The sequence below is a fragment of the Talpa occidentalis genome, unplaced genomic scaffold, assembly GCF_014898055.3.
Source record: "Talpa occidentalis isolate TD23 unplaced genomic scaffold, MPIMG_talOcc4v2.1 talOcc4.13, whole genome shotgun sequence".
Classification (NCBI taxonomy): Eukaryota; Metazoa; Chordata; class Mammalia; order Eulipotyphla; family Talpidae; genus Talpa; species Talpa occidentalis.
The window spans coordinates 11231019-11301566 of NW_023601322.1; the positions used below are offsets into that span (position 1 = coordinate 11231019).

The window sequence follows — 70548 nt, forward strand, 5'->3', positions numbered from 1 at the left end:
GCCACATCCAGCTGGCTTTAGCCCGTCAGTCAGAGAAATACAAAATTGAAATGACACGGGTTGATGTGTAAGTGTGAGCACAGGATGTGTGCAAAAACCTAGAGGTACTGCATTTTATCCTTGTTGAGAAATCGCTGACACATGCCAAGTGCTTGGAACAGTGCCTGGCACACAGTTACAGGACCAGTCATTTAAAGCAGACCCCAGGAGACTGAGAGTAAGAGGCAAATCAGGGAGAGCAGAGACCTAAAAGGCAAAAATTGAGTGTGCAAGCACAGAGATGCAGTGTTTGGTTTTGAAAACTATGAATCCCAGGAAGAGGTGGGGGGGCATATTTAGAATTTATGACTTTTGTGCCTGAGAAGGTAGCCTGCCAGTATCTTGGCCCAAAGTGGGTTAGATGGTACTCCCCACATGGACAACCTTAGCATCATCGTGCTAGAAAGACTCCTATAGGTGCCACTGAAACAGGGGCAATGAACACAGTCACCCAGGTCCCCAGGAGTGACCGACTAGACCTCTAGATCTCACCTTCCTGGTCTCTCTCTCCACAAATAACATGCAGTCTCACAGGATCAGGAACTGGTCCTCCTCCTCTGAAGGTCCCGATCTATGAGATGAGAGCAGGAGACCTGTGCTGTACACACACATACCATTTACTCACATGCACAGACACCTAACCTGCATGTCGGCCCCAACTGGGGGAACTTTCTTTAATCTCCCTGTAGGATCAGGAATGACCACTGAGCAGGTTTTCTGATCCCATGCAGACCGGCTAAAGGAGGAATCGGAGTCCTCAGTGGTTTTGCAGGTTTTCATTGGGATTACCAGGTATATGGCAGGCAAGGGTGCTGGGGGGCCGGTTGGCTAGCAGGCCTCCCAGCCCCCAGCAGGTCTTCACTCTGGGCTCTCCGGCCTTCTCTCAGCTTCTGCTGTTCTTGCTTCTCTCTTGGCTTCTGCTACTTCTTTCTCAGCTTCTCTTTCGGCTTCTGCTGGCATCCCCGTGACACTGCCCTTAAAAGCCCAGTCTCAGCCCAGGTGAATCCCATCTACCTATGCCCACACCCTACTCCAGGTGCCCGCCATCAGGCATGCATTCAGGACCTCAAGGATCCATCATCTATCCTGATGGCGGGAGGGCAGAAAAGCCTGACATTTTCCCTTACCCTACACTCCCTCAGACAATTTGTGTCTCTAAACTAAAATCACCAATTAAAGGAGAACCCCTCTCCCTGGGGGCTAACTAGGGGGTGCAAGCCAAACACCCAAAGCCTTGCAAAGAAGTTGCATCAACAAGAAAATAGCTGTCTCCATGCAAATCAGTAACTACAAAGAAAACCCAGACTTTAAGGTTGAGGGCAGTTCCCAGGAGATAAGGCTCTCCATAGGGTCGATTTCAACAAGCCTCCTTGTTTTCCTCAATGCACACGTAACATCATATAAATACATTAACTGGACACCTGCCCAGACTTTCTCTGTGAAAATCCTTGAAAATGTAAACTGTTTTCTTTGCAGACTGTATAAAATTCTCTTAGTGAGACAGAATTCGAACAGCTTTCCTGAGCACCTGGAAGCTCTTCCCAGGCTCAAGCCCTCACTCTTGATTGTTTCATAAACTTGCATGTTTTTGTTTGCCACAGTCTATTTAAGCCACATACCTCATGGGGGCATCTCCATGGGTTCAGGTGGCTCTCCACCAAATGGATTTGTTTGCTCACTCCTGCTCTCATGCATTTAGCATCCAGCAAATACTGGGGTGGCTGCACAGCGCCCTACCCAGTGCTGCCAGGGCTGGGGGGCAAGTAAACCCCAACAGCCTGCCCCACTGGAGTTTACATGCAGTGCGGAGGCATTACATGGTCACAGAATGCGCTGAGCCTGGTGCTGTGAGGAATGTTCTAGAGGAAAACAGTTTGTGAAACCAGTGGACACGAAAGGACACAGTCATTTGCCAATGTCCAGGTGATACTGAGGCAGGTGCTTAGCAACCCTGAGTGCAGTCTGCAGCCAGTGGAATCTCCAGCTGCTACTGAGTCACCCTCTAATAAATTAATGAGCAGCCTGAAGATGGAAGGGGCCTGGGTTGGGCAGCGGGGAAAGCAGTAATCTGCAGAGGCTTAGCAGATGCTTGGGTGGTGGGGAGGCTATTTGCTAGTTGGCTGCAGCTTCTGAAAGCAAGCAGGAGGGTCCGTTGGTGCAGCCTCTATCATCAGTTCAGTGAGCATATTTTTAATACAATTTGAAAACACAGAACGTATAATCTAACACATTTTTTGTTTTACAAATTAATTTGATAAAGTAATTTGCACAGACACAAATTAAATTGAAATTAGTTATGTAATTATTCAATTGACAGCATTAAAAAAATACCTTTATGTGAGGTCTAGGGCATATAGGAGCCAGAAATTAAGATCCCAGCATTATTAGCTGGAGAGGAGAATTTGAAGATTGTCAAGAATTTGAAGATTTATTTATACTTAATAAAGTATAAATAAAGATCCAGAAAGATCAGTGGCTTCTTTATAGGTCATGACAATGGCAAGATTAGAGAACAGGGTCTTGGTTTACAATTGAATGTGCTCTTGAATATTCCCTGCCACATGCAAGTATGCATTGATCTGCTGCAAATTTAAAAGATATCTAGTGAAATATGTGAAAAATGTTTGCACATTATTACTAGTAAAAGAAATGCAGATTAAGACTCCATGACATACCACTCTCACCTATCTGATTGGAAAATTCAAAAATTTCATCTGAAAGCAAGAAAACAAAGATTACTGGGATGGCTTCAATAGGACTCAGAAGTTCCCAGTGGAAAATAATTAAAATGGATTAAAATCCATCAAATATGTCAAAAGTGGGTCATCCCTGGTGGCGCAGCAGTTGAGCGCTGGGCTGCAAAGCTACCAGCAGCCTCTGCAGCACCAGTTCGATCCCCTGCCGCTGGCGAGGGTCCCACATGGCGCACAGACCTCTCCTGCCACGCCTGCTGCTCCCCTCAGCAGTGTATTTCGTCAGTCTGCCTGTTCCGTTCTCCACTCTGGCTCTGGTGAATTCTCTCACCCTCCCGCGCTTCTGACTGTGCCCAGTGCTTGTATAAATAGATAAATAAATAAATAAATAAATAAATCTTTAAAAAAAAATGTCAAAAGTCATGACTTCACAATATTACCAAACCAATAACATAGCTCTAGATAACAATAACAAAAATGCAAAGGTCATTTTTGAAGGATGCCTGGGAAATGACTCTTTAATTTGAAAGTGGTTTAAAAAGAACCAAGCATTCTTTTCTTGCCCTGTAAGAACAGTTGATCAAAGTAAACAAGTAGTTGATTGGAGCAAGTTTCTTTTTATAGAAAAGAATCCATTTATATGGATTTGAATACCATATTTTATTGAACATAATGAGATAATGAATCTAGGAAATGATCATCAGTGCCTGCTAACAGCCAGATTCTACATGTCTTCTAATGGAGTTACACACTCCACATCCTGCCAAAAATTCCAACTGGGTTGACCAGTGCTTGTGATTGCTCAGCATTCTCAGACACGGCCTCCGTCCAGGCCTGAGCAGTTCTCACTGTTTTGCAATGAACTCCAAACAGAACCCTCCAGTGCCTCATGGTTCTCCAGTGTCCCCACCTCAAACCTCCAGTGATCCAAGTAAAATCTTTCGTGCCTGTCCAGTTCTCTTGTGTGACCTTTCTTTTTTCCTTTCTTTTTAAAGATTTATTTTTATTTATTTATGCATACAAGATGAGGGGTGTAGGCCAGAGGTGGGAGAGGGTGAGAGGGTTCACAGAGACAGAGTGAGGAGTAGAACAGGCAGATCTACTGAAATACACAGCCGAAGGGAGCAGCGGGTGAGACAGGAGAGGTCTGCTGCACCATGTGGGTCACCTCCCTGCCCAGGGATCGAACTCAAGCCATAGTGGTGATAGCACTGAGCTTAACCCCTAGGCCACCAGGGAGGTCCTCTTGTATGACCTTTCTAGACTGCATTCCATTTGATTCTGACCTAATTTAGACAAGCCCGTTTTAGTTTTAGACATGGTAAGCCAATGCATGGTTTTATGAAATGTTACCAATAGCAACTACCCACTAAGCCCACAAAAAACCCTTGGAGAAATACTATTGGATATGTTTTCCACTCCGGTTATTTAGAGTGTTTATCAAAAACAATCATGGTACAATACACGAGGCAGACAATTGATTGATGGTGACACGCAGCATATTCACAGTGTTCAACCACCACCGGTGCCGTCCCTGGCCGTTCTCATCACCCCTAAAGGAAACCTTGCATCCACTGAAAGAGCCTCTCTCCATTCTCCCTGAGCCCTCTCCCCAAAACACCAACCTGCTCTGTGTTTCTATGGATTTCCTACTGGGGGTACTTCTCTGAATGGAATCATACATTATTGGTATTTTGTGCCTGACTTCCTTCACTTAGCACGATGTGCTCGGAGTTCTCTGTTGGGGAGCACATCGGTACTTCATCCCTTTGATGGCCGAATAAAATCCCTTTATATGGCTGGACCACGCTTTGTGGTGGGGAGAAAAGAGAAGGGAAGACAGTGTAGGGTAAGGTAAAGGTATCAGGCTTTTCTGCCCTCCCGCCATCAGGATAGATGAGGAACCCTGTGGTCCTGAATGCATGCCTGATGGCGGCACCTGCAGTGGGTCACCTGGGCTGAGAGACTTGAGTTCTTAAGGGCGGCGTCACGGGGATGCCAGCAGAAGCCAAGAACAAACAGAAGCCGAGAGAAGAAGAAGAGAAGCAGAGAGAACACCAGAGAGCCCAAACAGAGTGAGGATTTGCTGGGGGCTGGGAGGCCTGCCAGCCTGTTGGCCCCCCAGCACCCCTGCCTGCCCTATGCCTGGTAAATCTAAATAAAAGACCTGCACAAGCCACCGAGGGCTCCAGGACTCTCTCCTCCTTGACCCCGGTCTGCATGGGATCATAGAAAACTTGCACTGAGCCCATTCCTGCCCCTACAGACGGGAAGGGGAGGGGAGGGAAGAAGAGAGGAGGGAAGCATGAGAGAGAAGAGAGAGACCGGGAAGAGAGCAGAAGTTGAGGAACCAGCAGGAACACTGGACTCTCCTCGCCCAGCCCGCCCTCCCGGGTTTCCCTAGGGGCTGCCTTTGTTTCCCTGCTCATCTTTTGCAACCCCCCCTTCTTTTTTTTTTTTTTTAAGATTTATTTCTTTATTTACACAAGCACTGGGTACAGTCAGAAGCACGGGAGGGTGAGAGAATCCACCAGAGCCAGAGCGGGGAGCAGAGCAGGCAGAAGGACCGAAGGACACTGCTGAGGGGAGCAGCGGGCGGCAGGAGAGGTCTGCGCGCCATGTGGGACCCTCTCCCAGTGGCCGGGGAGCAGCCGGGGATCGAACCGGCGCTGCAGAGGCTGTGGGCAGCTTCGCAGCCCAGCGCTCAACCGCTGCGCCACCAGGGAGGCACCGCTGCGCCACCAGGGAGGCCCCCCCCCCCTTCTTTGGTTGTCCTTCTTCCCTTCACCTTTACTCACCTGGCCTACAATCCGCTCACAGTGCTGAGCTCTGCAAGCTCATCTTACTTTTCTTAGCCCAGTGTGAGATAGCAACGGCCCTGAATGGACAATCCCACTTTTGTCTGCTTCTCCAGAGGTCCCCTGGGCCACTCTCCCAGCCTGATGTGGCCACTCTGGCGGCCCCTCTGGAGAAGCTGCGGGGTAATTAGGTCATAGGAAGCACTGAGACCAGGATTCAGCTGGAGACAAGAGTAAAATTCATCGATAAAGAGGGGCATGGCTTGAATTCAAGATAAGCTAATTTTAGACCTGCAGGCCTCATCTAGCAGAGCAGAGACAATTATATCCTGTTCTAAATGCTTTACCTCTGCTGGCTTTGGAAGTATTTTCTATCATCAAATCATTCAATAGTAATATAATTGTTATTTCCATTTCCCTGGCTTGATGGGTCTGGGAGCCAGTTACCACTCCCAGTTCATTAGCCGACTGGCCACCGTATTAACAGCCCCTCCATTGGGGGTTGCCTTGGAGACAAAGCTTCCTGTGGGTAATCCAAGATTATCTAGCTCTTTATCCTGCATGTGACCCTTAATTACTTGCTAAATTAGAATGGTTTTCTGAAAATCACAAGCAGAGGTTAATATGTTCTTCCAGAGCTGGTCGAGCTAAGATGACACTGAATTCATGGGGAATTCAAGTTACATGATCCCTGAAGGCGTCTCTTTGAGTAAGAAGATGAACTCTCCCCCGGGAGGCATTGCCCCCCCATAGAGCCCCTGTCACTCACTGTTCCTCCGATTGCTTTTCCAGTTGTGGTTTAATCTTCTCAGGACAACTCACTCTGTCAATATTGAGCAGATTCATTCTAGTGCAAGACCTATATCCTTTTGTCTGATGACTGTTTTAAATTTAAGGACATATTTTTACCATAATTGCAGGGTTTTTACTCTATGAATTTACACAATTACAGGGGCGTGTGTGCCAATTTGGGACTCACCGAGCCACTGAATAAAGTATTTAAAAAAACAGAAAGTAACCACTTTGGGGGGGGGGAAATGTTGGAACACTGGAGTGTCCCCTCTAACACAGGCCTCAAAGGGAGATTAGTGGAATGGAGGGACTTTTAGAATGCATTTAATGAGATGCCTCTTCAAATGGTTCTTTAAAGTACATAAAATATGAATAAATGCTCAAATGAGCATTGCTACTAGAGCTTACATTTAGCATTATTAGGTGATCATTCATCTAGACTATAATGAAACTATGTTATAGAATTTCAAAAGTGAAAAATAAAGCCTGTCTTAAAATGTAAAATATGAATACTTCTCAACATCAAGGTATCTGATGAAAAATAGTAAAGAGCCTGCCATCTCACAGGGATCTACCCGAGTGTTTAGGAAACTCAGCTGAATTGAATCATCTTAGAAATAAGCATCACTGGTGGTTTGACACTGCAAATCATTCATTCTGATTTCTGAAAGTTGTTAGTGGATTGCTAAAATCCTACTCAATCAGAATGCTTGACTGATGGCATGTGAAGCTGTGCATGTTTGCGATTGTATTCCTCAGCTGTGCGCCTCCTTTAAATATATTTAAGCATCTGTTCTGTGTAAGGCATCCTGCAGCCTTCCCTTTGTTCCACTGTATCATCAAAGTGGGAATTAGCAGATAAGCCATATGAAAACAGATGGATTACATTTGTTCAGAGCTCAACTATGGTATGGTTTAAACACAGGAAACTGACCATACTTGGATGCACTCAGATGCTCCACCAGAGTAAATTGCTTTCAGAGAGAAGTTTGGTACATCTTGGAGAGGTCACCAAAGGAAACTGAGATTTCTTTGACATGTTTTAAAGTAATTTTGTTCAACATTTCCTGAAGTGTGCCCCACAAGATGGAAATCCTGATGAGTATAAATAAGGATTGTGCAAAAAGGATCAAATCACCTTGGGATATGTCACGTTAAAACAAAATTAATTGGGCTTCACCACTATAGAACTTCTACGAGCTCTGGAAATTTCAATGTTCATGTGAAAATTCATCTCCCAAACTTATTTGCTTACAGAATTCTTGTTTTCATACAACCTTGCAGCATCTCTTGGAACCAGTATCTTAAAGACCATCTTTGGGAAACACCTTTTTATTTTTCTTACCCTGTTTTGGCTGATAGGTACAGATACTGATTAAACAATGAATGGACCAAACATTTCATCATCACACCCTGTTATAAAAGGCACTCTAGTTAAAAACATATCGAGAACAACCACTGTTGTTAACCAAACCTGGAAATTCTGTTTCTTTTTACCAGTAATTAAAAGCAATCCTACCATCATCCATGAGACCCTCTGCACCCTTGCTTTCACCCCCTACCCATTCTGTTGTCAAAGTCCACTGGCATATTTTCATTTTGTTTATTCATCTGCTCTGTTTCCTTATATTATACATATAGGTAAAATCATCCAATATACATCTGTCCTTGAATTCTGGGATAATATGCATGACTTAAAAAACGATTCCCCTGACTTAATTCACTTCCTCTAATCCCCACTGAGTTCATTGCATTTTATTGCAAATGGCAAAATCTCATTTTTTAAATAGCTGAATATTATTCTATTGTCTCTCTATAGTGCATCTTCTTTATTCAATCATCTACCAATGGGCACTTGAGGTATGGTTGTTCCACCAATGCGCACGCGGCCTGCCTTTAGCTCCAGCTTTCATTCCCAGTTGAAATGTTTTGCTTAACCTCCCTTGGTCTGTCCTTTGGCATTTGGCATTGGGAAATCAATAGCTACAAATATTTATTCTGCGGTCAAAATGCTGCAGGATATCATAGTTCAGATGGTCTTCCCTTCTCCAAACATTTCTTTCTCTCTCTTGCTTTCTGTTCTCCTGTCTATTTTTTTCTGTTCACTCCACTACACTTTCAATGTGTGAAAGGAACAAAAGACAATGCTTATCCCAAAGGAGGTAGAAAGGATAATATCATTGCTGAGTTTTTCATGTATATGAAAAAAAGAGTTTTTTAAAGTATCATACCTAACACAAACATTTTGGTAAAATTCCAAATTAAAAAAAAAAAAGTAAAGGTTGAAATGGACTCATTCTATCTAAACATAACAGGACCCAGAAAAGCATCTTCACGTACACTGTATAAATACACAAATACTATTCAAAAGCTAATGGATCCCTAACCCCTATGTGACATGTTACTACATAGATAACTGATCTCAATGCATATTGTATCAATTATGACACCTTTTCCTTTTCTTTCCTAACCTAAACTGCATCCAAAGCAAGTCTTTTTTTTTTTTTTTAAGACTTATTTATTTAAGCATACAAGTACTGGGGTGTAGGCCAGAGGTGTGTGTGGGGGCTGGGGAGGGGTGAGATGATTCACCAGAGACAGAGTGGCAGCAGAACAAGCAGACTGACTGAAACACATTGCTGAGTGGAGCAGCGGGTGAGACAGGAGAGGTCTGCTGTGCCATGTGGGTCAGTTCCTTGGCTAGGGATCGAACTCATGCTGCAATGGCTGCCAATAGCTTCATAGTGCAGAGACTTAACCCCTTGTGCCACCGGAGAGGTCCCAAAGCAATTCTTATATTTTATTCATTGGCCAAAAGGTAAATGGGAAGAAATCAAACTGCAAATTTTATTATAATTAGCAATTTGTTTTGCATTATCATTACATATCACACAATAAAACAGAGCAAATTAATCATATTAGCTCTGTTCTTTCCAAATCTGTGGAAAGAGTGAAAGGTCTGCCACTCACCTAAAATGTCTGCTATTACCTAAAAGAAGTTAGGTAACTTACGTTAATGTAAACCCCACAAATACTTCAGTGTTCACTGTCCAAATCTGACTGTACTGGGTATGTTTTCTTAAGGAGAAAATAAGAGCTGGGGAGAACAAATGGAGCGTGTGTTCTGATGAAGGCAAGCGTGATGAGATTGATTTAATGGGTCTGAGTTAGACTTCATGGCTGGCAGTGGAAAAGGGGAGAATTGTCATTAGCATAATTAACGTTTACTGGGAACTTATTAGGTAGTAGGCACTGAGTGCTTTCTGAAGTGGAATGATGTAGGTACAGTCATTAATGTCCCTTTCCTAGGTGAGGAAACCAATCTTTAACAGAGTTCTTACCCAAAACTACACATTGGTAAATCTAGGATTAACTTCTACTAACTGCAATTGACTCCAAAAATCATACTTATTTACTGATTTATAATTGGCAAAAACTTGGAGAAAAGCTTTAAAGATGGAGAGGTTATTTTAAGAAAGGTGGACATGTGGTTTGAGAAAGAGGCTTTTTTAAAAAAAAGATTTATTTATTTATGCATACAAGAACTGGGGTACAGGCCAGAGGTGTGGGGGGTGAGAAGATTCAACAGAGACAGAGTGGGGAACAGAACAGGCAGAATGACTGAAAAGCACTGCTGAGGGGAGCAGCGGGCGAGTCAGGAGAGGTCTGCTGCCCCATGTGGGTAGCTCCCTGGCCAGGAATCGATCTCGTGCTGCAGTGGCTGCAGATAGTTTCATAGGTTGCCTCTTAACCCCTTGCACCACCAGGGAGGGCCGAGAAGAGGACTTTTTAAAAATGAATGAAATAGCTAGAGCAGGGCCTTGATGCTACATGGAAACACTGAGTAAATTTCCTCTTCAATGGGTGAATGTAGGTTTATCACCCAGAATAGTCCCAGATACACTCAACACACGTGCACTTTGGTATCAGAATGCTGGTAGCAAAACCTGAAAACAATGAAGCGGAATCTCACCTCAGAAAATAAAGGTCTGGAGATAGGAAGACCTGACCCGTCAGAGGGGCTCAAGGAACTCCTGAAAGACGGGGCTCCTCTGTCTTCCTTTGACATCATTGTGGCCACAAGGTGGCTGCTGCTCTCTAGGCACTGCGTGCACATTTCAGACAATAAGAAGGACAAACAGGGAGAAGCAGAGCCTTCATTGAATGAGATTTTCGTTTTGATTTGGTAAAAGACTCCCTGATGAGATATTTCACTTACCTCTCATTAGATACCCAGTAAGCCAGAGAAACATATTTCAGTAGAACACATTGCCACCCTGAACAAAATGGGGTTCTGTTCATCAGGACAGAAGGAGGAATGGATATTGGAGATGGGAAGGTGGAAAGTCCATGAAAAAATAAGTTTAAAATAATAAGAGTAGGGCCTCCCTGGTTGCGCAGGGGTTTAAGACATAGCACTATCGAGCTGTCATCAGCCACCATAGCACGAGTTCGATCCCTGGCTGGCCAGGGAGCAACCCACATGGGGCAGCAGACCCCTCCTGTCTCGCCTGCTGCTCCCCTCAGCAGTGTATTTCAGTCAGTCTGCCTGTTCTGCTCCCCGCTCTGTCTCTGGTGATTTCTCTCACCCCCTGCATCTCTGGCCTGCACCCAGCTCTTACATGCATAAATACATAAATCTTTGAAAAAAAAATAATGAGTATGAACAGGGCTAATGAAATAAGCAATTTAAATCATACTGATTGTTCTCAGATTTTACAAAAAAATCATCAAGACATCTATGAAAGACAAAACTCAGGCTGATCATTAATATTTTAACAATGTATTTTCTAAGTAAGGGAAATAAGATTCCTCCTTAAACTACAGCGCTTTCATGTGGAGTCAAAACCAACACTATTTCAAATGGCCAGGTACTTTGACGCTCCCTCCAGGGCGCATAGCCCTCCCACCAAAAGTAAACGCAGATTCCTTTGAATGCACAATTGCTATGATTTCAAAAAGTGGAAAACTCTTGGGATTAAATTTTGGAGGTAAAATCTGAGTGACAAAGTCATAGTAATTCCTGATTCAACACCAAGAAATACATCCCAGTGCTCTGCAGTCTTGTAGACTGGTTCCCAGTTTCAAATGCCTTAACACAGGTCAGGTGGGTGGAGCCCAGCAGGTTTGAGACTGTTAGTATTGTACTTTGTTTCAGGAAAGACTTGTTCCCGCAAAGCACACCTAATGAAAACCCGATACTGGCTTCAGGACACGTCCAAGAGCACCTTTCTTCCAACAAACAGGTGTAGAGTAAGGTAAAAGTATCAGGCTTTTCTGCCCTCCCGCCATTAGCATAGATGACTGAACCCTGCGGTCCTGAATGCATGCCTGGTGGCAGGCACCTGGAGTGGGGTGTGGGCATAGGTAGATGGGATTCACCTGGGCTGAGACTGGGCTTTTCAGGGCGGCGTCACGGGGACGCCAGCAGAAGCTGAGAGAGAAGCAGAGAGAAAGCCGGAGAGCCCAGATAGAGTGAAGACTTGCTCGGGGCTGGGAGGCCTGCCAGCCTCCCAACAGCCCCCTCCCAGCACCTCTGCCTGCCGTGTGCCTGGTAAATCCCAACAAAAGCCTGCAAAAAGCCACAGAGGGCTCCAGGACTCTCTTCTCCTTTACCAGGTCTGCTGGATCAGAAAACCTGCACTGCGTCCTTGCTGCAGCTACACAGTGTGAAAATTCCTGCTAGCCAGGAAAGACTGATGTGCCGGGGGTCACCAACTCCACCTTGAAGGTAGTTAAAATGCAGGAGAAAAAGTGTCCTGCAGCAGGTATGGATGGGGTCAACGGCGTCAATACACCCCGTCACGTGGGAAGAGAAAACCGGAGTCTCTTTCCCGCGCTGGTAGAAGATGGGCGGGGCGTACAGGCCACACCCCCTCGCCCCGCCCCTCGCGAGTGGCCCCGCCCACAGAGGCTCCGGAGAACGCGGCCTCCCGGGGAGCGCGGGCCGGGGGCGGGGCTCAACCTTGCCCCGGGTCCCGCGGGCTCCGCCAATCAGCGAGCGCCCTGTTGGCTGTCCGCGGCTCCGCGCCCCTCCCCCTCCCGCCGGCCTCCGCGTCCCAGAATCCAAGATGGCGGGGTCCAGGCGGTGGGGTTCCCGGGCCGGAGCGCGGCCTCTCCTCTGCGCCCTGCTGCTGTCGCTCAGTCGGTTCGTCGGCGGCGACGGCACGGGAGGCGACCCCGCGGCCGCCGGCGGCGCCAGCACCCCGGCCGCGGCGCCCCATCGCCGCTTCGAGTATAAATACAGCTTCAAGGGGCCGCACCTGGTGCAGAGCGACGGGACCGTGCCCTTCTGGGCCCACGCCGGGAGTGAGCGGGGCCGGGGGCGGGGGGCCGGGGTCCCCTCCCGCCGTGCGCCCACCCCTCTCCACGCCCCCCCCCCCGCACACCCCTGCGCTGTGGAGGGGACCCTGCTCAGCAGCCCTTCTGCAGGCCGGCTCTGGTCCTCCAATCCCCACCGCTTGCCAGCCCCTCTGAGCCCCCTATCCTGGCCGCCCCCCTTCCTCGTGCCCCCCGTTCTTTGATCTCTTGGGTTCTTTCCGTATGATCTAGAGGTGTTTTGTTACTTGCTGCACTTGCCTTAAACCCGCTTGTAGGCATCGTGTTTCACCCTAACTCCACGTCTCCAGGGGAGACATCCCACACCCCCTTCCGTCCCAGCCTCATACCTGCTCCAGCAGCCCCCCGACTCCTTGTCCGCTTTCTCGGGGCCCTCCCCCGCTTTCTTTTCTCGGATATTAGCAGTGGGTAATGCTCAGGTTGTTGTGCATGCTCCCTGAAGACCCCAGAGATGGCATATGGTGCTTACATAGTAATTTAAGTCTTCATGTCAGAGGACATTCTTGTCCTGTTTGAACTGCACCTTACATTTGCCTCTCTTGGTGACTTGGTGTAGGTCTTTGAGCTTTTCTCCTGTGTTAACACGTTATGTAACTTATAGTCACATTCCCTTGAGTTAATAGAAGGAAAATATTTGCTGGTAGTGGTTTCTGAATCTTGAGAGGAAGGATAGCATATCTACAACCTTTGGGGGGGATTAAGGGGTTGAAATAACCTATGCCCCATATTTTTATTCATTCTGTGTGTTTATCACGGTTAGTAAGTAATAGAGCCTTGCTAGACATTTACATATGTGAAACTAAACACATCTACTTTTTAGTGCTGATGTGTCACTGCTGACTAAGGAATCAGCCTTATACTTGGCATGCTATAAGTTCTGCTCAGTGACCATCGGGTACACTCTTAGAAACAAGCATAGAATGCCTTTCTGTAGGGTGGCAATTGGAACTCCATTTTTATGTGTAATTAAGCAATCATTTATTTAAGATTTGTATACAAAAGATTCCATGTCTGGAAAGTAATTACTGAATAGGAGGCACATTTTTAGGAAGGACCATTTCACTGAAATTAATGTGTAATTAAAAGGTGCAAATTGCAATTTGACTTAATGACCAAGTCATTAAGTATTTGAAGTACAGTGCAATTATTTTGTTACTCAGCAGACATGCATTATATGCCCTCTGAGAAGGGAATATTATTGGGCTTTTTTTTTTTTTTTTATAATCAAGGCAACATTGTTTTTACAAAGATGATGTGGGTGTACCAGACACAAGTTTGGGGACTTTCTGTTTTTCTTTTAGTAGCGATGATGCATTTTTCAGCAGTGGTGATGAATTATTTCACTTCTGCACCTCCTTGCCTGCTTGCTCTTCTCTTTCTCTCTCTCACTTATATGAGCCAATTAGGAATGTTATTCAGTTACTCAAATTAGTTACCATAAATTTCTTTACAGAGCTTGCTACCAGTTAAGCCATCTCCTGGGGGAAATGCCAGATAATATACCTGATGATTTAAAGTTGTATGGCTAGACTGGGTTTAAAATAAGGAAATTAGTATTCTAGCTACTACCTACTGGCTCTGGGAATCGCTGCTGTGGCTCTCTTCCTTCCCTTTGATGGGACTGGGATTTTTACAGTCTCACTCTTCTTAATTGATCATTTTTTTCCCTTTTCATTTTTTCCTGAACTCCATTACTTAAAACAATTCTTAAAGTAGAGAGATTTAAAATTACAAATAGTACTTTATATTCATCCCCAAATGAAGAAATATGGTGTTTCTCTTTCTTAACTCTAATGACCTTTTAGTACTGTCAGTACACATCCTTGGGTCCATAAGGGCAAAAATGATAACAGCCATTAGTAATCCTTTATAGGCCTCAGAGTTCTTTCACCTTCCTTCTCTGATTTGAGCCTTACTAGTAAGGCAGGTATCACCTGTCTTTAGATGACAATGTTCAGAAAGATGACATAGCTAGTGTAGAACAGAACTCAAATCCAGGTATTCTGGGTCTGTGTCCCGCACTCTTTCCAGATGTCTGCCTCCCAGCCTTTATGCGTTGAAAGTGATGGTGACAAATAGTGATCTTACCAAAGTATCTCAGAGTGTCTTTTCATCCATTTTTTTTTTCCTACCTGTGAAAAGAAAATTCAGTCATATCCCAGCATGAATGTTAGAACGGGTTAATATCTGAGAGGGCATGCCAGAACGGTTCAAATTTAGGCCTGATAAGTACCTTAGTAATTATCTAGTTCAATATTAGGAATGCTAACATTTATTCAGGTATTTATATGCACTTATGTAAGAACTTGTATGCTTATGAGGTTATTAGAACTAGAGTAACTTGTCTATGATCAAAGAGTCAGTAAATGGTATATTTGGGACTTGAACCTATCTTGGAGGAGGTGATGTGAACCATTTGGAGGATCATTATTTTCTGAGAACCTGCTCACACTGAAATTGACTTGAAATTCAGTTGACCCTGGAAGAATATATATACACAAGGCTCTGCATATAACTTTTAGCATGTATGTGGAAGTGATTGAGCCTAGCTCCTTTGTTTTACGGTGAACATATGGTGAACCCCCATAAGAGAATTATTTGCTCAAAACCACACAACTGAACTGAAACTAGAAATAAATCTTTTGATTTTTTTTTATGGTATGTTCTTTTCACAATCTGAACTTTCCTAACATTTGTAAACAGAAAAAACATTGCAGTTTTTAAAAAATAATATGCAACTCTTTTATGTCTTTGAAAGAGAATATTTTGACAATCAAATGGTTGGTTTGCTCTTTAAGCTATAATTTCCTTCCTTCTGTCCCTTGAATTTTTAGTGTATGGTTGTAGCTTTATTTATTTATTTTTTACAGAGATGTTTTACTTTTCAGAAGATAAGGAGGTGATCAAAAGCCCTAAAATTTTCAGTGATGAAACTGTAACTGTAATATTTTTTCATAACACAATTATTTTACAGATTACTAAGTTAAAATTAGGTATCTATAGGTATGTGTAACAGTTTGGCAATGGTTCATTGAATTTTACCTAATTATAACTTAAAGCTTTTCTTCCCTGATTTGTGTTATAGATGCTATTCCAAGTTCAGATCAAATTCGAATAGCACCATCTTTAAAAAGCCAAAGAGGATCAGTGTGGACAAAGACAAAAGCAGCCTTCGAGAACTGGGAAATCGAGGTCACTTTTCGAGTGACAGGAAGAGGTCGAATTGGAGCAGATGGCCTGGTATGATCATTTCTTTAACTTGAAAGAATGTACATAAGTGCACAAAAGCCTCTAAATGTTTCCTTTTATATATTTACAGGCAGTTTGGTATACAGAAAATCAAGGCTTGGATGGTCCTGTGTTTGGATCAGCTGATATGTGGAATGGTGTTGGAATATTTTTTGATTCTTTTGACAATGATGGAAAGGTATATTTGTTGTTACCTACTTTAATGTATCTGCTAACAAAGTTAATTTGTAAAAAATTTAGCTGACTTAACACTTCTGTCAGTTTAATTGTAGAGTACCTCTCAGGCTGTAGTTTCATTTAGAAGGTTAGTCTTTATATAGTTGGGATTTTTATAGATTTAAAGGTTGACAGCATGATTTGTCATGCACCAACTTGAGGTGATAATGAAACTGTAACTCAGAACTTTGCACCACCTTGTGTGTGCTTAGGAATTTGACAGATAAACATGATTCTTTTTTTTTTTTATTTTTTAAAGATTTATTTATTGATTTATACAAGCACTGAGTACAGTCAGAAGTATGGGAGGGTGAGAGAATTCACCAGAGCCAGAGGGGAGAGCAGAGCAGGCAGATCGATGAAGTACACTGTTGAGGGGAGCAGCGGGTGGCAGGAGAGGTCTGCATGCCATGTGGGACCCTTGCCCTGGCGGCTGGGTATTGAACTGGCGCTGCAGAGGCTGTGGGCAGCTTCGCAACCCAGCACTCAACTGCTGCACCACCGGGGAGGCCCCAAACATGATTCTTTTAGGTTTAGGCAATGAAACTAGTAGTGTTTAGAAGACTCTTACAGTTTGTTTTCAAGAAAATAACCATGTGCATTACTACTGTTAGCTGGCATATTAATATCTTTTTATATGTTAATAATTTGTTTTGATCAGTCATTTTCTCTGATGGTCCCTCCTAAATGAGTTAAGAACAAAATACACTTTTTATTGGGAACATTACCTGTGCTTTGGCAGCTGTATGATTAATGATCTTTGTTGCAGCTCAGTGTTTAGATAATGATTTTTCAGAGGTCATTATTAGCAATTTAAAGGAGAACTTTAATGATCCTGGATGCTGAGGCCATGTTAGTCCTCCTGTAACTAAGCTGCTATTAAGTCCACTCTTGTGCATGCTCACTGTGTTCTCAAATATATGTTCAGTTTGATTATTCAAGGATAGAGCACAACATCAGACTTTATTGAGATATTAAGTGACTATTTTTGAATGATTCTAATTTACTAAATTTCTTCTAAATAAGTAGAAATCTCTTGTAAATAAGTAGAAATCTCTTGTATTGTTTTAAAATTTTGAGTCCTGGAAACTTAGAGATGTAAGCGACCTGACAGCACATCTAAAATGATTAAATTTTTTTTTTTGATTTAAGGACTTTAAAACATTTAAATACATTTTATTTTTTAGAAAAATAATCCTGCTATAGTAATTATAGGCAACAATGGACAAATCCATTACGACCATCAAAAGTAAGTGTGTGTTTCTTAAATTATTACTGATGTCAGCTTCTCTTTGAAAGCTTTAGAAAATGTTTCAAGTCTGAATCTCTTCCTAATGAAATAAGATTTTTTTATTTAAAGATGTATTTTGTAACTTAGTAGAAATGTATTTTAATTTGGGTCTGCTTTAATGTTCTTTCTGTGGGCCATCTGAAAGTTCAGGCATGAAAATGTTATTTAGCTTAAAATGACTTAATTCTTTTAAAGGTTTATAAAATGTTCCTGGCTCTCAATGATGCCATTAGCCATGTTTTTTCATCTTTATTAAAAAAAAATCTTTAAAAATAAGTTTCAGAGCCTTCACCAAACTAATGACTAAGCAGTTGATACTACCTCATCTTTCCTTAAAGATTCTCAAAGCCCCAAGTATTCAGTATAATGTTTATAAATTAGATGTGTATATTTTTTATTTTTACATGTTTGTTATGAAAGGAGTTACTTTTTTAGCCAGTGAGTGAGCTAAGGAAATTTACCTATCTGTGCTGCTGTTCGCTGTTTCTGAGCTCTGTCACTTTCAGCCCCGGTGGTGATAGTTCACCACAGCTACTTGTTGTGGAGCTATTTAAAATAGAGATGTCTAGGCCTCCTCCTTGAGATTTTGCTTTAGTTGATTTAGGGCAGATCTAGGAATCTACAAGTTTTAAAAGCTCCCTGTGGAGTTCTGATTCTGCCCTGGGTCGAGAGCTACTGCCCTAGTCTCATGGAGGACAGAACTTTCCCGGTGCCACCAGCACTCAGTGATGTCAGGCTCCATGCATCCAGAGTCCTGACAGGAGTCAGAGGAAAAACTTGTGCATCAGTGTTTTGTCCTCTGAATAAATGGCTTCAAATATCCCTTCAAACAATAAGTTCATAGTATTTTCATCTTCTTAGACATTAATCATTTTAAATAGTGAGGCTCTTAAGTTTCCTGTTTGTTTTCCTTTCCCTTGGGCTATAGTGATGGTGCTAATCAAGCCTTAGCAAGCTGCCAGAGGGACTTTCGAAATAAACCTTATCCTGTCCGGGCAAAGATTACATATTACCAGAAAACACTGACAGTAAGTAACATGCTTTAGAGATAATTACATGAACAGTCATCTGGTGTGACTTTTCATTTTAAATCTTTGATGAAAATTACATGCATTAAATTTGTATATTGTTCATCATTGGTACTGTAAGTGAACAGAATTAGCTTTAGAGCTTAGTCTAAGTGGCCTCATGTTGTAAAACCTTGCCAGTAGGTCATTTAGTCAGTAAAGGTTTAGGCTCTACATGATGTAAATATCCAAGTTTTCAAGATAGAAGTATGAGTAAGACAGGTCGTATTTTCCAGAGAGCTTATAGTCAGTAGTGGAGACACTATGTAGCATTACTATGCTACATGATAAATGTTTCAGCACAGACACTACTAAGGGATTAGGGGTTAAAATTCTATGACACTGGCAAGTGAGAGAGGGAAAAAGTTTCTTAGAGTTGAGCTGCACCTTGAGGGGGAAGAAGGAATTTCCTAGATGGGGGTGCCTATTCTGAGCAGAGAAAACAGGCATCGGGACTTGAGAGAAGGTGAAAAATTGGGGAAAGGCAAGTGGCTTGGTATGACTGAAGGATAGAGGAGATCCATGGGAAGTGAGCGTGAAAGGAGGCAGTGATATCTTGTATACCTCATGAAGTTTATCCATTAAGGAACTGTTTAAAGAGTTTAAAGCAGAAAAGTGAAATGATAATATTTGCAGTGAGGAAGATGACTTAGGCATCAGGGTTCTCACAATGGTATTTATGAAAGGAACAAAGGATGCAGTGATTTAGACTCCTTGATTCTCAGTGGCTCATACTTTACATGCAGTTTCACATTTATTCTTTCCACCAACCCTGTAGGGTAGGCATCTTCATTCTCTACACCATAGAGAAATTCAGTGTGGGAGATTTTGTAACTTGGGCAGTGTCAGACCCAGTGAGTAAAAGAACTATGATATAAGCCCAACAGTTTCTTAATTTCAAGACCCTGCGTGTGGTCTGAATTCAGGGAAAGGAAAGATGGTGCAATGTTGATTAGGAGATAGAGACTTTAGTGCGGCAGGCTGCACCTCCCATGCTGTCTCTTGACATGGTCCGGGCATTGGGGAGACTCCCTAGAAGCGGGGAGTTTCTGTGCTCCCCGGAAGAGGGAAAGTTGTACTTCCCAGAAGAGGGGAGTTCTTGCACTTCTCAAAGAAGATCTGAACTAGGGAGTCTCCATGGCAACGCCTGCTAAAGCTCTCCTCTTTGTTCTTGGTTAATGCAGAAGTTAGTCATTAATTGGCATATGAAAACCCAATTGGGACCTAGACCTAGACGTTAATTGATTTGTTATTCTTACACCTGAATTAGTATCAAAGAAAGTAAATAATGCAAAAGGTATAGCTAGGAAAGAAATGTTCCCGCCCTGAGAACTATGGAGAACAAGCTGCCCTGAACCAACTGTGCTTGGAAGCCATAACCTGACACCTGGGGAGGGGGGGTGGGGGTGCATGTTTGCACCAGCAGTACATTTCCTGGTGTTTGCAAGAGGTCAATAGTTCGCAGGCCCTGTGGAGGTTAGGAATTTCTAGTTAGGAGTTAGACTTCAGTAGAACTTACTTAGATATGATGAGTTATTTCAGACCACTTTGAAGTAATCAATTTATTAACCAAGTTAATTGAGCGCTAGGAGAGAGAATGATTTTAGTAATTGAATATAGAATAGGAATTTTACACCCACTTTATAACTGAGAAAGTTTAATTGATGCCAAATGTTGTGCTGTCATGTATGATTGATCATGTTAGTAAATGAGCTGTACCTAGGAAACTAATTGTTCTTAAGGTTACCAGAGAATTGCCCTTTAGGTGTGAGACCTAGGGAGTCTTTGCATGTTCATGAGAAAATATGTATTGATTGTTTCTGTTCTGCCTCAATGCTTACACTGCTGTAATCCCACCGCTCGCCTTAAGGTATAAATAAAGACCCGCTGAGACCCTCAGCAGGAGATACTTGCACCAAATAAGGTGTCTGTGTCTTCCTCACTCCTACCTTGCTCCACTTCCCCTCAGCCCTCCGAGAGAAAGGGAAAAAGATTTTTCACCGACTCCGTCCTCTCCTTTCTGAGATCCCTGACACGACTTCTAGCTGGAGCTGGTCTCCAGCACTATAGGACTTAGCACTAGTTTGCTTGGGCCTGGGGGTGAATACAGTTGTGGAGTGAGAGATCCTGAATTTCAGGACAAGTGTAGCAACTAAGTGATTCAGCTAATTAGCCAAGAAGCACGTATTTGTGTTCGTTTGAGGGAGGGATGGGAAGACAGAGGGCTTGTAATGAGTTTAGTTGTAAACAATTTGAGCTTAAGGTAATATTTAGGTGGATCTATTCAGCTGTCAATTACAGTAACTAAGATCACAGTGCAGTGCCAACTTTGCTTTTTTTTTTTTTTTTTTGTGGGACCCTCGCCGGCGGCCAGGGAACGAACCGGCGCTGCAGAGGCTGCGGGCAGCCTTGCAGCCCAGCGCTCAACCACTGTGCCACCAGAGGAGGCCCGCCAACTTTGCTTTTTAAAGATTACACAATACTTAGACTTGATTACATAATACTTAGAAGTAAAGAATATCTTGTTTGATTTTTATCTTTTCCCTAAATTACAAGCTAACCTCATACTCCTCCATATAACACTCTGAAAAAGGAAATTCTTTGAAAAACCTTATATTAGCTCAGTCTTAAATTCCAAATTTATACATTTCAAAATAGAGGAAGAGTCCAGCCTATTATGATTGACTTGGCTTTGAGTTCCTCTGTACTTGTTGCACATCTGTACATTTTCATTAGGATCATCATTGAGTCACACTTCATAGGACAGAGCGCAGACACTGGTGTGGCAGATGCAGGCGCACGGTGCTCATGGTTGCAGACTGTGAGCCCTATCCCAGTTTCCAGAAATAGTTGGATGATTGTATCCTTCCAGTGCAGACCTTATTATACCTGTGTTCCTCATAGTCTCCAATCTTGTACTCAAGAACTGTTTATGAAGATAGTACTTAAAAATATATATAATATTTAGCTTGTCCCAGTTGTTTCACCATTGGAAGTATCTTGTTCCTGCCAGTTACTGTGTATGACCAGGAAGACATGCTGGCAAAAAGGTAGTCAAAACAAGAGACTTTGTATCTTGCAAGTGCAATGTTTAACAATAAGTTGAAACTAGAGGATGAATAAGAATGTCACTGATGGTCTCAAACGAATGTTACTGGCATTAATCAGTGGCTGTTTTGTACCTGTGTAGTCACAGTCCTGATGTTCCTCCACACTTAAAGTACGATGACTACACTGTGTCCCTTCTTTAATTTAGAGTTAGAACTTGACAATAAGAAAATTTAAGGAAAAAACACTGAACAGTCGAAAGTGTTTAATTTTGTAATTCGCTTGTGATTAACTTGTTTGTTTTTTAGCTCAGAGACAGATGTCTTACTGGTTGTTGATTTTGATTCGAAAGACTTCAGAGGTGTGCCAGTGGTGAATGATAAAACTGAAATAGGAACATCACTGATCAGAGGAAACAGTTGATGAATATTAGTCAACTGAACGGCAGGTGATTTTAGAAAATTGGTAGCACTTCACATGTTTTCATTATGGAGAGATTAACGCTTCATAATGAAAAGTGTTTTATTATCTTACTATCTTGCTAAAAAATGTTACAGTAGGGCATTTCCCCTGTGTGACTCCAGTATCACACTCAAAACTTTACGTCTGGAAGTAATGATGGAATTGCTCTTACCCTGGTGCAGAGTAGAAACTCACATGTTAGTTTTTTCACTTTCTGCCTTTTTATCAGTACGACTTCTGTCACTTTTGCTATCTCTGCTAATTTATGGCAGTTCAGTGAGCTTACTAGTTAAAGGAAGAGAAGCGAATGACCTGTAAGGCACTCCATTATCAGTTTGAAAAAGGTCACTGTTTATTGACTGAGCAGACAGGAATGATCATGGTAGATATCCTGGTTCATTCTTCTAATTAGGGACTCTAATTCTCAACCAATGAAAATTGTAAATTCAGCCTATTTTAATTCTGTCACTGGGTCTCAGAAAAAGGCTTCTTCCTCTTATGGATGAACCATTAGCGAAGGCAATCGTGTCTCCCTAAAGTGAACCATATTCTGTTTTCATACAGATTTTCATGTAACACGATCAGCGCTTTCTCTGTAAGCCTTTGCTGCGTAGTAGGACAAAAACCATCTTCTTAACTGACGGTTCTTGTTTTAATGATACTAAGTGAGGAACAAGGGATTACCTTTATGATATTCAGAGAAAGCGGCTACCTTTTTGATAGTTGGTTATTATATCCAATGTAAAGATTAGATAGTTTTAGTCCTAAACTGGGTACTTGAATTTCATCTTACTGTGTCTATTGTGAAAGCTGTAACTTCAGTCTGTCTTTCTAGGTAATGATCAACAATGGCTTCACACCAGATAAAAATGATTATGAATTTTGTGCCAAAGTGGAAAATATGGTTGTCCCAGCCCAAGGGCATTTTGCAGTATCTGCTGCAACAGGAGGGCTTGCAGGTAAATCTTGATCTCTTTTAATATTAAAAGGTTGTGATTGAGTTTTATGGGGAATGTTGTATTTTGGAGATGTGCAGACTTTTTTACTTAAACCTTTTAAGTCTAATTGTAAGCTCCCTGTAATCTGTAGTGCCAGTCTTTTGCTCTTAGGACTGCTGATTCTCTACTGACATTCTGTAGGTACACAGCCCTGGTCGTCTAGGGCTCCCTATAATCATGTCTGTTAGCGCTTCAGTTTGGCTGCTGTTTTATAGTGAAGGAGTCATATTTAAAGTTGAAGCTCTAAATGGTTAATTGCCAAAAGTTATGGGCACCTCAGAATTGTCATATTATATTTAAATGAGTTTGGTAGCCTGAGAAAATATTACTGGGACTAAACCTTAAGCTATATTTACCATTTTTTTCCTGCATGTGGTGATACATAAGCTTATCATTTGATATTCATGCCACCTTATGTTTATCTGGTGCTGTCTATGATATTATTTCCAGATACATGAATTGTTCTTTACAATAACACAGGGAGGGAGAGAGTATACATTGTGCTTACAATTTTCTCTAATCTGGCTACATTTGTAGACCTGCAAAATATGACAGCTAGCATAGAGATTGCCACACAGCTTGAATTAAGTTCTCTGGCTTTATGGATGTGACTAGGCAGGATTGGCATTTTAATTCAGTGTTAAGTAGTTTGCTTTGTGATGCCCTGTTTTCAGTTTAAACAGTTTGAAATTAATTTGCTTTTTTAATACTATTTTAGATAAAATGAAACTGTTAATATAAGGAAATCAAATTGGGATGATGTACAGCTAGAGCAATCATTATCCAACTGAGGATGCTATGAGAAGAAAAGGGATGCTTTTAGTGCGAGGACAACATGGATAAATCAGGACTGTCCCAGTAAGTCAGGACAGGATAGTATCAACTTTGTAGAAAGAAAGTGAGGCCAAAAATAGCAGGTGCTATAAGAAACCCTCAGAGACAGATAAGTTCAGGAAATACACGAAAGACAGAATTTCATGTTATCCAGCTAGGACATGAACGAGATTTGTGGGGAAATATGGTAGGATCTTGGTGCCACAATTAGGAGTTTGGACTTGTTTGACCATTGATTTATGTGTTCGTTGCCTTGTCAGACATTTAGTAAGCACCTGTCATATGTGAAGCCCTGCTAATTGTTCTAGTTTAGTATTTAAGAAAATGAATTTTAGCTTTTTTTAATGTAAATCTTTCAGATGAATGTCTGTCTCCAAGCTCACGAAGCACTATTGTCTCCACCAAATTAGCTACTTTTTTGCTATTTTCCTTATGTTTATTATATTTTTATTTTTTTAATTTGTAGATGATCATGATGTCCTTTCTTTTCTGACTTTCCAATTGACTGAGCCTGGAAAAGAACCAGTAAGTATAAACATTTTTTTCAAAAAATGTATTTGCAGTTTGGTGATACTGCATTGGAGCTGAAAATTTGGGAAGACTGAAGTTCACATCTTGAAGTTCGCATCTTGTTTCTGCCGGTTGCGTGTTTCTGCCAGTTGTGTGTGGCCTGGCGCAGGCTGCTCTACCTGAGACACACTGTGCCGCAGATGCTTGTGCTGCCTGCCTCATGGCGTCCTAAGCATTAGATAACAATGCACTTGTAGCAAACAGTAAGTGGCCTGACTGTGATTTTGTGGTATTGTAATTATTCATAACAAGGCTAAATTTAAATAAGAGATAACATTTTAAAATTAACTTTTCAACTAGTGGTGATGTTAAGAAAAAAAAGAACATATGTTAAGATTTATCTTTTTTTCTTTTTTTTAAGCCTACAGCAGACAAAGACATTTCAGAAAAAGAAAAGGAAAAGTATCAGGAGGAATTTGAGCACTTTCAACAAGAACTGGATAAAAAAAAAGAAGAATTCCAGAAGGACCACCCCGACCTGCAGGGACATCCAGGTGTGGCATAGTGAGGCTTTCTCAACTGCAGCAGGAGCCGTGGCACCTGCATCCCACTCTGCCCCTGCACACTTTATGTTATTGCTGGGAACAACTTATGAGCAAAGCTTCCATCTTTAAAGGACCTGGAGATAGAGGTTTTTACCAGTGAGCATGTGCTTTAGTGGGTTGTGCAGTGTGGAGTACCATGGTCCAGTGGAGCAGCTTTGAACTACGGGGTGTAAGCTCCAAGGACAGGGGCTGTATTTACTTCTGTGACCCTTAAACCTAGAAACAACATTGCTGATCTAATAGTTAAGACTTAGTGAAATCATCCAAGGTTTATTTCTTCCCTTCTGGTGGCACACAATTACCTTATTAAGGTAGAAATAACACTTGAAAACTACCAAAACTATTACAAGTAATGTTAGTGATTATCTGGCTCCCCTTACCGTTCAGCAGAATTCTGAACTTTAAATATTTACTTTAGATATTTTAAAATATTGGTTTAAGCCAGTGTAATTAAGAACTTAAGTGTGCTTAAGTAGCACATCAAAAATGAAATATTTATTAAGACCAAATAGAGTGACTTCATTTTATTTGCTAGCTTTTCTTACTGGATTATTCTCCAGCAGTTCAGATGATCAAGGCTTATTAAATAAAGCCTGGGGCTAACTTTTGAACTCTCTGTAGTATATAATTCTTTTAATGATCAGCAAGTATGATTCAGACTTAATGAAGAAAAAAATGAAAGATATATTTCTTTTCTTGGATTTGTTGAAGCATTACATATGGGTATATCCTGAAGCATTGTAGTAAGCAAATGAAATTATCTGTTTTCCGTGTGTTCAGGTATAAAAGGAAAATCACTTGTTCTTGACTCCTTTATCCTTTACATGCGTAAAATGTACCAATTTTAAGTGGATAGTATGAAGAATTTTGACATGTGTATACGTGTTTAACTGTCACCCAGATCAGTGTACAGAATATTATCATTCCAGAAAGTTTCCTCAAGCTCTAATGTCAAACCTCACCCTTCTTGTCTCTCCCCAGAAGCAACTGCTGTCCTGGTTCTATTGGCATAAATTAGTTCTGCCTGTTCACATAAATAGAATTTGGAAGAGAAAATGACTTTTAGGTTTTATTTATTTTTTAAAGATTTATTTATTTATGCATACAAGAACTGGGGTACAGGCCAGGGATTTGGGAGGTGAGAGGATTTACCAGAGAAAGTGGGGAACAGAACAGGCAGATTGACTGAAATATACTGCTGAGGGGAGCAGCGGGCGAGTCGGGAGAGGTCTGCTGCGCCATGTGGGTCACCTCCCTGCCCGGGGATCGAACTTGTGCTGCAGTGGCTGTGGGTAGCTTCATAGTGCTGCATCTTAACCCCTTGTGCAACAAGGGAGGCCCAACTTTTAGGTTTTTTTTTTTTTTTTTTAAGATTTATTTATTTATACAAGCACTGGGTACAGTCAGAAGCGTGGGAGGGTGAGAGAATTCACCAGAGCCAGAGCAGAGAGCAGAACAGGCAGACAGACAAAGTACACTGCTGAGGGGAGCAGCAGGTGGCAGGAGAGGTCTACGCACCACGTGGGACCCTCACTCGGTGGCCGGAGATCGAACCGGCGCTACAGAGGCTGAGGGCAGCTTCGCAACCCAGCGCTCAACCACTGTGCCACTGGGGAGGCCCACCAACTTTTAGGTTTAAAAAAAAAATCAGACCTCTTAAAATAAATGTTCAGCCCCCAGAGATTGGGGGGAGGGGAGGGGAGGAGATCCAGTAATTTAATATGGTTGTGTTAATTATCTGCATATATATTGTTTGGGTGATCTAATTTTAGTATATGTTGGCACTTAAAATTAGGTGGTGTTCTAATTTTAGTATATGTTGGCACTTCAGTCACTTCATGTATTTTGAAAATTCCATATGTGTAGGTGATTCTAATTTTAATTTGCAATTTCTATTTAGCGGATGAAATATTTGAGACTGTAGGAGATCGTGAGCTGAGACAAATCTTTGAAGGACAGAATCGTATTCATCTGGAAATCAAGCAGCTGAACCGACAGTTAGATATGATTCTTGACGAACAGAGAAGATATGTCACCTCTTTGTCAGAGGAGCTCTCTAAAAGAGGAGCAGGAGTCACAGGGCAGCAGGGACAGGTGAGCTTTCCAAGTGTGTGAATGGGCCTTGGTCAGCCTCTGATGGAGAAGTAGGAAGGACTTACTACTATGTCCCTGTAGGGTGTCGATTGTTGAGCTGACTAATCACCTTTTTTTTCCCTGCAGATCTCACAACAAGAACTGAATACTGTTGTGAATACTCAGCATGAAATTCTGAGACAAGTAAATGAAATGAAGTAAGTTTATAAAAAAAAATCTGAGTGACATGTGATGTCATTATCCTAACTTCATGGCTTCCCTATGTATGTAAGATTCCTCCATGAGGGTAGGAATCACAGTCTAGGCTCATTTTGTAAGGAGGGGAATGTGAAGTATAAGAACTTTGGGTATTTTGAAACTACAAATGTGAAAATTTTTAAATTGTTCTAAGCTAGAAAAGATGTCCTTTAGCACCTTTAAAAAAAAAAGAGATTTGTAGCAATTGCTTAACCATCAGATGTATTTGTGGAGTTCTAAAACATAAAAAGAATATGAAGTAATATGTAACAATCCTATGAAAAATTTTGTAAGGGAATAAGCTTACATGGAATTCAGGACTATAGTACAAGCATACCTAATGCAGGGAGAGCTTGGTGAGTGAAACCATTTCAAAGACTGTACCCTATGCGACCTCCACTCGGCCCATCCCCACAGGACCCTCCATGTCCTTGGACACTCAGCTCCGGGTGCCAGCTATGTCAGAGGTGTCTAGATGTGCCCCACCACGTTGCTCCCCTGCTAAGTTGGCTATCTCCGAAGGGCAGAAATTTGATTTTTATCAACATGCAAATGAATAAATGATTGAATAGCCACACATTAAGTGACAAATCCTTGTATATCAAAAATACACTTATACATAAGCAAATTCCTGCTTCTAGGAAGCAATATTCCTAAATGCTAATATGTGAGAAAATTATGTTCTGAGATGTCTATGGTCTTGGTAAGTATTTTAGGAGTATTAAAATGTAATCCTTAATTTGGGTTTTAGTGGAAAAGGTCAGACTCACATGAATTTTCTTCAGTATGAATGCCATTAGAAGAAATTGTAATCAACACATGCTTTTTTTAATTTTCCAGAAAGCATTTGAGATATTTTGTAGCAGATTTTAAAGTCTTCATTGCTCATATGTTGCAAATACAATTTTAAAAAACTTTTGTTATACTTCTTCACCCTGATGTACTATGTTATTTCTTTCTAAGTAATTCTGAAATTTAAGTTACTCTTTTTGTTTTCTTCTGGTAAACCTTTTACCTTTTTAAACTAAATTTTACTCCAGGGAAATGTTAGATAACTTACTCATCCATCCAAATTGAACTGTCAAAGGCACTTCAGGAAATCAAGAGATAGGATTAGGAGTCTGTGCTATGTGAGGGAGAACTTCCACATACACAGATAGATAGGAGGTAGGAGAGAGTGTGTGTGCGTGTTTTAATTCAAGGAGTAGTCGTTGCATTTGTCAGGGAAGACTCAGGGGAAGGAAAATGTAGAAGAAATGGAGATACTTGAACGAGGCTTTCCATTTTAGACTTCACTCTTGAAGGAAAGGGGTCAGAACTAGAAGGAGCATCACAGACAAAGGCTTAAAGTGAAGTAGGAGACAGAACTGTGAGCTGCGCAGGGCTTACGGAGACCCTTAAGGATTTTTTTTTTTAAGATTTATTTATTTATAAAAGCACTGGGTACAGTCAGAAGCACGGGAGGGTGAGAGAATTCACCAGAGCCAGAGTGGGGATTAGAACAGGCAGACCAACGAAATACACTGCTGAGGGGAGCAGTGGGCGCGGCAGGAGAGGTCTGCGCGCCATATGGGACCCTCGCCCGTGGCCAGGGATTGAACCAGTGCTGCAGAGGCTGCAGGCAGCTTGGGCAGCTTCGCAGCCAGCGCTCAACCACAGCGCCACCAGAGGAGGCCCCCTTAAGGATTTTTAAAGACTTAATGCCGGTCTCACACATACTCAGAGGTATATGGGCTAATAGTACAGTGAACCTCTGTAGCCATCAATGAGCTTCAGTAGTTGTAAGCATTTTTCCAGTCCAGTCTTATCTACAAATCCAGAAAGTTCCCAGACTTGAAGATACTTCATAATATAAATATTAATGGCATAAATTACTTGCCATTTATAGAGCTTTATGAGAACACCCAGGTAAAGCAATGATAGTTTTGAGAAGTAGAAATTCACATGTATTTCTTCCTTCTTACTAAATAGCCCAGTTATGTTTCTGTCATTACTTAGAGATCCACAATAGTCTCTACTGTGCTGCTTACAGACTCATATCCCAAGGGCATATGCAGTGGCTGCGCTCTTTATCTTACCTCTGTATATTGTAATACACTGTGCGTGGAGATACATGCTGAAATCAGTGAGTGAGGTAAGATGTTGAGTAAGGTCAAAATTACTCTTCAAGTAATACTGTGTTGGCTGCTACCGCACCATCATTCGGTATCCCCAAAAACCAGTTTTTTCCTTCATATTTCAACAGATAGATACTTCCATCTAGTCGAATAGCTAATTAGGTTTGTAAGTAGGGGCTATCTGAAGGAACTGCAGGGACAAATCACATTTGTCCCCAGGACCCAGCTATAGGGTCTGTGGTTTGCTTCAAGTACTCACAGAACCCAGAAAATCTGCCATATTCACACTTGTGTGTTACAAACACTACATACTCCCAATTACATCTCTTAATTTCGGGAAGTGTCTTTGACAGTTCAATTTGGATGGATGAGTAAGTAAGTTATCTAACATTTCCCTGGAGTAAAATTTAGATTAAAAAAGTAAAAGATTTATCAGAAGAAAACAATTCTCTCCTCCCAGTGGAGTGGCAGACAGTGACGTATGACAACATGGGCACAGAGTTGCCAACCAGGCAGTTTGCCCAGGCCTGGCATTCAGGAGTTTATTAAGTCAGTCACATAGGCATGGAACCCTCCAGTGGCTCACCTGAACTTCAGTCTGTGGCCCCTCTTAAGGTGCCAGGCAAACAGAAAATGCAAATCACACTGTCACAGATTACTTGATGTGACCCAAAACGTTCCCAGATAGACAACAACCCAGCTATTCTCTCATTGACTAGGAAGGTGTCCAGGGGCTGATCAAGGCCCGTCCTGAAGACCTTTGCAGGGTTCAAGAGCTTAAGGCTGGTGTATTCACTTTTCACTGCACACCTAGAGAGACTCAACACTTAGAAAGATTTCAGGTCATTAAGAGTACAGTCCCTTATGTTATTCAGTATCCATTTATAATATTGGTTTTAACATATTATTTAGTGTTAACTCTTATGGGTTTTTTTCCCCAATGACTTTTTTTTTTTAAAGGTTATTTATGCAGGACCTCCCTGGTGTCACAAGAGGTAAGGCAATGCACTGTGAGGCAATCCGCAGCCTCTGCAGCACGAGTTCAGTCCCCGGCTGGCCAGGGAGTGGCCCACGTGGCGAAGCAGACCTCTCCTGCCTTCCCCGCTGCTCCCCTCAGCAGTGTATTTCAGTCAGTCCGTCTGTTCTGTTCCCTGCTCTGTCTCTGGTGAATCCTCTCACCCCCCACATCTCTGGCCTATGCCCCAGCTCTTGTATGCATAAATAAATAAATCTTTAAGAAAAAAAAAGATTATGCATATAAGAACTGGGGTACAGGCCAGAGATGCGGGGGTGAGAGGATTCACCAGAGACAGAGTGGGGTACAGAACAGGCAGACTGACAGAAATACACTGCTGAGGGGAGCAGCAGGCAAGACAGGAGATGTCTGCTGCGCCGTGTAGGTAGCTCCCTAGCTGGCCGGGGATCGAACTCGTGCTACAGAGGCTGCGGATGGTTTCATAGGTTGCATCTTAACGCCTTCGCTACCAGGGAGGCCCTCCAATGACTTATAATAAAAGATAAAACATAATGTTAAGTTGTAGTTTCATAAATTATTTTTCAGTCTTGAAAACAATTCAGTTTTTGAAATACTGATTTTCTTTACTTTTTTTTTTTTAATCAAATATATTGGACTTAGAAATAGATCTCAACCATTGGAAACATTGGCATTTCCTTCATCTAAAGAATTTTTTTCTCTCAGGAACTCCATGAGTGAAACCGTCCGGCTGGTCAGCGGCATCCAGCATCCGGGCTCCGCCGGGGGCGTCTATGAGACCACGCAACACTTCAACGACATCAAAGAGCACCTGCATGTGGTGAAACGGGACATAGACCACTTGGTGCAGCGGAGTGTGGTGAGCCCTGCCCCCAGCCTCCTGCTCTCAGTCTTCTTCAGGAAGGGAAGAACAGACGCCACTGAAAATTCTACCTTTTATTTATTCTACCCTTTTAGTTAGTGCTGATTCTCATTTTTTCTTTTAAGATTTATTTATTTATGCATACAAGAGCTGGGGTACAGACCAGAGGTGTTGGGGGTGAGAGGATTCACCAGAGACAGAGTGGGGAACAGAACAGGCAGATTGACCGAAGAAACACTGCTAAGGGGAGCAGTGGGTGAGTCAGGAGAGGTCTGCTGTGCCATGTGGGTAGCTCCCTGGCCGGGAATCGAACTCGTGCTGTAGTGGCTGCGGATAGCTTCATAGGTTGTGTCTTAACCCCTTGTGCCACCAGGGAGGCCCTGATTCTCATTTTTAATAGCAAGGTAGTATTTATTCCATAGGATCTGTATGTCAGTATGGTCTACCTCATTGCTTCTATAGCCTGTTGAATGGAATGAAAAAAATAAATTGCTCTTCCAATTAATGGAGCTATCACCATCCCAGACTTTTTTTCCTAAATTGTTTCCTAAAAGCAAACACACGTAACTCTTGTTATTGGTAATGCTATTTTTAAACAACTTTGAAAGGGAGTCTCTTGACAAATCCGTTTTTAGATAAACAGGTGCTGAGAACTCTTGTTTCTCTCTGTACTATTAAAGAAATGTATATTTTAAGGGACTTTGTCTTTTGTTTTTTTTTCCATTATTAAAAAGAGGTAACATATTTCCAAAGTTAAACATATGTATGAGACAATACTAGAAGACAGACCTTTGATACGTTCTAAGTTTTTCAAGTTTTAAGTTTTTTGTTATTTATTGGTTTTATGTTTTTTGATCATTCTAAGATTTCCTTCTTTATTTTTTATTTTTTTGGTTTTAAAGACCCTTAAAAAATTCACAAGTGTTGGTAGCATTTACTTCTGCCCTTGGCAATCTAATCTTCTTGAAATAACCAATACTAAGAGTTGCATATGGAATAACCCTATAAAAAATGGCTGGAGAAATTAATAACCTGTACATGGAAAAAGCTCTCACCATAAAATGACTTGCCACATGTGAAAAGATGCCCAGGTTACTCACAGAAAAGAACTGTAAAATAAAACTACTGTGATACCATTTTTTACCTGTCTAACAAAAAGCTGAGGTCTAACGGTATCTAGTCTGTTGCCAAGACTAGAGGAAGCCAACAGCCTGTTCGGTTGCCATAGGATGTGCGTGATGGAATAACTTGGGAAAGGAGATGTTAGCAATAGCTGGTCAAAATACCTACCGTCTGCCTTTTAACCAGCCTTTCCACTGATACATTGACCTAACCGAAAACGGATACCTAGTATGTGGAAGGCTGTTCTTTGCAGGACTGTTTCTGCACAAGACTGGAGATAGAATAGAAGCAGATCATGGATGGCAGTTAGAAACCCAGCCATGCAGGTAATTAATTACACTAGATGTAAATTTCACCAGACTAAAGTTGAGGTAGTTCCTCATATATGCATACGAGATAGAGTCAAAGAAGTCCAGCTTCTAGACTTGTACTTTTATTTCTTGATTGAACATTTTGGCTTCTATGTTAAAAATTGTTGAATTTTGTTGTGTGTCTTTGGATAGTGTCCAACTTTGTTCTGGTCTGCAGTTAAGTCTTTGGGATTAGTTTGACCCTTTCAGGGTACTCATTTTGAGCTTTGTTTGGGTGAGTCTAGTTCAGTGATTCGGGCAGGGATCCTCAGACAGCTCTGCTGCTGTTCTGCACCAGACCCTACCTTCCGTGGAGGCTGTCCTGCGCGAGGAGTGGTGTGCAGCGGCGTGCTCAGCCCCTGCTCTCTAGATGCAGTAGCACTTCCCAGTCAAAAATGCCTTCAGACATTGCCAAATGTTCTGTGGCAAGATAAACTGCCCTGATTGAGAACCACTAGCTTAGAATTCAAGTGTCGCCACTACTAATGCGCACCCACCCGAGGATGCTGGTGGGAGGCAGACCGCTCGCAGCCCTTCATGTGAGCTCTGAGAGTCTGTTTATCTGTTGCCTTCGGGTGGCTTATTGCGCAGCTCGGGGAGCCGCAGCCCCGCACGTGCAGGTCAAGTTCAGCCAAAAATGTGATGGACTTTCTGCACAGCTCCAGAACTTTCTCTGCACAGCTGCCTGATCTTGTAATCTGTCACTCCTGTGCTAGCCACATCAGTGTCCCAAGCTTACACCCCTGTCTTTTCCACCTAGCAAGATCACTTGCTTCTAACTGGGGCTCCTGCCTGTACTGCAGCCCAGAATCTGCCCCCAGGTAGCAGGCTGGAGCTGTCCCTGGTCTCACCTTGTCTGAATCCTCGTGACTATCATGGCAGCAGCCTTTAAAATGGTTTTGTTTATTTTTTCTTGCTTTCTAGTTGTCTAGAGTGGGAGGGCACCTCCCACAGTGGTTAGCCCCTTCCTGGGTGGAAGCAGAAGTTGCTCCTCCCATCCCATGATTGTTTTCTATGGAGTATTTATATTACCATTCAGTGAGCTTTTTCTAATTTCTACTTTAATTTCTTCTCTGATTCAAGGTTGGTTTAAAGTTGTTTGTTTCTCTGACCTATGTGTTTTCCAAAACTGTGTCTAATAATTTCTTGCTATCTTGTTAGCTGACTTTCCCTTCCGTCAGGAAAAGTTCACTTACCAAGTGGTGGTGAGTTTGTCTCCAGTTCTGCTAGTTTTCTTCTCCAGGGCCCTCAGTCCACACTACCAGTCTACCTTACCAGAGCAGAAGTCCCAATCCCTTGTATTTTCTGTGGAATTTTAGCTCTTTCAAACCTTTTTTTTTTTTTTTTTTTTAAAGATTATTTATTTATACAATCACTGGGTACCGTCAGAAGCACGGGAGGGTGAGAGGATTCACCAGAGCCAGAGTGGGGAACATAACAGGCAGACTGACGAAATAAACTGCTGAGGGGAGCAGTGGACGCAGCAGGAGAGGTCTGTCGCGCCATGTGGGACCTTCACTGGTGGCTGGGGATCGAACCGGTGCTGCAGAGGCTGCTGGCAGCTTCGCAGCCCAGTGCTCAACTGCTGTGCCAGCAGGGGAGGCCCTCTTTCAAAACCTTTTTTAAAATCTGTTGTCCTTTAGGGAAAAAAGTTACTTTCCCAAGATCATAAGCTTATGAGTGGTAGAGGGGGAGCATTTAGGTCTTCAACGGCTAATCTTGTCCCCTTGGTGTTTTTGGATAATTCCCTTCTTAACTGTTACAGCCTATGTCTTTTTCAAGTATGGCCTAGTAGTTTTCTTTACTAATCATAAGTTCTTATCCAAAGCATATTGTCTATTCCCTTAGTTGTACTTGAGGTTATTTTACTCCAACTTTAGCTTCCCTTATAATGGCCAAGTTGATGCATTGGGATATATATTTGTACTGAAGAACTTCGCCCCGTGGATGTAGGCATATTGAGAACTACTAATCTTTTAGCCATTCTGTCTCAATATCTTGGTGAAATCTTTATGCCTGGTATTTAATTACCTGCTTAAATTAGGAGAAATAAGAAACTAGGGAGAAAAATAAACTAGGAGGATGAGGGTAAGAGAAGACCATTGTGTTTGCCAGGCTGTTTATTGGGAGGGCAGCTGTGTCATTGTGCAGGAGCACTTCAGAGAGTGAGGGGGGCACTATTAATCATTACTCCAGTAAAGGCAGTGTAACTGGGAGTGTGTGGAGAATTCTGTGACCTAATTTCCATGACCTTCAAGGACGTTAAAATCATCATCACTGATGAAGATGGAGCCAGGTGGCAACGAGTTAGTGGCTGGCCAGTACAGAGGGGAGGCCTTCTGGGGTCAGCTACCCTTTAAACAGCGTGGTAATAAAAGTTAAACATGAGTTGAATGTATGAAAGACTTGCCCTGATGTAGTAAACCATAAATTTTATAAAGATTTTACATTTATTTCTTTTCTATTCTAAGAATGTGACTAAGTGTAATACAAAGTTCTTTGCCTTATAGCCATCAAATGAAAGACCGAAATGCCCAGAACTACCACCATTTCCATCATGTTTATCTACGATGCACTTCATTATCTTTGTAGTGGTACAAACGCTGTTGTTCATTGGCTATATTATGTACAAGTAAGTCTCTTAATGAAATTTAACCCAACATTTGTCTGTTATTTAATTTCAAGTGCTCAGTAGTCTGTGTCCATAGCAGAACTTGCAACACCTGTGAAGTCAGGTTCACACTGAGCAAGTGTTCCATGGAGCTTACACGGTTGCACGTGTTTGGGGTGCATCTTGTCTGAATGTAGTCTATACTGTAGACAACATTGGATTTTGAAATTTAAGACAAGTATTTTTTCCAAAATATATAGAACTATATTCAGCTTTTTTCTTCTTTTTCCTTAGGACTCAGCAAGAAGCAGCTGCCAAAAAATTCTTTTGACCTCCGTTTTCTTAAGTGTGCATCATGTATGTATATACAAAACGTTGTCTTTTTTTTGAGGGAATTTAAGTATTTAAATTGCTTCTGAGTCTAAATTATTAAATTTTGTATAAAATTACTGTTTAAACATTGATTTGCAGTCAGAATAAACCTTAAAACAAAGACAACCACATGTAAATTTGTGCATAGTACGTGAATCTATTTAAATTACAGTGAATTTCTGGCCAGTAGAATACATCCACTGACAAGAATATTGATAGACAAGACCGTAAATAATTCAAAGTGGGGGCTACCTTTCAGATCTGAAAGTTACACCTAAATCTCAGATGTTGGCCGTTTCTTCATCTAATAGAAGCATACTTGGTCTCCTACCCCTCCTCCCCAAATACAAGTCTAGCTACAAGCTCCCATCATGTTTATGTTGCAACCAGTTTTTTTAGAGGTCAGAATTTCCTACTCTAACACCCACTCCTGCAATCCTTTAATGCAATTCCCTTTGAAATCAAAGAGTATTTTGTCTGAGAGCTTTAGGAGCGGGATAAAAAAGCTTCAGAATGTTTATTAAAGTATTTTTTCCTTCTGGTTATCAATGATATATATCACTTTTAAAGGAAATTTGGGGAGGAAAGAAGCGCTTCAAAAAACAATTTAGGTGAAAACATTCCTTTCATAATGGTTTTTATGAGTATTTGCTTGTTAATCTGTTCATTTTTACAGTTGCTTATATTCTCAAATGTTTTTTCATTCCAATGGGGTCAGTTCAACATTATGAAAATAATTTTTGCATTTATATTCATCACTGAAGGAATTTATTTCTCTTATTTGGGACAAGCGTGTCATTTCAGCTCGGAGCGCCGCTCTGACCAAATCTCATGTTCACCAGTCCTGCTGTGCGCTGCAGCCTGGTTCCACTGCCCCACCCTCCCTGGCCCTGTATCTCTGCATACTCTTGTGAATCAAGGAAGCTGTAGAAGCAGTGTTAAGATTTAAGACAAAATTTGAAAAATGGAATGAATACTTCTGATTTCCTTTTTTTAATGCTTTTAAAGATTTTGTGAAGAACTTGCTTGTAAGTTTAACTGGAAATGTCTCGCTGGATGGGGTCTTTGTAGTTCAAAGCATTATAGAGACAGTCTGCAAAAAGACATTTTGAAGGGCCATTTTAATTTTGTATTTGAAGCTGATGTAGACTTATTTTGGCTGGCTTCAAGATACTCTTTTACCTAAAGTGCTTATTTTTTGTCATGGAGTCCAAAATAATACTGTTTTATAAAATAGTTCTATTTCTTTCTTTTAAGCCTTCATAAATTTCTCTCAAATGTCATTTACAGGTTGGGTTTACTGCCTAGAATCTATGCCAAGACTGTGAAGAGTCTAGAGCACCTGACTAGTTCGTGTGTGAGAACAGTTAGCCTCTGTGTCAGCACTTACCCTAGGGCGCTGAGTGAGAAGGTCCCAGGGAGTCCTCACTCTGCTTCATTCACTTCAGCATAGCAAATATTTCTCCAGTGTTTTCCCTTTGTAGTATTAACATTTTGAAATTCATGTTTCAGAGACACCATCATCACAGAATTTACTCTTATCCGTGAAAAAAAATTAATACCTCCTGAAGAATATTTAAGTTGTAGAGTATGAAATTTGGGAAATCCTCTTGAGATAAAAGACTGCAAAATACCCAGTGTTACAAAAATCCCTGGTCACATGTGCCTGAACTTACTAGAGGAATGCCCCATCTATGCAGTGTCTTTTCAGGCTAAATTCAAGAGGAACTGTGGTCATTCCTGTCACAGTGGAGACAGCTGTTAGGAGAGAGCATGAGCAGAGATCTCTTTTCCTTTTTTACTTAGTAATTTAATTTGCTTGAAAATCACTCAGTAAAGCAGTTCACACAGGGCATTTATCATATTATTTGAAATTTTGTTCATTTTCCTCAAAACCATTGACTTTAGTTCATTTCTAAAGAGAAATGTTTCTGTAGAAAAACCAATCACTGCCAGGATTCTTTCATTTCTGTACTATTTTGTATAATTGAATTTGTTAACTTCTCACACCAGCAAGTATTTTACAGGTGCCTTGGATTAATACAAAATTGATTTTAAATTTTAGTGTACGTCATTGTGCTTATGATGCCACTTTTAAAAAGAAATGCAATTACATCATGGATAATGCCCACAGTTAATGTACCAATTTGTGCTCTGTTTGAATGTTTTGCTCATCTTAAACTTTAGGAAGCCACAAACAGTAAATACTGTGTTGTTATGTGGTAAAGGGATGTCACTGTTTCTCACAGTGTGGCCCGTGGATCATCTGGGTCATGGAGTGCTTGTTCAGAATGCAGATTCCAGGGCTCCAATTCAAACTACCTGAATCAAAAGTCAGGGGCGGGGCTTCAGAATAGCCCCTTTTCAACAGGCACCTCAGATGATTCTGAGCACACCACAGTTTGAGAACCACTAAGATGAGGAGTGAAAAACCAAAACAAACTAAGTTTTGTTTTGCTGGTTCAAAGCTGAGCTGAGTGCATAGTAGAACATTTTCATTGTCAATGACGTTAGCAAACGTGCACTGATTCTTTTATACTTACACTACTAAATGTTCTTTTTACTAAAACTCCTGGTTTATTAGTAGTGACAAACTAAATCCAGATTGTGGCCTGTAGCTCTTGGTACTTTGGGCTGATGGTTTTTAAGCTACGAAATCATCTTCACATCATGGTCAAGAAGTGAAAATCCCACCTTCAGGTCGGCCCACAGAAGCCTTTTTGCTTTCCCAATTGTCATTTTTGTGACATTTTTATCTCAGACACTTGTACTTTTTGATAACTTGGGGAAAATAGAAATTACTTGAAAAAGGGATTGCCTGACCTGCTGCATTGCAAAGATACAATCTTTGTAAAGGACAGACATAGCCGTTGTGAATATTAAGATGTGATTATCTTTTCTGTCCATGTGCTTATCACAAGGAGACAGTGAACAAATGATTATATTGGGGATTTTTTTTATTTATAAGATCTAACAAAATCACCATTTGCAACTTTTTAGATCTGTTTGTTGCCTGCTTAATATATTTCTTTTAAAGTCTAAATGGTTTTCTATCTACTGTTAATTTTAATTAGGTAACATTTGTCAAGTGTTTTTTTTCTGATTGTTATTTGATGCTAGCTGGAATTAAATGACATTGACCTTCAAATAAAGAAATATTTTAGTAAATTTACTTTTTCCTTCATTGACCTTGGTAATATGTAGTTATTTATTTCCCAAGTAGGCCCTGCTTTGTGATAGCATCTGTGTATCCTGTGCTGTGCCCGGGCCCTGTGGCATACCACCTGCAGGGCCCACCGGGGAGGCACAAGAAGTCGACTGACGGTGATGAACAGTACAAACAAGTCAGAACAATATATTCAATATTTAAGCCATTACTGATGGCAGTTCAAAAAATCTTTTCATCTTTTGGCAAACACCATTTAACCAAGTCATTCCAATTCAGAGTCCCTGTGGCATGAAAGGGAAAGTAGGGCTTTGGTGTCCGACAAATCTAGGGGTGAGCCTTGACCCTGCTGCTCACCGAAAGGGGTGCTTAGTTTCCCTGTACTGCTCCTCACAGGGTGTAGGGGCAGGAAGGACACAGAGCAGGTTTTCTGATCCAGCATACCGGGTAAAGGAGGAGTCCTGGAGCCCTCAGTGGGTTTTCAGGCTTTTATTGGGGTTTACCAGGTACACGGCAGGCAGGGGTACTGGGGGGCCAGGAGGCTGGCAGGCCTCCCAGCCCCCAGCAAGTCTTTACTATCTGGGTTCTTCGGCCTACTCTCTGCTTCTCTCTCAGTTTCTCTTTCAGCTTCTGCTGCGTCCCCGTGACGCCGCCCCTAAAAGCCCAGTCTCAGCCCAGGTGAATCCCATCTACCTATGCCCACACCCTACTCCAGGTGCCCGCCATCAGGCATGCATTCAGGACCTCCAGGATCCATCATCTATCCTGATGGCGGGAGGGCAGAAAAGCCTGACATTTTTCCTTACCCTACACCTACACAGGGTTAGTAGCCTTGAGAAAGACTCAACAGACATTTTACAAAGTAGTTTCAGGAAATGGTAGACTCAGGGAGGCCCTCGTTTCTTCTCTTGACCTGAGGAAAACCACAACCATTAAGAATCTGCTGCACTGGGGCCTCCCTGGTAGCACAAGGGATTAAGACTCAGCACTATGAGGCTATCCACACCACTGCAGCAGGAGTTCAATCCCAGGCCAGGGAGCTACCCACATGCCACAGCAGACCTCTCTGACTCACCCGCTGCTCGCCTTAGCAGTGTATTCAGTCAATCCGCCTGTTCCCCACTCTGGTGAATCCTCTCACCCCCACACTGCTGTCCTATACCACAGTTCTTGTATGCATAAATAAATAAGTCTTTAAAAAAAAAAAAAAAAGAATCTGCTTCATTAGGCCTCCCTGGTAGCACAGGGGTTGAAGACAGCGCTATCAGGCTATCAGTAGCCACTGCAGCAGGAGTTAGATCCCCTGCAGGCCAGGTTGTTAACCCACATGGCACAGCAGACCTCTCCTGTCTCACCCGCTGCTCCCCTCAGCAGTGTATTTCAGTAGATCTGTCTAGTTCTGCTCCCCAACCTGTCTGGTGAATCCTCTCACCACTACCACCCCCACACCTCTGGCCTGTACACTAGTTCTTGTACGTATAAATTAATCTGCTTTACAAAGTGTCATCGAGTCATCCTCAAGTACACCAGTGAGCTGGAATAGAGCACCTAGGAGTGGTCTGCAGATTAGAGGAAAGGGGACCCATTATGTAGAAAGATGCTGCATGAAAGCATCACGTCATTTCCATGCAGAAGTGTAACATGTCTGAGGAGGTGGCTGAGGAAATCTTCCAGATGTCAGTGAAGGAGCCGCTGGCTTGCCCTGTGGACTTGTCTCAGTTGGGTATAATTTATGTATGAACACAGTAACTACTGAGGCAGGACCGAGACAACCCAGCCAAAAGGCAGCTCCTGGCCTAAAACTTAAGAGTCCAGTGAGATAAAATGATGGATCAAAGGATTATTTTTTGCTTAATGAAGCATTTTGGGTTTGAGCTTCACTGGACTCTGTTTTCAACAGGATGTTTTGCTCAAAGCGTGGAATTTAGAAATTCCATTACAGGCCTGTAATCAGTCAGCTCTGATTAATTTCATTGAAACAGAACTCTAGATGAAGTCTTGCTGTGCTTACAATTTAAATTTTAGAAATGGGTAGGGAGGGGGGTTTGATAATGTGAGGGATTTTTTACCCTCTGAAATGAGCTTAGTGTTTTAATACAGAAGGGGGCAAGCTGCATCTGCTGGGGTGATTTAGTAATCTGAACCATCTGCCTCCATGCTCAGGAGTTCCCCTGTAATCCAGCTCGGCCCCAAACCACTCTTCTCTGTCATCACACCCTTTAGTGGGTGAAGCTGTGCGGGGCCCTTTGCTCAGAAATGTGTGGCTATCGCTGAGGATATTTAGAGATTTTGTATTTGGTTTTTCTTGGGGTTTTGTCTGAGTTTAGGTTTTATTTTTCTGGGGTAGAAACAATGGCTTTCTTTATGAAAAGTGTGATAAGTAACCAGATAAAGAATTTAGGATTTGGTGGCGGGTCTGAAGAAAAAAAAGAAGAAGGAGGTGCTTCTGATCCTGCAGCGGCTCATGGAATGAATAGAGAGGAATACGAGGAGTATCAGAAGCAAGTGATTGAGGAGAAGTGAGTACATCGACTTCATTTCCCTTTCAAAGCAGCAAAGTAATCCTTGCCATACCCTCTTCAGCACCCCAGTCTCTTTTCTTCTTGCCACATGTCTTTCCTTTTTCTATTTACATCTATCCTTAGGAGAGTGTGTTCTGCTGAAAGGAACAATTTCTGAGCATCCGTAGTTATGACATCTTACTGACAGGAATGCTAATGAAAAGTCATAATGAGCCTAGATGCTGTTCATCAGGAGCTTAACATTTTCTGGCCAAGGTATATTTTAACTGCCTTAATTTCATTGTTCAGATGAAAAGTCGTAAGCCTGACTATAATCTTCCTGAAATTCACCCTCCTGACCAGTAGAAAGCTTTCAAATGATAAGAGTCCAGACTTAGCACCTGAAAGAGGGCTTCAAAGAACATTCAGGGCCACCTTCTTGAGCTTACACATGCAGAATAAACTTAGAAAATGAAGCCTGATAATTATGTCATAAGACTTGGCTTCTCAAAGAGTCTAAGTAAATTTTACTGTCTTTCATGAAAATTTTAAAGATAAAAGTAGAACAGTATAATGAATACCCATATATACCTATGTCATAAAGTCAACATGATTGCTATTAAAGTAGATAGATGATAGCTAGGTAGGCAGACAGATAGATCCATTTTTACAGTAAATTATAGACATTATATTACTTCACCCCTAAATATTTCTGCATATAACTCCAAAAGCTAAAGACATTCTCCTGACTATATAAAATATACTGAAGATGAAATAATAGTCACATTTTAGTTGGGTATGATGGAATGTAAATATCAACAATGTTTCCCCACTGAAGAGTGATTCAAATGTTTAAGTGTGACCTATGTAATTTTTTAAGGTAGAGAGTTAATTTAAGAACTTTTTAATAGTGAACTAAGAAGCATCAAGCTTGAGGTTAAATGTTCATATGTTACAAAAGAAAAGTATTTCTTTTTTGTCATGATGGTACTTTGCTAATGATCAATTAGGTAATCGTTGCTTAAGTCCCATAGCTAAGATGATTATAGGTGAAAAGGTTAATGACCTCGAGGAAACCAAGAAAGTTCAAAAGCCTACATTTAATGGAGACCTTGTCTATTGTATTTTTTCTAAAAGAAATTGTGGCTTATCAACTACCTAGAATTTATTATGCTTTGCTCAGCTGTAAATTAAAGTCATTTAAAAAAAAAGAAAATGCAGCTGCAAAAATGATGCTGGTGTTAGGATAACACTGGGCAAAAGAAGCCACTTTTCCTGGTTATTGTCTAGTTTTGCTGATGGCGTGTCAAAGGGACACAAGTATAATGAAGAAACAAAAGTAGAGACATAGAACCAAATGCTTGCAACTCAAGTGGGCCAATGTGAAGAAAATGGTCAGAATTTAGACTATACATCTGATCACACAAAACTGTATTTAATATGTCCAAGCAATAAGTCCTATCACAGAGATAGCATCTGTTTAATTTGCTTAGCTGTGGCTAATGACAAAATTTTCCTTAATTTTATATCTAGACCCGTCAGTGGATTGGGTAATTTGCCAGCTATTGGGTGTGTATGTTTGTGTCTAAATATTATAAATTTATATAAATTTATATTGATGATATGTATGTAGCAGCAAGACGATGGGATCAGCCTGCTTCCTCACACAAGGAGGGACTTGTGGCCTAATGCTTGAGTTTTTAAGAGCTTCATCAACTACAATGCCACATAAAGATATCAAAAATGGTTCATCCCAAGTTACATGTACAGAGTTATAGACATTCTTAAATCTACAACAATTTAAGTGAATGTAGTAAATAAAAGCCTCCTAAATCTGTCCTCATCATTTTGGAAAAGTAGGCTTGATTCTACCAATTGTAAACTAAAACATCTCAACAGTGTACTCTACAGCACATTCGTTTTTATTTCACTTGTTGTTGGTTTTTTTTTTTTTTTTCCCAGTGCCAGTAATAGTACTGAAAGTGGTATGTACCTAAATAGGACACTTGGGAAGGTCTAAGTAAAATAATAGTTTGTTTATCCCTTCATTTCTCTCCATGCTATTAAAACTCCCCTTTACCTTACCCAATTTACTACATGTACTATTTAGTACTAATAGAAAAGTTACTATATTTGCTATGGTGTCATTTGTAACTTGAGCTTTGTTTGACTTGGTCACTTTTTGGAGCTGACTGTAGGCTTGCACTGTGTGGGCTGCACTGAGATAGAGGACTTGGAGTTCCTTCTGCAGGAATTTATGCTCAATTCAGGAGACAAGCTACTGTGACAGTAAACAGAGCAATCTGTTTTTTTTTTTTAATTTTTTTTTATAGATTATTTATTTATTTATTTATTTACACAAGCACTGGGTACAGTCAGAAGCGCGGGAGGGTGAGAGAATTCACCAGAGCGGGAAGCAGAGCAGGCAGAAGGACTGAAGTACACTGCTGAGGGGAGCAGCGGGCGGCAGGAGAGGTCTGCGCGCCATGTGGGACCCTCCTCTGGTGGCTGGGGAGCAGCCGGGGATTGAACTGGCACCACAGAGGCTGCGGGCAGCTTCGCAACCCAGCGCACAACCGCTGCGCCACCGGGGAGGCCCCAGAGCAATCTGGTTTTATGAGCAGTTAGTAAACAGACCCTGGAGGACTGGAATCTGGGTCTGTATGGGGTGAGGGTGGGGGAAATGGAACTTGTACAGTCATTTGATTGTCACCAAATAAACAGAAAAAAGAAGGTCTTTTCAATAAGTGGTACTGAAACAAGTGGGAAAAACTGAACTTGGATCCCTACCTCACACTGCACACACAAAATGAATTTGATAGACATTGCAGACCTACATATAGATGCTAAAATTATAAAGAATTTAGAAAAAGAATAGAATACCTTTGCAACTTTTCTAAGTCCTCTTAAACATGACCCTGAAAGAAATAGCTATAATTTTTTAAATGATCAAAATTTTTATTAAAATTAAAAACTTTTATGCATCAAAGACACATTAATAAGATAAATTAACAAGTCACAAATGGAGAGAAAGTATTTGTAAAACATGTATCTAACAAAGTATGTAACCCCAAAAGCTAAAGACATTCTAAGCTATATGAACAATTCCAGTAAAAAAGTAAGAAAAAAAATGGGTCAATGGAGATAGATTAATAGTCAATTTGAAACGTGAAAATAGATGTCATTACAAAAATGAAAATCACACTGAAGTGCACCACCAAAATGTCTAAATTAACACCATAATTGAATTATATAATGCCTATATAACTCATTAATACCATAATTGAGTTATACAATGTCTAGAACTCTAAAATTGATACCATAATACACAAATAAACACACACACACTAGAATGGTTCAAAGTTAAAAAAAACATAGTACCAGATGTTGACCAGAATGTGGAGCAAGTAGAACTAGTTATTCCAGTTGATGAGCTGAGCGATAGTGTGACCACTTGGAAAAAAGTCTGGCAGTTTCTAATACAAGTAAACTTACTCAACCCGGTCTTCCTTAACTTTAGCAATTCTCTGCCTTGATAGTGACCTAGTAGAAATTAATATACTTGTCCACAAAAAGCCATGTACCAAAATATTCTAGCAGCTTCCCTGGCAGCAAGCCAGCATGGGTAACAGTCCAAGTTTGCATCAGCAGAGAATGGACGAACCCAAGGTGATCTACTCAGATAGTAGATCTACTCTACTATGGATGTCTATGTCTACTCACATAGTGATGTCATAGTGGATGTCTATGTCTACCCACATAGCCGTGGGAAGGAACAGATACTGATAAATAAAACAACCTGGACAGATCTCAGAAGCTTTTATGCTGAGTGAAAGAAACCTTACACTGAAGAATACATAGTGCATGGCTCCATGAGTGTCAAGTTCTGGAACAAGTCAATTCAGTCTGTGCTGGGAAAAAGATAATGATCTGGAAAAAAGATAAGAATCACCAATCAAGCTGGGGAGCAGGTGCTACCTAGGGATGAGAATGAGGGAGTTTTCTCAGGCCACTGTAATGGTTTTTTTTTTATTATTATTTTTAGATTTATTTTATTTATACAAGAACCAGGGTACAGGCCAGATGTGCGGGAGGGTGAGAAGATTCACCAGAGACAGAGTGGGGAACAGAACAGGCAGAATGACCAAAATACACTGCTGAGGGGAGCAGCGGGTGAGACAGGAGAGGTCTGCCGTGCCATGTGGGTTGCTCCGCGGCCCGTGGGGACCGAAACAGCACTGCCGAGGTTGTGGACAGCTTCACAGCGCTGCGCTCAACTGCCTGCGCCACCAGGGAGGCTCCTATTGTAATGTTTTTAGATTCTAATAGGGGTTCAAGTTACACTCAGAAATAGAACTAATTGGAGAAATATGTGTGTATGTACACATGTATGCATTAATATTAGATTTAATATAAAGAATTGATTCACATGATTATGCAAGCTAAGAGGGCACACAATCTGCTATCAGGAAGCTGAAGACTCCAGAAAGCCAGGGTGTAGTGCTGAGAACTGGGGGCTGATTGTTTAAGTTGGTACTTTTATGGGGAATCAAGGGCAGGAGATGGTGGATGTCTAATCTCAGGCAGGTCAACAGAAAGCAGCGAATTCTCCCTTCCTCCACCCGTTTGTTCTGTGTAAGTGCTCAACCTATTGGAATTGCCCTCCCACATACCCCCTCCGGATTGGGGAGGGCAATCGCTTTCCTTGGTCCACCGATTCAAATGCCAATCTCGTCTGGAAACATCCTCATAGATATACCCAGAAATAATGTTTAATCTGGCACCCTGGGTGCCAATGAAGTTAACATATAAAATTAACTATTTAAAGTCTGTACATTTAATTGCATGCAAAATTTTCAAAGGAAAAGAGAAACTATAAACAAATGCAGAGTGGTGTGAGTGGTAGGCATGGTGAAGAGTCTGATGAAAAGTTTACTGAAGTCTGGAACCATGACATGCATCAAAACATAAGTTGGGGCCTCCCTGGTGGCGCAAGGGGTTAAGCATAGCACTATGAAGCTATCTGCAGGCTCTGCAGCACGAGTTCCATCTCCGGCTGGCCAGGGAGCTACCCACATGGCACAGCAGACCTCTCCTGTCTCGCCCGCTGCTCCTCTCAGCAGTGTATTTCAGTAGATCCACCTGTTCTGCTTCCTACTCTGTCTCTGGCAAATTCTCTCACCCCACACCTCTGGCCTGTACCCCAGTTCTTGTATGCATAAATAAATCTTAAAAAAAAAAAAACATAAGATGGATAAATGGATGGAGAGAAAGGGCTAGACAGGTGAGGAAACAAGCAAGGAAGATGCTACTGTACAATGTGATGTTGCGTATTTGGGCTTCACGGTGAAATCCTTCAACTTCCTTTTGTTTAAAACTTCATAGTAAAACACCGGGGAGAATGACGGCCTTCTGCCCAGGTCACTGGCCTCTTGGGAGTGTCACTATTTCCTTTTCCAAAACCATGACACTGCACGCAGGCTGTCTCATGCCTACGCCAGACCTGACCTTCTGTGTGGGGAAATGAGTTCAGAGAGGGCCTCTGGGCCCGGGACCCCTAGTGTAACCCGATGGCTTCACACCAGCCCTCCCTCAGCCTTCTAGGTAATGGTTAAGATGGTTTCAAAGCCCAGAAATAGAAACCAGTTTATCCACCTGAGGAAAAAAAAAAAACAGGAAATGTGTTTTATTGAAAATAATGCTTTATGCAAAGATTCTTCACCAAACCCGTGAGCAGAAATCCCACCAGTCTTCACAGGAGCCTAAACCAGAACCAGAACATTCTGGGGAAACCACAAGCACAGTTCTTCCCTCTCTGGTGGTTGCTTCTGCTTCCTGCATCTGTCCTGTGCTTCTTTCTCAGCAGTCGCTCACTCTTCACTCGGTTACCCAGACCGCATGGCTGGTGGAAAAGGCAGCCACGGCCTCCAAGTTCACTTGGTACTTCCAGCCACACAGGATCGCTGTCCCTCTCAGCCCCAACCCCAAATTCCTAGGAAAGAGATTTCATGAAGTCGGTGTTGTTCTGCCCGGTACAGCCAGAGGGCAAGGCTGAGGGTGTAAGTGGAGCCTCCAGTGACACACTTCTTGGCAGCTGGGAGGGGCTGCGGTTACTGTGAACATTACAGGTGTCCCCAGAGGTGTCTGCTTTTGTCCAGAGCACATGAGCAAGAGAGTCCAATTAGTCACCCCAGGGCATTGGAAAGCTGCCCTCAAGTGTGTGTGGTTGCCACCTCCAGATCCGGGAGGGGAACACTGTCCTGAAACTGGGGTCCAGAGGAGGTGACATTAGATCCCCAAGTACCATGTGCCTCCAAACGACCTGTCCTGAAGACGACAGTCCTGTTCCAGCATAAGAATTGCTCAGGGAGCTTGTTTAAAGCGTAGACCCCTCCTGTCCCCAGGGGTTCTGGGACGGGAGGCCTGGGGTCAGGCCCAATAGCTGCTCCTCACCAAACGCTCCTGTGAGGCTGTTGCTGGGGCTCTCGAGTCACACTTGGAGCAACATGGTGAGCTCAGCTCTGCGTGAAGATCACCACCCTGCCCCTCTCCCCCGTGGCCATCAAGAGATTCCCAGAACCAAGTGACTCCAGGACTTGGGGTCTGTACTCAGTTACCACAGCAGGAGAGACAGGCAGATGTTTGGGGGGAAAGGAACAGCTCCCGCTTTCCCAGGGAACTCACAAGGGTGTTTCGAGTCTGGCTCCTCCGAGAAGGGGCTGGGATGTCCTGAGTCCTCTTTATCCTCTGACCCCTTATTCTGTTCTTTCCTCGAAGGATGGCGCGAGACGCTGCATTTAAACACAGAAAGGCAGAGAGGGCTTGCCTCAGAGTTCACGTCCGGGCAAAGCACAGGCTCCCAAAGGTAAGACGCTAGACACGGTAAGCCTTTATTATAGGCCATAAAAAATGAAGTTATGACCAGCAAAGACTCATGCCCATGAGGGCCTGGGTGTGCGTTCACAGGCATGCAGGCAAACACACGAGTGTATGATCCCTCAGTACAGCTACCTTGTCTCCATCTTCATCTTCATGGAGTGACAAGAGCATTGGACTGAAGGTCACAAAGATTCGATTCCAGGCATGTAGCTCCAGCAGCTTTCCTTTCCTCTCAGCACAACGGAGTCGAGCCCATCGATGCGGTTTCTCACGTAAACATTGTAAAACTGATCGAACTCTCTAAATACACAGAGAACAACAGTTGGGGTTGGCTGAGCTCTTTCTAAGCCAGGCACGGGATCAGCTCCTTGACGCTTCCCGACTGGATTTTCTAACACCACCTCCTCTTCCAGTAGAGGAAATGAGCCGAAGGCTACCCCCGCCCCCAGGAAGGCAGACCCCAGGTCGACCTCCATGACATTCTGCCTCTGTCTCAAAGGAGCCATCGGGTCCCCCTTTTTGGAGATGAGGTTGCAGTGACGGCCATTGCTGGCTCCATCAGATGTGTCTCATGCCTACTGAGGGCGGACGCCCGCAGGCTCTGGTGATGGGAAGAGGAGAGGGGACAGGCCATGCAGGGCTCTTATGCACTGCTCTGGGCTTGTATTGGGGTGACAGTGACCCCAGTGCTGGGCTCGTCTCACTCTTCCACTTCCCCGCCATCTGAGGTTTCCCCAGCCCCACTAAATGACTCCACCTGCACCTTCTGGGTTGAGCGTTCATCTTCACAGGCAGGGGTGCACGCTCCCTTAGAGAGCCTTTTCCACCTGGAGAAGCCAAAGTGGATCCCTCCACAGCACGAGCACCACCTCCAAGTCGGCGGGGTCCCCTGCACATCCCAGGGAAGGCTGACTTCAGGAGCCACCGGCACTCAACAAGGGAAGGCACCCCCTGTCCAGGCAAGGGCACTGTTAAAGTCACCCATGAGTCAAATCGCCCCCTCCTGTGGGAGAGATCCACCCCTTAATGCTCCCTGTCTCATCCAGGGAGCAAAACTCATGCTTGCATTTGGATGAGGGGAACACTTCTAAATACTGTGCCTTCCACTCCGTGTCTGGTGAACTTCCTGAAACTCCCCCAGAGGCCAAGCTCTCTTCTGCAACATGCCCCGGTGGAACCCGCGGGCTCACTGCAGCACTGAAGCCCCTGCCTCCAGCCTTGGGTGCAAGAAAAACAGCCACTTACAAAAGACTTTGCATGCAGTTCTCCTACCCCAAGTCTCCTCTTTCTACTTTTATATTCAAGGTGCCCATCCCTCCACCAAAAAAAATTGGGGGTGCAAGATTGACTCTATGTGACTGAAAACTGCAGTAAGCTTTAGGGGACAATTTGTACAGTGAAGGGCCACAGAATCCCACCACCAACAGCCAGGGACGAGGTTTTCCTTCTCCTGCGTGGCCCAATGGTTTGAAGAGACCGACACCTCTAGGACTAAATTCCAAACACAACCCTAGTATATAAATGCAAATGTCACCTGGAAGCATCTGCCCTTGCGCCTGCATGGAAGAGTTCACCTTCTGAAGGCGTCCCCTTGGGGCGCTAGTATAACATGGCTGCATTTTGTAAAAATGAATTCTGCACACACTGCCCATCTTGTGCATTCTGCACAATTCTGCACATATTCAACAATTTGCCTTCAGTGTGAAAAGTACTAAAAATGCTAATACAACTGCCTGCTTTTTCCCGAGGCACAGGGACATGTGAACACAACCCGCAATCTCCATGAAAGAGTGACTAATAGGAAGTGTCCCGCAGCAAGCCAAGCTAGCACAGCTGTGGCTAGCACCCCAACCTCGAGGCTGCACCTGCCCCAGAAGTTCTGCACCACCGCTGGGCCCCCATGACTAGAAGGGGCGCTGGGGAACAGACACATCTCCCACGCCAAGATCAGCCGGACTTGCTGTCTGTGCAGAAAGGCCCCTCCAGCCCTAGCCAGACGGCCGCTTCCGTGGAGGCGCCGCGGGGAATGCCCGCGCGGGACCAGAGCCGGCTGGCTCGCGCCCCCTGGTGTCCCTGCATGGAGGGTGGGGCAGCAGCTGGGACATGCACCCTCCAGGCCCCGAGAACCATCTGCCCAGCGCGTGTTCTCAGCTCTTCCCGGGCTCTGTGGGCTGCTGATGGAGGGGAACAGAAACTAATATCTGAAGGTGACTTTTATTTTTGTGAAGTCCATTCTTGTGATACTTAGTTCCAGCCGTGGGCCCTCCAGGGAGCAGCTGTCCCAGGAGGCGGCAGTGCAGTGAGGGGCAGGGGTGAGGACAGGCTGGGAGGAGTCAGGTCATTTATGACTATGGAGCCAAGAGTATAATACATGCAAAGGAATGAACTTAGGCCACTATCTCACACCCTACCCAAAAATTAATTCAAGATGGGTTAAAGACCTGCATGTAAGACCTGCAGCCCTGCTGCTTCCATGGTAATGCTGAATCAGGCCAGTGCCCTCCAGGTTTGCTACTGCCGCTGGCCTGGACTGGAGGCAACTCTTAGGTCTGTCTTTGGTTTTGCAGAACTCTTATGCAGACCCTTGAGAATGCCACATGGAAGCCCAATGGGAATTGAAGTGGTAGATGGTCTAATAAGGAGCAAGGCCCAGGAGGGGAGGCAGTGCCCATGGGCATCACTGTGATTGGAAAAGGCCAGGACCATGGCACTGTCTCCACACTGCACTGGCAGAAAAGGGATGAGGGCCAGTCAGTGCTAGACCTTAGAGCAGCGGGTGGGGGGTGGTAGACGGAGGACAGGGCTGGTGAGGAGCTGCCCAGCTGGGGATGGGCCACAGATTCCCGAGTCATTATGTCCCTTCCTGGGGTTGCCATCTTGCTTACTGTGCTTATTGATTACTTCTATGATTACTGCAATTAAAAAGGTCATCTTGATAATTGTCTGTGCAATGAAATATTATTCGGCCAGATAAAAGGTCATCCTGAAGTCGGTGAAAACATGGATGAAACTTGAAGACATTGTGCTGAATAAAATAAACCAGATGGAGAAAGGCAAATACTACACGACTTCAGTTATATGTGGAATCTGAAATAACCAAACTCGTGGATAGAGATCAGATTGGAAAAACGGCAGGAGCAGTGGGTAAGAAGAGTGGATGAAGCTCGTTAAAGGTACAGATTTCCAGTTAAGCCCTGGAGACGTCATATAACATGGTGACTCTTAAAAAAGTTTTCAAAGACATATGGACAAATAGTAATGTTATTAACTCTAGCCAGAACTGCAGGAGAGGCAGGGCCAGCTGGGGACCCCCCCCCCCAGCCCTCTCTCAGCTCTCTCCCGAGAGCAGGTGTGGCTCCCAGCGGCCCCCAGGCATTGGCTCCTTGGCCAGCTGCTGAGTGGTATTTCTTTTCATTGAACGTCTATTTTATACACAGAAAAGCACATGTCTTAAGTCCTAAAACTCACTGTGTGGTCCTAAAACTCTTGTAAATTGAGGAACTTGGCTGAGGTCACAAGTCCTACCGTGACAAACGGGACGGAGCCTCCTCATGGCTCATCCAGTACTTTTTCATGCCTCTTTTCCTCCACCCCCACCCCCAAGATGGTAGCCATGATTACATCGCCTAAGCGTCTAACGAAGCCGGCAGCGCCGCGCAGAAAGCAAGACTCACATCCTCACTGGCTCCAACAACAAACAACCTTCCCTCCCCTCGCTGATGGCCCAGTTCTCAGCCCTGTGCCAGCTCATAACGTCCACCCCAGGCCAGCAGCTGTGGGGACAGTATTAACCGTCTGCAGGGAACTGGACACATTCAACCTGTCCTCTGCTGAGGAGGACTGCCCGGGACCTCGCCACGTTCCCTGCCGCCCCCAGCCAGTGACATAACCAGCAGGAGGCAGTTCTGGGCCCTGTGCTTTCCCCAGGCCTGACGGAGAGCAGATTTGAGGAAAATGTCTTCCCAGGAGCTGTCAGGTGCAATGAAGATAACTGCATCACGTTTGGGTTCAGAACTGTGTTTTCTGAAGAAATGATGTGGCGGGTGTTTCCCGTGACAAAGAGCTTCCCTGGGTCGCTGACTGAGGGAAGGACATTGGGCTCTCAGGAAAGGGTGACGCAGCCCGAGCCCTCAAGCCCAAGAGGCAAAGGCCCCTCCCGTGTGGGAGAAGCCCCACATGTGGGCTTCTCCATGCCTCAGCCCTATTACTAGGACAGCTCTTGCATCGTTTTTCCCTCTGTTCCCCTCAAAAGTGAGATTTCCAAAATGTAAACCTGGTCTTGTTCCTCCCTTGTTTATTTGAAAAAATAAACTTTGGAGATCAGTGTTCTAACCCCCCAGCCAGGACGCCATGATAAGCCTCCTGTCTCTCCAGGCTTTCCTCATTCTACTCGCTGCCTAGACTGAACATTCCTTCTGGTTTGTCCCCTAACCCCTGCTTCCTGTGTGCCTTTCCTTCCTGGAAGACTCTGGTCTAGTGTCACTTGTTCTAGAATCTTCTGTGGCTCGCTCACCCCACCTAAGACTGGCTTGGGCCACCCTCTTCACGCTCCTATAAAGTCCAAATGGCAGCTTCTTCTTATATTGTCGCGGTCCTGAACGTTCTCACCCACCACCCTGTGCACATCTCAACGAGGATGGCTGACTTTCTTGTCTTTGTCCTCAGCCTTGTGTGGTGCCTGATACGTGGGAATTGAGCAAATGCACACACACACACACTCACGTTCAAAAGCTTTGCCAAATGATTGACATTTTTGGGAAAATCCTACATCTCGAAAACAAAGGATCCGAAACAACAGAAGGCATTTATCTGTCACAGAATTATATTAAAATAAAATTTCATGAAAAAAGCAAGTCTGGATTTAACATTATAATTTTGTATAAAATACATAGGTTTCTTCACCTCATCACTGAGATGTCTACTTCTTCAACTAGAGGAAATCATGTCTTAAATAAAGCCATAAAATTACATCAAAAAACAAACATGCCTCTCTCCCTAGCCAATTCGAAATGTATATGTAAGTCAAGCCAAATTAATAAGAGAAAACAGTTCCACAGTGAGCACTAATCCTATTAACAGAGTTGTCAATCTGGGGTAGTCGCTGAAGAATAATGCAGAGCCTCCTGCTGAGCTATATGATTTAGTTACACCTGGTGTTTGTCTGCTCTATTTAGGGCATGGTTTGCTTTGAATAAACATGAAGACAGAAGAAAATCTATCCAAAGAATAGACTTTAAACACCTTACGTCGAAAGCCCCATTGGAGTTGAATTTAAAATTTTCCTCTTAAAAAAACAGATACAATTCCGTGCCCCTTTCTTGGCCAGCCTCCATCAGATTGGGAGTTCTGGGGCTGCCCAGCGGGGTCCGAGACACTGAACCCCCTTCCTCCAAGCAACTGTTTCTGGTGGCAGGGCCAGGAGGCCCCAGAGGCCCCGTGGGGCCTGCTCTTCCTTCTCTCCAGGCCGCACCAGCCCAGTTTGCTCCTTCTCCCCACACCCTTGAACTGTGGCTACTTACATGTCTTACTTCGTCGCGCACTGTCCCCCTGGAAGGTAGGAAGATGAGGCCCCTTCCCAAACAGGCAGCTCCGCTCCGAGAAGCAAAGGGACTTCCCAGGGTCACACGGCCTGAAAATGAGGAGGCAAGATTTAACATAACGCCTTTCGGGTGAGGCCACACTCGAGCTATCCAGGGCCCTGAATTCCCCGCTTAAATGTATTCCAGAGACTAACCAGGTCCCTGTGCCAGGCTGGTCCTTCTAAGGCTGCCCTGAGCCACCAGCCTGCGTTCCACAGGAAATGAAGGCGGGCAGGAGCTCGGGCACTGGGCACCGCACACCGGGGCTCCTGCTGAAGGCTGCAGCCAGGGTCGAAGAGTGCCATGAGCCGGGACCTCCGTCGTGGCTCACACTTTAGGTCCCACAAATATAAGGGTGGGTCTGACAGGGGTCAGGAAAGTTGGGTCCACTGAGAAGAGCCCAGAACTGAGGGCCTAGCACCAGAAGGAAAAGAATAGGCCCCGCTTGCTGGAAAAGTAAGGGTGTTTTATCAGGTGCGGGATCTCTAGAAGACTAACTTCCATGAAGTGGGAAGGTTTCACCTACCACCCAGGCTGCAAGCCCAAGGCAATAACCACAACATGGATTTATTGGCGGGCAGCCACGCTCCAGAACCCAGCACACAATTCAAACAGCAGAAAAGGGAAGACTGGCCAGGGTCGGGCGGCTGACCACGCGGAGTGGGTGGAACCCAGGCTGGAGGGTCCCAGAATCTGTCATCTGCAGGAGAAGAGTTGCCACTTCTCGGGGTGAGAGCTCCCCGTGGCTCCCCAAACCGGGGAGAGGCTTCAGGACCGCGGGCATGGAGTCCACAAGCCTCGCGAATTGCCTGAGACATGGTGCCGTTGTTTCGACCACTCCTCACGGGATCACCCGTTCATGTTGATTTGGGCGGGGCCTCTCTGCACGGGCTTTCATCTGTCCTTGCCTTTTGCAGTCTTTTGTTTGCAGAGTGTCCTTATCAATAAGCAGTTGCTTCTTAATTGATAACGTGAGACATTCTGTCTCTATGCCTCCTCCTTTCCGTGCACCGCTTCATCCCTCTCCAGTGCTAGCACAGAGAACAGCCCCATCAGGATCAGTACACGGTCTGTGTACGTGTCAGGGGGCCATTCTGAGGTCCGAGAGTGCAAAGAGAGAAGTTCTTCTGATGGGGCTGACTTCCTGTGCAGGAGACGCAGTTATCCAGTACAAATCCTCCACCCACATCTGAGGGTTACGCCATTTTTGAACCGCTGGGACATGCTGCATAAACTCCAAATAATTCAGTTGTCTAACTAATCCTAAACTATAAGACAAATGATATAACTTCAATTTATAGATAATAAAGCTCAGAGAGGCTGTGTAATGTGTTCAAACTCACACAGCCTGTAAGTGGTGGGGGTAACTTTCATGCTCAGGCAATCTGATTCTCAAGCCAGCACTTGACCTCTAGAATGTACTGTCCTTATGAAAAGACAGATAAATCTTGAAAATAGAGCTCTTTATAGCAACAGAGACCTGCACTTTTAGGTATTAAGTTTGAGGTGGTCCCTGACAATGGCTCACTGCAGCATTCACTGAGCATCTATTGTCTGTTCAGGCCAGACACTCCCCTGGACTCTGAGGCTCGTTGATAAGTAAGTTACAGCCCCTGTCTTCTAGAAAGGTGGAGCGGAAGCTCTTACACTTTAGCAAGCAATAGAATCACCTGTAAGACTTGTTAAATCACAGATTCCTAGTCCCACCCCCAGGGCTTCTGAATCAGCAGGACTGGGTGAAGCCCCAAGATGTGTTTCTTACAAATTCTGGGGAGAAGTCTAGTCTGCAGACCCAAGGAACCCCAATTTGAGAAAAACCTTTGGTAGCCATTGCGATGATCATGAGTCCCTCTGTGAGATGTGAGACAAGGTGGAGCTCCATGGCCCTCCCTTCTCTAGACAAGAAGAATAAGGATGAAATACTCCTCACTGAGGTCCTCCCTGAAGGAGGAAGTCACCCCAAAGCAACTCCATCTCCAGAAGCAGCTGGCTGAGGTGGCAGGCAGAGGCGAGGCAGGGCGCCGTGAGCAGTCTGCAGTGCACAAGGCCTCTGCAGCCCCAGCAGGCTGGCTCACATCATCTGTCCACCCCACTACCTGTCCCTCTAGCCCCCGTGACTGCTCTGTCCAGGTTCAAGCCTGGTGACATCCATGGAGCTCTTATTACCAACTAGAGGGGTGGGGGCAGTGCCAGAACTCCCAGGAATACCTTTTCAAATCACCTATATTTTATTCGGGGTACGTCAGTGAGGGTAGATGTCCTACACTGACATGAGCTGACGATCACCAGGCTGCAGCCACGCTTGTCCTCCCTCCCTGCAGTGCCCAGAGGAGGACGGATCCCGAGGGCAGGCAAGCAAAAAATAAATAGAAATAGAAGGTTGGCTGGGAGCCCCTGGGGATTAACTAACTAATTAATCCCACAACAATTTGATGAGGAACTAATTAATCCGTTAAGCACTTTGAGGGGCCAAGAAGCAACCAAGTGCGAGCGAGGCGCCCCTCACCTGGGCAGCTGACGCAGAGGGCACCCCCTTGGAGGTCTTCAGGTGAGGACTCTGCCTCCCAAATTATTCATTCCTTGTGCATCTTGTCCCTCATGCTATTTCCAGAGCCACTCTGCCCAGAGAGCCAACTAAAAGAAGGGAGCCCAGGGCCAAGGCTGTGGCCTCTTGAAGCATCAGCTGGAAAAGCAAGGAGACTTGGAGCCTCAGAGCTAGATGAGCACCAGGAAATCCACTTGGAGATGGAAAGCAGTTTACACATTACCCTGGCGAGCATTCCTGCCGAGACCCACCCGCACTTTTCCAAGTTCAAAACAAAGAACAATTCCCTAAGTAACCTCTGGAGGGTCTCCCTCTCCACCCTCAGGAGTGGGGTGGGCGAGGGGAACAGCATCGCCTCCAGAGGGAGATGCAAGTTTGCTAATTTGCCCCCATGGTTTGGCCCCATAGTTTGCTAATTTGCGCATGTGTGGGCCTCCAAGCTCAGTTAAATATCAGCATCCTCACACCTCCAGCTTCTGCCTCTGGCCCTGGTCTGCAGCGAGAAAGCCAAGCACACCAGCCAATTCCTTCCTTCTCAACAAACCTGTGTTTTCCTGCTACTTTTAATATGGCTGTTTGTGTGTCTTGGAATGGTTCATTGATCTCTGTCTACACGTGTTTTCCCACCAGAGTGAAATGGACGAGAACCAGATCCAGATGGCTGGAGATGATGTGGATTTGCCAGAAGATCTCAGGAAAATGGTGGCTGAAGATCAAGAAGAGGAAGAAGACAAGGCTTCCATTCTTGGGCAGTTACAGAATCTTCAGAACATGGACTTAGACACCATCAAAGAAAAGGCCCAGGCCACCTTCACAGAAATCAAGCAGTCAGCGGAGCAGAAGTGCTCTGTGATGTGAGGGCAGGCGCGTGGATGGGGCAGAGACCCGGTCACGGCGGAGGTGACCGATCTCCTCACTGGTGACCGATCTCCTGTGGCCATCCTTGGCGGGACAGACTTTAACACAGCGAACGCAGTTAGGAAAACCACGATGACCAAGATCTCTACCGTCAGGTAGACAGAAGCCTGATTATTCTAGATGTTCCTGGTAGCGACATGACTAGCCCCTGGCAGCAGGAAACATACTTTGCTTTGGTTAGAAGTGTAGTGAGTGAACGATCAGCTCTGCGTGGTGCAGAGCACAAATCTGCTTGAAGAGGTTCTGGACAGCAAAGGACAATGAAAGGCAAATGGCGTTTCCCCTCTGACTTCCTTCCTTGGAGGACAAGGTCTCCCATCTCCAACCATCATACCAAGCCAGGTCCCTTCATCAATGTGACTATCAGGGTGCCCACCCCGAGCTCAGGCTGCAGCTCAAGGGCAAATAATAACACACCACCTCTCACAGCCAAGCTCCAGGGCATGGCTGATGCTTCTCATCAAGTTTGGCACTTGAACAGCCGGAAGCCAAGGACAGCAGCAGGGATGTGGCAAAAGATGCGAAATGGAGGCAGAGAACAGACCCCACCAGTCCTTTGAGGCCCATCATTGTTCATACAATGAATGGATTGGGGGCGGGGGGGGGGGAGGGGGGGCGTGAAACTAGAAGCAGGGAGGGGGGCAGTTGGGGGAGTGATCGCTGTTTCTCATTCAGCATTATCTCCTTTCGCTGATGATAGCAGGCCCTTAGTGAACAATGAAAAGGAGGGCTTGGGGTAAAAATAAAGGGGTTGTAATTGTATGGGGAATATAAAAATTAAAATTAAAATTAAAAAAAAAAAGAAGTTCTCTCTCTTCCTGCCCTTCTCTCTTTTCCCTCTCATTGTCTGTCCTCAAATACATGTTTGAATGCCTGATTTCAATTTCTTTGAGTGGAATTCCACCTGGAAGTAGAATTGCTGGATCATCCTTAGGTTTTTTATCTATATTACAAGCAGCAGTCTGGGAAGCTACAAAAAGTACCCTTAGAAAAATGTGACAGAATTTGGTATCATACAAATTTAATTCAGATTCAGAAAACTTGAATATTTTTGGAAAAAAACCCTTATTTGGAAAAATTTCAAAGCTAACCAGAAGTAGAAAACCATGTGTAACAAATTCTCATGTACACAAGTTTAGCCTCCTTCTCTTTACGTGTTGCTGTCCTCGAATAACTACGTATTGTCACTATTTCATCCTCAAACAGAAGATCTCATTCTAAACTCCCGGAGCTCTGGCAACAGCAGAAATGGACGCAGTGCTGCTTGCTTGTGAAGTCATTTCAGAAACCCCAAAGGATTTCCAGGTTGTATAGCTTTAAAGTTCATCCCTTGAATTCATGATGTGGTAAGCCCCTGACACTTGAATGAGGACACTTCTGGGGAGCATCTTGAAAACCCTATTCAAAGCATCTGGAGTTTAAAAGGGGCTAATTAGATTGGGCAGCATATATAAGATCAGCATTTTTAGGGCTTAAAGGGTCAAAGGAGAAAGTACAATAAAAATTGACACACAAATGTGCATAAAACTGCAGTCAACTGTAAAAGTAAACTAAAGCTAACGGTCTGCAGCAGAGTGGCTGGAGCCACTTTGGGGAAACAGTGCATTCCCTAAGAGGGCGCACCCTAAGAGGGAGAACTCACTGTGGCTCTGAACCCCGTGGCAGTGCCAGTGCCAGTGCAGGGGAGCCCTGTCTCTTCCTTTAACTGAACACTCACATCAAAGGTGGTGGAGGAAACCCCGCCAGGGCTGATGCTAACAAGACGGGCGTGGACTGAGTCTCCTTTTGAAAGTGATCAAATGATTTTTGTGAGCTATTTGGGAAGGAGAGCAAAGAAGTTTGATATTTTCCAAATATCTGGGAAATAATACTTAAGAAAAACTCCAGTGATAGATTATAAGGATGTGAAAAAATATACAATCACACTAATTAATAACAGTGCGAAATTAAACAAGTTACTTAATCTGGTTGCTCATTTGTAAAGGAGAGTCCCTCGCAGTTATTCATTATACCCACCACCACCTGGTGCAGCATATGTTGTGGGTGCTAGGGATCCGGGGGTAAGGTGCCTTTCTAGAGCAGCTTAGATTTGAATGAGGAGAGATGGTAACAAACAAGCAAACAAATAATAGATATGATCATTTTGGGGGGGGGGAGTGGAAGGGGCTATGAAAAAATAAGATGCCAAGAAGGATAATGTGACCACTTGAGGGAGGGCATTTCAGGCAGTGAGAATAGTCCATGCAAAGGTCCTGCGGTAGGAAGGGGCTTGGAGGATTTCAAGAAGAGTAAAAGGGCCAACGTGGCTGTAGCTTACTGAGCAAGTTAGGACAGGTGCAAGAGTGGCCAGAAGTATTAAATGAGGCTGCTGAAGAAGTTGGAGGGATTATGTCTTACAGAACAGCATACGGACTTGGGATCTTGCCCTACATAGCAGTAAGTCTTTGGCGGGTTCTATTTAGGAGGGGCATGATCTGATTTACATTTTTGAATGCTTCTCTGACTGCTGAGTGGGAACTGGAGGGCAGAAAGCTAAGAGTAGTGGGAAAGAGGGCAGTGAAAAGGCTAATTCAGTCCAAGCAAGAAAAAAGAGTGGCCTACACTGTGATGTCGACGGAGACGAGCGTCCACATGAGAAATATTCCAGAAATAGAGCCAACTGGCTTGATTTAGAAAGAATAGATGGACTTCATAGAGTGCTGTGAAAATGAAATGCGGATCGAGAATTGTTACATGTCCTTTCAAAAAGAAGAGGGGAGAAGAATCCCAGAGTGGCCAAACTCGAGGGTGCTGCAGGAGGAGGGGTCAAGGCTGCTGCAAACGGGCATCCCTGGATTTGCCTTCTTAGCTCTCTAAGAGGATTGATGGGCTTCAGGACCATCATCCCCTTGAGATAAATGTCTCTGTGCTCCCCCTAGACACTCTGAATTCAATTAGTTTAATTAGAAAACAAGTAAAGAGGAATTATCTTAATATAGCTTTGCTCCCAACAACTCAACAAAGCCCATTTCTTTGGCAGCCGTCCAAGTTTCCCTCTTTTATTTACACATTCTGAGATAATGCTGTGAATGTTCCATTTGAGGGGGGTGGGAAGGTGGGATCTGTCTTCCCCAAAAGGTCATACTTTCGTTTTATTAGTAGTACTTGCTGATTTAATGAAGTAAGAGCCGTAGAAGTGCTGGTCAATTTCTTTTCTTTCTAATCAAATTTATTGTTTGCCAATTTCCATGGTGAAAATACCATCACAATGGCTGATTTCAGACGACCGTGTGAGGTCACTGAGCACACAAGTGGGAAGAGATGCCCCCCATTCGCTCTCCCAAGGCAATGAGAGCTGGTTCCAGCATGCCAGTGGGTAGGAATAGCTGTCGTTTGCCAAAATGCTTTACAAATCAATTGCCAGCGGGAATTTTTTCTCTTCCACAGAAGCTACTTGCTTTGGCATCAAGCTCATCAGCAAGCTCAGAGGCCTGGTCATTGTTTTGGGAAATGATTGGGGAGTAGTATGAGCAGTAGCTTCGCTGTGTTTGTACAATAAACACACTCCTCTGGGACCATCCCAGGGCAGGTCCTGAGCGCCCAGGGGTGCTAGAGTTGCAGCAGCCCAGCGGGGTCTGGAAGCAGGGAGTCTGGGCTCTCATCTAAGCCCAGTCACCGAGGTTGTGTCTCATCTCATCTCAGGCAAATCATTGAGTTTCTGTGGGCCCACGCTTCTGCATCTAAAAAGGAAAAATAGGGGCTAGAAGTGAGAGAGCAGACAAGATAATCACCAAGATTTCCCTTCTAACCCTTACACATTCGATCTTATGAAAGAGCAGAGAAGTGAATTAGAGACTAGTTTTAAGTGATGGTATTCCCAAAAATATTGTATAATTTCAAAATTTAACCTGTCTCTGTAGTTCAACGCCTGCTCCTCTTTCATTAAATATTGCCAACATAGGGCCTCCCCGGTGGTGCAGCGGTTGAGCGCTGGGTTGCGAGGATGCCCGCAGCCTCTGCAGCATCGGTTCGATCCCCAGCTGCTCCCCGGCCACCGGAGGAGGGTCCCACATGGTGCGCAGACCTCTCCTGCTGCCCGCTGCTCCCCTCAGCAGTGTACTTCGGTCCTTCTGCCTGTTCTGCTCCCCGCTCTGGCTCTGCTGAATTCTCTCGCCCTCTCGCGCTTCTGACTACCCAGTGCTTGTATAAATAACTAAATAAATAAATCTTTAAAAATGAAAAAATAAAAGTTACAGACTTCTTTAAAAAAAATCACCAGTATTTATACACACATATACATTTTGCACATAAACCTCTGAGAATGCATTAGAAATCAGGGAACGGGGAGAATTCCCTAAACTTTATATGGCAGACTTGGGAAATTGAATTACCATTCAATAGTTACTTTATTATTTTGTCCAAAGACAAATGAAAAATATTAAACAAATTATAACTTCTTTTAGTCTGTAATTTTTAAAGACAGTTTTGCTATTTATAGATTTTGATATTGAGTATTTTTTAAAAATTTTATTGAGATGATAATTTATATCACCATATATGATTTAGAGATATAGGTTCATACCTCTTCAGATGTGCTACCACACTACACCCACTTTGTTTTTTAGCATATCTGTTATCATTATATTTGACCAAATATTGTATACACTAACCATCTCAACTTTTTCAATCCCATGTCATCAAACACTGACTCATATTATTCTTGTATTATATTTTTCCTTTGATTCTCAAAGGAAACTTTATTCCTGGTTCTCTTACAGCCATGGAGGAGTTAACAGTGCATGTGCCTATGCCAGTGCCCTATTGGGGGGTAGTGCACATAGTCATTAGATTCTGGGGGGGAAAAACCTGGGTGAGAGTCCTAGCTCCATCTGAAACTCACTGTGCATCCCAGGGGAAGTGACTTAACCTCTCTGTGTCTCAGATCATCTGTAAAGTGAAAATAACAGTATTTAGGGTGATTGTGAGGATTAAATTAGGTAATCCATGTACAGTATATACTTGATAGACTATTGGCTGGCATAGTTAGTTCAACAAATAATAACTTCCGGTCTATTGTTTATAACTGGGCAATTGAATTTTTTGAACTTCAGTCTGTGTGCATGTGTGTTCAGTGATTATAAGAGTTGTGACGTCTTTAACTAAAAGTAAAGTTGCCAGTCCCGGATGTGTATCAGGGGGAGAAGGAGGCCCCCCAGTGTGGTATGACCGGCACAGTTATTCTAGGATTCAAAAACCTCTACTAATGGGGATAGTTACATGCAGACAATCTATTGGATTTGCACACTTTATGAAATAATATCCTGCAGACCTTTAGACATTTTCCACTCAAACCTAACAGTACATTTCAAAGTGAGTAACTGGAGTTGAAATGGCCTCGACTCATGATGGACACTCATCCCTGTCCGTCCAGTGCACAGGGGAAACTCGCCCTACAGATGCCCATTTCTCTTTAGCGTGTCATAGGTGAAGCTGTCTACATAGAATCTTCCATAGATGGGACCTCCTGCATACACCAAGATAAAAGAGACATTTTATATTGGTCCCTATCCCCTTTCTTCTCAAATCTCCCTGCCAACTTCAATTGTCCTTCTGCCTCGTCCTTTCCACTCTTAAGACACCCCCCATATCCCAATCACCCCCACTCTCCTTGCATCTGGAAATGTTTCTCCAAGTTTAAAGGGGCTTTAGCTGTGATTAAGGTCAGCTCGCATGTGGGGGCTGGGCGGAGGAGTTTGCTTTGATCTAACTAATGAATTAATGAATGAAACAGAGGTGGAGTTCAGAAGCCAGGCTCCTACTTTTGCTGAAACCTGGCTGATCATGAGCTGGAGTAACTATTGGAAAAATGCAGCTTCGTGCTAGAAGAATTAGGGACATGGCGGAGTCCATTCATCTTCCCTAATCGAGTTCTTGGGAAATACACATGTAGATTAGCCCCTAACAATGACCCCCGGCTGATTGCTTGGAGTACCCTCCACTGCGCCCACAATGGTTTTGACTAGCTCTTTATGTCCTGCACAAAGGAAGCTCCAACCTCTCCTTGTCCGGCTCTGCCCTGTTTCCCTGGCGTTCCTCGCCAGCGGCTGTTGAAGCCTTTTCTGCTTTTCTCCCGAGACTCTGAAATAAACAGTAAATAAAAGCTCACCTCACCTGGGCCTATTAGGGAGAGCTGGGCAGTTCCAGAGGGAATTAACTTTGGAAAACAAGGCCATAAGCCCCTTAGCCGTGTGGGCAGGATCTTAAAACGCTGCCAATCTTTGTTTAGCGGTGATTCTAGAGATCAATTTAATATTGGGGAAGTTTGCATAAAAAGCATGTCAGTCAAAAGGGAAGGCCCAAATAGCAATTAATTATCTCTAGGGCTGCTCTCTGGTCACCAAGCATCAGCACCCAGCCACTTGGTCTCTGTAACTGGCCCATGGGACCAGGCAGTAGGAAGGGACTATTCCAGGTCCTGAGGAAGGCCCTGGGGCGGGCTTGAACTATGGCAGGAGGCTCCGGAGGCTTTGCCAGTCCTTCTGGATGCCCGTGTCCACAGGCCACTGTCCAGGGTCTCTGACTTCATTTCCTTAGGAAGCTAAGCTCTTTCTACCTCAGCCTCTTAGATGCAGGATCAGTCTCTGCGAAGGATTAAAGCCAACTGCAGACTAAGACATACTCTGATTTGTTTCAAGAATATCACACTCAGGGGCCCCCCTAGTGGCTCAGGGGTTAAGTCTCTGCATTATGAAGCTATCTGCAGCCACTGCAGCACGAGTTCGATCCACATGACGCAGCAGACCTCTCCTGCCTCGCCCTCTGCTCCCCGCAGCAGTGTATTTCAGTCAGTCTGCCTGTTCTACTCCCCACTCTGTCTCTGGTGAATCCTCTCACACACACCCCACCTCTGGTCTACACCCCAGCTCTTGTATGCATAAATAAATAAAATAAATCTTTAAAAAAGAATATCACACTCAGCAATAATAATTACAAATGAACTGCAGCAAATAAACCCTGGACAAGGAGTCCAGGAGCCCAGCAGTCTGAGTTCTAGTCCTGACCCCTCCACTCAAAACTCTATCACTTTAAGCCTCTGTTTCCCCTTCTGTAAAATAGAGCTTTCTGCTCACCCCACAGGCTTGTGAGGATCAGATCACATGGCAAATATGGAAGGATTCTGAAAACTACAAGATGATAAATGCAAGAACTATAAAATGCATATCTACCCTCATTAACTTCCCTATCCCTCAAAATTAATTTTTTTGACAAGTCAGGAACTGAATTTCCTTCTACTGCAAACTCACATGCTTGCTCTCTCAACTTCCATTGTTTATTGGTTTTATTAAAAACAGAGGCATTTGTGGGATGACCCTACCGCCTTGCCCATCGCAGAAAATTAACCACTTAACCCTCCTCCGCACGAGCACATGCCCTTGTGAATGTCCTTCCAACACGGTTGGGAAGGCCGTGAGGGGCAAGGCCTACTTTCCTTTTGTTTGGCTCTTTGTCTAGTCTCCACGCTGGACGTGAAACTCCTCAAGGCCAGCCACCCTGGCCTCCCCAACGTGTGTGATGGCGGGTGTCCCCCGCGGGGCTGGCTCCTCGGCAGGGACTCAGAAACGCCGTCTGCGCGCAGTCGGGAGCAAACCAGGCGCAGGGGAAAGACACCGGTGCGTGGAGAGCCGCGCACAGCAGCCAAGAAGATTTTAAGAACGTTGCTTCTGTCAGTTCCTAGGCTTCTAGAAGGCGCTCTGGTGCACCAGCGGGGCTGACCGTGCCCCCGATTTCAGAAGTGCCAGGGTTCCCAGCGCCAGGCACCAGCAGCAGGGGCGAGAACGCTCGCCAGCAAAACCATCTTCACATTTAGCCTGTGAGTCACTCTGGGCCACAGAAGCCTCGAGGGGTCCCCAAAGGAGAAAGAAATGCAAGCGGATAATGCCTTGAACCCTCAGAGCAGCGCAGGCCCTTCTCCCCAGAGGCAGGTGGGCTCCCAGTCGGCCTGGAGTTGGGTTATCTCAGAGGCCAGGGGAATTGTTGTGGGGGGTGCGGGGGTAGTGGGACCGACCAAGAAACAACGCGATTCCCCCAGGGCTGTTGAGAGTGAAGAACCTCCACCCAGGGGCCTCCCCGGTGGGGCAGCGGGTTGTGCGCAGCGCTGTGAAGTTGTCCGCAGCCTCTGCAGCGCCGGTTCGATTCCCGGCCAGCCAGGGAGATACCCACATGGCGCGGCAGACCTCTCCTGTCTCTCCCGCTGCTCCCAGCAGTGTACTTCGGTCCTTCTGCCTGTTCTGTTCCCCGCTCTGTCTCTGGTGAATCCTCTCACCCTCCCGCGCTTCTGACCTGTACCCCAGTTCCTGATACATAAATAAAATCCTTAAAAAACAACAAAAAACAAAAACAACCTCTACCCAGCCTCCTGTGAGGCCTGAGCCCGGCTGTCCCCGGGCCTTCTGGATCCTGCTGGGCCGAGGAGCACTTGAGGTCGTCGGGCCTGCGGGCACAGATGGTCCCACCGCCTCCTGGGGCGGCGCTGGAGTCGTTAAAGTATCTACACAAAGTAACCGCGAGGCCCAGGGCTTCAGACTAAGGGGCAGAAAGACGAGCGCCTGCGGGGTGAAAAGGAGGGAAGGAGAGAGAGGGGGAAATGCAAACTTTGGGGGTGCGTGGACTGACCTCCCCGGCGGTGGAGCCGGGAAGCCTTCTGCTGGGTGCTTGGGGGGCTCGTCCTGCGCGCCCGGCCGAGTGGAAGACGCCAGCCGGGGCCAGACGCCAGTCGGGGAGGGGAACACTCTGGGGGTGTCCTGAGCTCTAGGGGAGTCGCTAAGCCCGAGAGGAAGGTGCGACCTAGGGCGTCGGTATCTGAGAAGCACCACCGCGGGGAGCCGGCCCCCACCCCGACCCGGGTCCCCAAGTCTGTCAAACACCCACCTCCGGACCCCGGAGCGTGCTTGGGGTGCCGGGGGCGGATGGAGAGGTGGGCGCTGCGGGGCTCCGAGCGCTGGCGAGCGCGGGGCGGCGGGTCGCGGCCCCCCGGGCCCGGCGAGGGGAAGGCCCGCCCCGCGCGGGGGGAGGGGCCGCGGGGAGAGGCGAGGTCCGGGGCGGGAGGGGAGGAGCCGGGGCCGGCGGGCTCGCAGCCTTTAGCGCCCCGAGTCGCCGCGAGCGGGACTCCCACCGTCCGACTCCCGCAGGGGCCAGGCGGCCTCGGGGCCTGCGCTCGCCACCTCTGAGCGCGCGCGGCCGGGGCCGGGTTCCCCGCCGGACCCTCGGGGTTGGGGTTGGACGGCGGTGCTCGGGAAGAACCGGCCCGGCACCTCTCGGTCTCCCTAGGAGGCGGCGCTGCCCAGAGCTCGGGCCGCGCCCTCCGGCTTCCCCGCGCGCCCCATGCACCTGCCGGGCTGCGCCCCCTCGATGGCCGACGGCAGCTTCTCGCTCGCCAGCCACCTGCTCCGCAGCCCCGGCGGAGGCGCCTCGCGGCTGCACAGCATCGAGGCCATCCTGGGGTTTACCAAGGACGACGGGATCCTCGACTCCTTCCCGGCGGAGCGGGACGCCCGAGGCGCCAAGGAGCGGGCCCGGAGGCCGGGCGCGGGGGCCGCCTGCCCCAAGGCGCCTGGCGAAGGCGCAGAACCCTCCCCCGCGCCCGCCTTGGCTCCGGTCCCGGAGTACGAAGGTAAGTGAGCGCCCCCAGGGCCTGCGGGGTCCTCAGGGAGCCCGATCGCAGTAGCCCTGCCAGAGGAGAAGGCCCCGGTCTTCACTTTATTGACTTTGGGGCGTGAGGCTGACGGTGTGTGTTTATCAGGCGCTTCCAACGCGCATTCGGAGAACCCCTGGGGTCCCTCGCAGTGGTCTCCCCCACCCCCCTCGACCCATCTCAGAGCGCTCGTCGGGCCGGCCAGGGCCCCTGGGTGGGCGCGGCAGGCCCAGGGACAGTCCTGGGGACGGCCTCTGCTCCTCCCAGGTCTCGTCGCCCCGGCCCCGCGCCCCTACTGCCCCGAGGCGCCCGGGGAGGCGCGGCCCAGCCCGGGGCTGCCTGTCGGGCCCGCCGCCGGCGACTCGAAGCCGTCGGAGGAAGATCAGCCGAAGAAGAAGCACCGTCGGAACCGCACGACCTTCACCACCTTCCAGCTGCACGAGCTGGAGCGCGCCTTCGAGAAGTCCCACTACCCTGACGTGTACAGCCGGGAGGAGCTGGCCGGCAAGGTCAACCTACCCGAAGTCCGGGTGCAGGTAAAGCGCCCAGATGCGTCCCTGGGAGAACCCTAGTCCCAAGCTGCATCCCATACGCCCGTGATTCCCGGCGTGGCCTGAATTTATTACCTTTCCATTGGCCTTCCCCACTTGGCTCACCCAAGGCCCGCAGGAGCTTGGCGAATCTTCACTGTGCCCTATGCATCGCCTCTGACAGTCTGTTCCAGTTTGTAGCACGGTCTCCCCTTTGGTGGGGTGGGGTCTCCCTCCTCTAAGCTAAGAAGAGGAATTGGGGCTGGCAAGATGGGGAGGCGGACAGCTCCTCACTGGAAGTCAGGATTGGGAGGGTGCAGCACTAAGTAGAGAGGAAATGTAGACAGTAGCTGGAGGAGGGGGGCCCCCAATGCCACCTGAGTCACTAGCTGAGCCACACCACCTTGAAAGCGAGGGCCTGGCGCTTCACCATTGAAACTTTCATGGATTTACTGAAGAAACTGACTTTTGCTTCTGGGGGCACTTGCAAACAAACTTCCCGCGGCTGCAGAGGCCTTTTCTTTTTATTGTAAAGGGCTTTTCGCTTTAATTAAAGCTGAATTATCTTTAATCCTTGATCATTAAAATATTTGAAAGCTTTAAATATTTGCTAGTCATCTGTGAAAAATCTGGGAGGATTTCCAAATTGGGAGAGTTTACAGAAGCCTGAAAGGGAGACACTGGGAACAAATTGCATCTGAAAGGCAGTGGGACTAAGATGGGATTTTGTGTGTGTCTAATGAATTAGATTTCCAGGAACTGGGGATCCTCAGATGTTTGGGGCCTTTTAGCCCTGTCTTAAAAGTAACAGGGCGCACACTCTTCCCTTTGTCTCTTCTCCTTAGTTAAGGGGTTTAAAGTAATGAGTAAAATGTCATGGTTTGAAAAAAAAAGTGGTTCCCTAAGGTGATACAGGACTAACTGCCAAGGATGGGTCCAATTTTTTTTTTTTTTTTTTTTTTGTAACTGGGGGCAGAGGATCTGCAATGATTTCATTGGAGGGGTGGACATTTTAGCACCTGCTTTTCAGGCAAGACAAGGGAGGATGACTAGAGAGAGGGAAAAAATACGAGAGAATGAAGAAAAAAGAGCGGCAAAGCCTTCCAGAATACAGGCGCGGCCGGGTCAGGGGCTGCCTTCAGACTTGAACCTCCTCTGTCCCCCGTTCTTTCTTGCCTCCTTTATTAGTTCAGAGATTTTGGCTTTTCCTGTAAGTTGTGAGCTTCTTGAGAACTGTGTCTGTGACTTCTGGTGGCCACGGGGCCAGCACAGCATAGGGTGGCTTCTTAACCCAGGGCCGTGATGCCAGCAGATGGGCATGAAGAATGCTAGGCAGGTCTCCAGCCATGTCGGGGCTGCAGGAGTGCAGTGTAAGAGCTGACTATCCCAGTCTTTAGGCCTCTGTCTTTGGAAACTGGATACTAAACCCCAAGATTCTAGCTTGCTGGGGGGGGGGGTGGTGGAGGATGGAGTGGGACACACAGGCAGGGAGGAAGCAGGGGGCTGGGAATCCTCACCCCTGCCAGTTTTTCACTTTTCTCTAAGATTGGCAAATATCTAAGATTTCTGGGGGAAATCAGCGGTCACATATGTAGATGAACATTTTGGAAGGAAGATTTGGATTTTTGGAATAGAAGGGGTGCTTCCATTTTTTTTTTCTCCTTTCACCCCAAATCCCAGCCTTTCACACCCTTGCTCTGGTGCTGGGTAGCTGCTTTCTCTTCCCTCCTTGGGGCCCCCCTCCTTATTGATTCAAAACTGTTGTCTCCCCTCTGAAACCAAAATTCTCCTTCATAAAAATATCACTGAGGCTACCGGTTTGGCCAAAGTACTACCCAGATTCCCCACTGAACTGGATTAGTTCTCTGTGCCCTCTTCCCGAGGACGGTAACTTGGTGGCAAATATTAATTACACCCTGTCTTGTACTTTTATCAAATCAGTAATGGAAGCTTCATGGTTAAAACCCAGACTTTCAGTCTTACCAAGGACTTTCTATCTGTGAAGGGAAAAATGAAAAGAAATTCAAACTCACTGAACTGGTAGATGATTAAATGCAATTATTGTAATCAGCCACTGAGCATACAAGACAGATCAGAAATACTAAATGAATATTAATTAAGTAAAATAGAAAAAAAGATTAAAGATAGAATCAAATATGCTTAGGGTAAAAAAAAAACAAAAACCCACACACTTTTGGCTACTAGTTCTGATAACCAGAAATTCATGGAAATGGCTGCATTTTTAAAAAAGATTTATTTATGCATACAAGAACTGGGGTACAGGCCAGAGGTGTGGAGGGTGAGAGGATTCAAGAGACACAGCAAGGAACAGAACAGGCAGACTGACTGAAACACACTGCTGAGAGGAGCAGCGGGTGAGTCAGGAGAGGTCTGCTGCGCCATGTGGGTAGCTCCCTGGCCTCCAGGGATCCGGGGATCGAACTCGTGCTGCAGAGGCTGTGGATTTCTTCATAGTGCGGTGCTTAACCCCTTGCACCACCGGGAAGGCCCAACAGCTGCATTTTGACATCTACCGTTACCAGTTCGAGAACTTACTCATTAGCTTGTAACAGAGGAAAGGCAGGCAAAGCAGAAAGCCAGGGGCACTGCCCAGCGCTTGAGAGCTGCGCCAGGCAGGGAGGGAGCGAGGCCTCCAAGTGTCAGGAGGAGCCGCCAACCAACCCGTAGGTCACAGCAATGGGGGCCGGTCTGCTTTTAAGAGTCCGATTTCCAGGGTTCTCTCCACTTTCTCTGAGCACCTGCTTGGTGCCGGAGGCTGCGCGCGGATGCGGCCACAGCTGTGCGTGCAGTGGCCGCGGGACAGGTGGGGCGCACGCAGGCCGCGCCGCGAGGAGATCCAGAGGGGCCAGCCAGAAGGCGGGAAAGTGGGGCGGGAAAAGGATAACACGGGGCCCGAGTAGGGGCGGGGGTGGGGCAGGAAAGGAGCAGGTGCGGAATAGCCGCGCGGGTCTCATTCGGGTCTGGGGGCCCGGGGCGGGGGGCGCGCGCCCCTCCGCCGCCCGACGGCCGCTGTGCGCCTCCCGCAGGTGTGGTTCCAGA

At 44.8% G+C, this 70548-nt stretch overlaps 3 protein-coding genes across 4 annotated transcripts in view; all 3 read left to right on the plus strand.

Moving 5' to 3' along the window:
- Window positions 1–12384: 12384 nt before the first annotated feature.
- Window positions 12385–38851, plus strand: LMAN1 (lectin, mannose binding 1). Of its 2 annotated transcripts, XM_037508456.2 has the most exons (14): window positions 12385–12631; window positions 15747–15901; window positions 15981–16088; window positions 17314–17375; window positions 18346–18445; window positions 22830–22953; window positions 24293–24351; window positions 24758–24890; window positions 26842–27035; window positions 27162–27232; window positions 31089–31242; window positions 35228–35349; window positions 35623–35685; window positions 36991–38848. In XM_037508456.2, the coding sequence occupies exons 1-13, from the start codon at window positions 12394–12396 to the stop codon at window positions 35657–35659; spliced, it is 1557 nt and encodes a 518-aa protein (XP_037364353.1). In that variant the 5' UTR covers window positions 12385–12393; the 3' UTR covers window positions 35660–35685; window positions 36991–38848. The 2 variants fall into 2 exon arrangements, with proteins under 2 accessions (XP_037364353.1, XP_054549981.1); XM_054694006.1 differs by having other exon boundaries at window positions 35623–38851.
- A 2336-nt stretch (window positions 38852–41187) lies between these two features.
- Window positions 41188–57228, plus strand: CPLX4 (complexin 4). Its single transcript, XM_037509701.2, has 3 exons — window positions 41188–41385; window positions 48145–48232; window positions 57001–57228. The coding sequence occupies exons 1-3, from the start codon at window positions 41219–41221 to the stop codon at window positions 57226–57228; spliced, it is 483 nt and encodes a 160-aa protein (XP_037365598.1). The 5' UTR covers window positions 41188–41218.
- A 9420-nt stretch (window positions 57229–66648) lies between these two features.
- RAX (retina and anterior neural fold homeobox) overlaps window positions 66649–70548 on the plus strand; it is a 4367-nt gene continuing 467 nt past the window's right edge. The window contains exons 1-3 of the mRNA XM_037509702.1: window positions 66649–66937; window positions 67226–67494; window positions 70536–70548. The exon at window positions 70536–70548 is cut by the window's right edge and continues 467 nt beyond it. Of these exons, the coding sequence (XP_037365599.1) occupies window positions 66649–66937; window positions 67226–67494; window positions 70536–70548 (571 nt within the window). The remainder of the gene's footprint in view (window positions 66938–67225; window positions 67495–70535) is intronic.

What these genes read in the sequence shown, in the direction of transcription:
- LMAN1 (XM_054694006.1), top strand. Translation starts at nt 12,394, where the DNA reads ATGGCGGGGTCCAGGCGGTGGGGTTCCCGGGCCGGAGCGCGGCCTCTC. An exon ending in GAATTGGAGCAGATGGCCTG is followed by an intron (nt 15,902 to 15,980) that starts GTATGATCATTT and finishes ATATATTTACAG; the next exon opens with GCAGTTTGGTATACAGAAAA. An exon ending in CTTTTGACAATGATGGAAAG is followed by an intron (nt 16,089 to 17,313) that starts GTATATTTGTTG and finishes TTTATTTTTTAG; the next exon opens with AAAAATAATCCTGCTATAGT.
- CPLX4 (XM_037509701.2), top strand. Translation starts at nt 41,219, where the DNA reads ATGGCTTTCTTTATGAAAAGTGTGATAAGTAACCAGATAAAGAATTTA. An exon ending in AAGCAAGTGATTGAGGAGAA is followed by an intron (nt 41,386 to 48,144) that starts GTGAGTACATCG and finishes CTTTCCTCGAAG; the next exon opens with GATGGCGCGAGACGCTGCAT. An exon ending in CAAAGCACAGGCTCCCAAAG is followed by an intron (nt 48,233 to 57,000) that starts GTAAGACGCTAG and finishes TTTTCCCACCAG; the next exon opens with AGTGAAATGGACGAGAACCA.